Source organism: Ipomoea triloba, chromosome 3 (assembly GCF_003576645.1).
Source record: "Ipomoea triloba cultivar NCNSP0323 chromosome 3, ASM357664v1".
NCBI classification, from domain to species: Eukaryota; Viridiplantae; Streptophyta; class Magnoliopsida; order Solanales; family Convolvulaceae; genus Ipomoea; species Ipomoea triloba.
The window spans coordinates 3,576,502-3,632,733 of NC_044918.1; the positions used below are offsets into that span (position 1 = coordinate 3,576,502).

The following is a 56,232-nucleotide window of genomic DNA, read 5'->3' on the forward strand; positions in this document are numbered from 1 at the left end:
TTTTTTTTTTTTTTTTTTTTTTGCGTGCGCGTGTTTTTTTAGTTGGGAGTGACAAAAACACGGTGAAGAGATCAAATTATTCTAAACTTTGTTTTCTCCCTCCTCGTTTTTCAAAACGGAAAAATGTGGTCGTCTAAGATAATGTGACATCAACGGCATTATAAAAACGAGTGAATTGAAAGCATTGAATTGAATTGGTTTGTCCCAACCGGCATCATAGGATACACATCTACACGGCACCATACAAATGTTTTGAAGATTTCGTTAAAGTCTATGATTTGCATATTTGTCGTCTTTTCCTTTAGAAGCTTCCACGATTAGCATATGCTCCTTCCCGCCCCAAGTTAGTACCTAGTTTGCTAAACTGCCTGATTGTTCATACGTCTTTTGCCTAAATCTTCAATGCATGCAAAGAAAATTCTCACATTGACTTGAGACATCATCTTTTGTATTTTCCTACACTTTTAATTTTGTTTCTTGTTTTACCAAAAGTGTTAAAAACACAAAGGATGTAATTACATCAAATATAACGAAATAGTCAAATAGGAACAAAAATCGATTAGTGACCTATAATAACAGGTCACTAAGGTTCTAACTATATCCGACCAATCGGCTAGTAGAGGTTGGGAAAAGGTACGGTGGTGATTGAACTGGACTCTAAGACTTGATGGCTAATCTGCATTAGGATCCTCGTATTAGTGTAGGAAACTTGTGGAGGGATTGGATATGGTGCGGCAAGGAGGGTAATAAATTTGCTGATAAGCTAGTCAACATTGGGCAATCTAATGTTTGGAGACGACCCTTAAAGTTCTTCTGAATTGTTTTATTGATCTCTTACGGGCTAATGCTTGAGGCGCGTTGACCCAGAGAATTTCTTAACTGAAGCCTTGCCCTACTCCATTGTACTAACAAAAAAAATAAAATAAAAATAAAGCTAACGAAGCTCCCCTGCAACTTTTTATTTTTCCTTTTATTGAATCAAAATCTCATTAGCTTAGCTAGTAAATTTGGTTCTACGTCAGATTGCATGGAATGGCTTTTCACTCCTTTAAACCTTGTTGTAATCGTTCTTAAAGTTTATTAATGAAGTTTATCGTTCAAAAAAAAAAAAAAACACACACACACACAAAAATAATAATAATAATAATCACGATCTCTCTCTATAGCAGTTAAAAACCCTCAAAAAAACAAACAAAAATCTCCCATTGAAAATGCTCTAAGACATTATTATCAAACCTATCATAGTATGAAAACTTTAATGATTATATTGGAGTGAGATTTTATTTTTTGAATTTTATTGCATGTTTTCATTTTCAATAATAAATTAATAATAATACAATTAATTTTATCCAACCACGTTAGATATTAATGCAAAAATAGATGTATATACTACGTATTTATTTGTGTTTACGAGGGAGGATTTGGCAATTGCACCTTGGATGTGTAGTTTCTTGGCGATTTCTTGTGAGTTACCAAACATTATATTATTGACTTTTAAAGGCAGAAATCGGCTGAGGATTAGGTGCCTCAACCCCTACCTGTTCCGTTCTATACAACCACCTGATCTGATCACATATTCATAGTTTCATACAATTTTTAAATTCAGCAGACAAATAAGACCAAAGGAAATTCAGACCGGCCTGGATCGAGTGGAGGAGTTCAGTTCACACATTACAAGTGCTCCTAAGCCTTCATCACAAATCAAGCTCGCAATTAGTGGCTAAACCATGGAATCAAGCACCACTATCATAATTTATGATTGAATTATTTCCAATTTCGGTCTTCATTAAATATGAAGTTTTAATATATATACACATACATATGTATGCATATATAATTGTATATATTTAGACCAATATCTACCATGTAGGTGAATCCTGATTAAGGTATAAAAATTGCATGCACTTCTCATGGCAAAAGTATTAATGAAAATAACAGAAAGTGCAATAATTGACACAGGAAACATGATAAAACGAGCCTATCTAACTCATGTCAAAACTCAAAGATGTGTTCAAACTAGCGAGTTAGTTTTTTTTTTTTAATGCGCTGGAAGTACGACAATAATTGACAATTTTGATATCTCAAACTGTTGTAAAGCCTAAGCGATCTCATATGAAGACAAATAGAGTATGTTTGGTTCATGAGTTTACACATAGAAATAAAAATCAAAATCATAATTAGTATTTAATTGACAACTTTTTAAAACACAACTATAAGATTTGATTACTCATTCAATTCAAAACTCCATTCCCTAATTAAAATAAGATATCATTCCACTTTATTGGTAATTTGATTTTATTTTTTTTAGCTTCAATTAGTGATTTTAAATTTTTGTTTTGATTTTTTTTTTTTGTTTATATTGGTGCTTTGAATGTCATTATATTATGATCAATTGCTTTAATTTTTTATTTTTGTATTTTTAGAAAACTTATTCCCATTATAGGGTCATACATAACCAAACATCAATATTGATAATCATTCTAATTCTACCCTACTACCAAACATGCAAAATACTTTCATCAAAACACATTATCATTACAAGTACCAAACCCGCCCATAATACTTGATAATTCTCAAGATCGATAAATTATTTTGGGTCAAGTTTGAGAGATTCACATGTATGCAATAACAGCCTGATCACCCATTAGAATTGACTGGTTAAGATCCCATAAGCTGTGATGAGAGAAGGGTGGAAGAAGGGGAATGTGGCTAGCTATATACAACCAACCTGAAGAACTCCATACATGCATCTCAGTGACTTTGAACTCCACTAACGTCATCAGCATATTATGAATCTAACTGGCCTTGGCACGTCAAAAATTAATCATCAAGAGCATGTTACGAGGACCTACACCGAGAATTGATCATCAAGAGCAGGTCACAAGGGAAGAACCTTATCCGGTGAATGAGATTATCGGCAGAGCAAAAGCATAAAAATGACATTCTACTTGCACAGACAGGGTAGTGAGATTTACAAGTGAGCAGGAAATGTGTTGCAGAACTAACCACAAAGAAAGTGGTCTAAGAAGAAAATCTAAATGAATGTGTAAGAGTTGTGCTGAGTCGACATGAATAGAGATATACAACACAATAAAAAGTGACAATAGGTGGCAATGGAAAATATTCCAAGAAATTCAAAAACAAGCTCAAAAGAAAAAATTACCTTTGTTAACCACGTGCAAAAACTCCAAGAAGAGAACCCATGACACCACGTTTCTTCTTCTACATCATTTAAAGGATGAGAAAAGAAAAATTATTTAGATAAACATACATGAGAATCTAATTTAAGATGATAATACAAGTAACATATGCACCTTCTCATCATTAAATAAGTCTTCTGCCCTAGCTTCCATTTGTTTTCTCCTTCTCTCTTCTTTTATAGATTCAACTACTTCCTCATTGTCATAGTCAGATTCTCTGCAGTCAAGAAAATCAGTAGTATTCACCATTATGCAACATATGCTAATCATCAAATGACAAGGTTTACATACTTGTATGGGTCATTTGAAAATGGAATGAGGCTGTTAAAGCTATTCCCAGACGGAGCTGTTCTCTGCAAAATTACATAATAAGCATTAAGTAGTGATAGTGTTAGTACCACAGGAGACAAAAAAAATTCCAAATAGGTCAGAACGGAAATCACCAAAAAAATCTGAGAAATGCAACTATGAAGAATTCAGTGCAATGGTAAACCTCAACATAAAGGTCCCTGGTCTAATATATAAAGATTGCCAGCCTAGGGTGCTTTTTGGCACCTCTTTGGGATTTGTATTAATAGATGAATTTTCTGAAGGAAAGGAGCAACTGGTCTCCATACAACAAAAACAACTAGGTTGTCAAGTCCAGTAGCATGTATGAGCGCATGACAGGTGATTTGGCTCCATATAACTCTAGGATATGATTGTACCATTCCAACTTAAACAACCTCAAGTCCAGTAGCATGTATGAATGCATGACAGGTGATTTGGCTCCATATAACTCTAGAGTAATAAGATTGTACCATCCCAACATAAACAACCTCAGCCTTTACATTAATCAGATTGCCTACACTCTTCATAGTTCATATAATTGACAGAAAGTCTCAGTTATCATTTTTGTAAAGTGGACAATAAAAATAAGCTGGACTTGAGTATTATTTTAACTTTTAAGTTGTACCATCCCAACTTAAACAACCTCTGCCTTTACATTATTCATATTGCCTAGTGCCTACACCCTTTATATAATTGATAGAAAGTCTTAATAATCATTTTTGCAAGTTAAAAAAAAAAAATGGACTTGAATATTGGTTTAAAGCTACAATGAAGTAGTATTAGCAGCATCAGTAAACTATTTAAGATGAATTCTCATAGGATGTGCCTATTATAATAAAATAAAATTTACCTTTCTGAAGCGTTTAAAATTTGCAACTCCATTTGTTGAGGAATTCACCAAAGTAGGTAGGTTACGTTCTCTTATAATCAACTCTTGGCTGAATATAATATCTGAATTCCCACTTTTTAAGTCAATTTCACTTCTTTTTGACATTTCAATATCAGTTTTGACTCCAACCATCATGCTGCAACCCCCTTCCGGCTTAATAAGAGAAGAATTTTTGTCTGGAATTTCTTTGTCATCAACATGCTTGGTTGATTTTGAAGTGGCGAAATTTATATCCCTCATATGATCATCTTCCATTGACTTAACAAATAGCATAGAACTTTCACTTTTCTTCTTATTTTCAGTAGATTCAACGACATCAATGACTGTTTTTTCCTTGTCATCTTGATCTGCAGATTCTAATAAACACACAGGAGCAGTATCATGACCTGACTCGGCACCACTTTCTGTTTCTGCATCTGAATCTGCCACCACAGTCTCGTCCGTGGAGCATGAAGATGTGACAAGCACTGTGAAAAGACAAGTATTTGGGTAAATACGTCAATAACAAGAAATAAAAAGTTTTTTACTTCTTTCTTGGAAGCAAGATTCACTTGTCAAAAGAATTCACCAATCAAAGAAAAAGTTGTGAAGTGGATGGATGCCAAGAGGTTATTCCAGGATGGGAGGGAGAAAATTGAAATTATAAGCTCTAATGTCCAATACACTAGCATTAGCATATCAAATTGTATTTTCAAACGATGGAAACAATTTAAATGCCTCAATAAACAATCTCTGACAACCTAAATGCAACAACATTTATCATTGCTTCTGAATTACCCACAATTTTGCAGATATAACATAGCCTGCAAACATTATAATAAAGCATAGACAAACCCGACATCTAAATGCAAAGATAACATAAGTATTCTAGAAATTGGATTATTGAATTGCATTGCTAGGAATAAGATAAATATCTAGACTTTGGCTCAGTAATTAAATAATTTTATCAAGTCCATCAGGCAACATTGCCCATTCAAAATGATTTAATCTACAAGAACCTTTATACTTCCAGTTAACCAGTTAAAGAAACAGGGAAGCAAGGGACAAAATTACTAAAATTCAATAATGTTGTGGAACTAAGCATTAGAAATGCTGGGGCTGTAAAGCTAGCCAAAGCAAGCAAACTCATTTTACCCTCACCTGGTGGAGATACAACCAAAGAAGGATCTAGATGTCCAGATACAGCAGCAGCAACTAAATCCATCTCATTTACCCTAGACAAAGAAGGGCCATGAAAGCACTGGGAGCTTGTTGATCCTGCTGGGATTACATATACCATTTTCTCATTTTCTTCCTCCTCTGTGCCCTACGTGGTGAAAGGAAAAATAAGTATGTTATGTAAAACAACAATGGATTAACAGGTCCATCATTTCGTAATTTCTTTCAGTAAGTAACAAATAACCATGAGAAGGATATAATGGATTAATTAATACCACAGCTTACTCTGCATGCAAAACTCAATTAAACCACACACCAGAAATCCCGGATTTCTAATTTCAGATTCATTTCTCCCCTACTTTTTTGTTCTCTCTTCTCCAGCTGATTTACTCCACCTTGAACTATTTCTATTGAAGACTTCAACACATAATTTCTCCTTCCTACAGATGTCTCATTCTACCTAAAGAGACGTACTTACAAGCAGTTCCTCTTCTTTGTATTGCAGTTTGCTTAAACAGTCATAAAGATAGCCTTACTTCTCATTTTTTGTTCTTATTGAAATGCAAGCAAAAGGGCAACCCACAATAGTTAAAATCCTAGAAGACATAATAGAGGAATGAGTGGGCAGAGAAAAGGAAGCATGTACCTGGCTATTGGGACAGAAATCTTCCACAGAAGAAACTTTTGCACCACTCACTTCCAATAATGACGGCAATCCGTCTTTCAGTTTATACTGTAATGAGAAAAGCATACGAAGAATCATCAGTAACAAAGCAGCTAACACTTTCAGATCAAATCATGCTGCGCAACATTCAGCATATGATAATAATCATAATATACTAGTACCAGTACCCACAGAATAGAACAGGTCATACTGAAAATGAATTATTCATTATGAGTTTTCAAGAAAGCAATAATAGCTAAAAATGTTTGTAGCCATATAGCACACACTCTTATGCAAACAAACTAACGGTTAGAAATGACCTATAATTACACTGATCCAATGGATATAGAAGAAATGTGAATACTGAAATATAGTCAAGAGATATTTATATAAATGAATGAAAAAATTACCTTGTCAACTAAATCCAGTATAAAAGTATATGTTTTCAAACAAATTCCTCGAGCTTCTGGGACTGCAACTTTGACTGAGATTCCTTCAAGCTTTAAGGTTGGAGCATGACTGTGTGACATTGGCAAATTAGCCTTAATACCAGAGATAAAAATTTTGGTACTTCTGCAAGGGACTATAAGTTCAAATACTTACGAATCACAGCTTGGAATTTCGGTGCATATATTTTTTCCTGCAATTAGCTGAAATTCATAGCCTACCAATTAGCAATAGAGGTGTCTAGTGCAAGTAAATTAATACTCCCTCATCTGTTAAAAATTGTCCTTAGTATATTAGGATGTCCAACAAAAATTGTCTCATTCAATAAATTCGACAGCATTTATAATTTCATTACCCAAAATACCCTTTAAATAAAAAATTGACATAAATCACATAATAAAATAAAATAAAATATTTATTGCTTATACATTTATGGGCAAAATTGGAAATATATGATTTAATCAACGCATTAAATATACTCTCTTAAATCTATGTGTCTGGTTAAAGAAGACAATTTTTCCTGGACAAAGGGAGTAAGACAAACAAATAAATAGATGCATGTCATTAGTTAGACCAGAATGTCCATAATGTATTTAAAAATTCATCTTCTGGAGCCGTTCAAATACTAATGAGTGCAACTAGCAGTAATGGTTGAAATTCTACAGCTAACTTCTATGGAAATGCCAAACAGGTTTAATATGCTTGTCAGTGGACAGAAATGGGATCCCATCTTCTCCATTTACAGAAGATTACATTGATTCCTTATAAGAAAAGAGAGGGATCCAAAGTATTATTTTAAGTATTAAAGAAATCTAATGCATTAGGTATTTAAAGGATGACAATACATTTTATTCATCCATATCAATAACTATAAACTATACATAATTAACCTCCTCGTCAACACAAGTCAACTAAACTAAGCGTTAATTCCAATCTAGTTGGGATCAGCCATATGAATACTATTTTTCCACTGAACACTCTTTAACATTAAACCAGGAATAAACCCTAGAACTTACATGCCTTTTTGACAAGGAGTACCTAAGTGCTGTGTAAGTTTTTCGGTTTACCCTCCTGTCACCTATCTCCTATTACAAGAAAGATTGAAGCCTACATTGAACATATCTAAGATATCTTAAATCTATTCACTCTTAATTGGTCTTCAAGCAATTCAATTTGCACCTTACTTCAAACAACATATCCATCTTGCATTTGCATTTCTGTTACAGCTATTTCATGTTTTTCTTTAGAATATATGAATAACTCAGGCAATTAGATTGAATATACCTCAACCCAGCTGAACTGGACAAAGGGTTTCCTGGCAACAATAGCATCAACTAATCCTTCCTTCAATGGAATGTTGTCTTCAACAAGTACATGTGAGCAAAATGAACTCCATTTCCTGGTTACACCAGCCCCTGTATCATATAGGCAAGGTTAATAACATGACATTTCAATAAGTAGAAATGCTACAAAAAATAGCTGAGGGAAACAGTAGGTTTGTCATTGCCAGTTTGGATAACTATCAAGATACCAGCTCAAGAAAAAAAAAAAAAAAAAAAAAAGAAGATAAATATAGGGTACATGATACTGATTGCATGAGTTATTTTTTGGGGAAATGATGCAATCCAGATCAATAACCAAAGCAAAGGCATGCAAGACTCCTATGATTAATAAAAGTAATACTGTAAAAATGTGTTTGTGTGTTTATACATAAACCTTCTCAGATAACCTCATAGATTAAATAAACCACTTACCCTCACTTATTAAGTTAACAACCACTCACCTATTGATGATATGTTCTTTACAAGAAGTCGACTTGCTATGGAATTGTCCGAAGAGCAGATGAAAAATACAAGGGGAACAAAAGAAAACCTGCCAAGTATCTCGTGTTATCACAATAATCTATATTTCACAAAGAAGCACCCTCAATGATATATATACAAAAATTAGCTGATGAGATTCCATTAGTGTTATCATGCACTTCAGTTACCTGTATGTTGCAGTCCCAGTACCAAATGAAACTAGGTCCCCATCCTTCAGCATTGCTTCTTTATTTGGACACTCATGAACCTTCTCCTTTGAAGTGAGGTTCTTGTTGATGAAGGTTCCATACTTTGAACAGTCTCTTATCCGTACTTTAGAGGCAACATCCGAACTCTTCTGAGGATGTTCCAAATATATCATCTCTTCAATCACAATTTCTGCATGGACCCTTGAAACTCCTTTATCTTTTTTCACAATCACATCACATCCTGCACAACAAGCAATATGATAGACAAAACATTAAGCACACTATTAGTGAATTAGTGAAGCTGAAATTTGGCTGCTTTGTCTCCCGAGTACCTTTTCGACCAACTTTATATGTTCCTTTATTGAAGAAATAGTATTTATCTTCACCTGTCACGCAAAAAAAGCCAAGACTATATCAGTTCACTATTCGAATCATTGCTAATCGCGCAACGGCGCAAGTAATGCAATTAGCAGTCAGCCCATTTCGGAAGCAAGATGTATGCATGATCAAAACACAGACACGGGAAAGAAAACATGCCGGTAAACTAATTAAACAAATTTCAGAAAATTGAAACCTGGGATTGGGTCGATAGGAAAGAGACCCCAAACCATACTATTGATATTTCTAGCTTCTTCTGAGAATCGATGACAATAACGAGTGTAGGAAAGCCTGGAGAGTTCCCGTGTATGTGTATTCAAGATTTCAAGAATCGAGTGGGTTTGGCGCCGGTGGGAAGACGGGCAAGGGATCACTGAATCGGTATTGTTAATTGCTGTCGATTTGGAGTTTCGAACCAAGCTCGGGTTCGTTTCGTTTTTTTGGGTTTGGGCCTTACAGGCTTTGATGCAACTTGCAACCCAACCCAATGTGAATGGCAAATTATGCCGTGGACCCAGGTCCACCTTGTAAGGTGGACATGGGTCCAATACGAGGCCGTTTCACTATTTCTTTTTGTTTTTTTAATTACTAAACATATAGCCCTGAAATGTGTGAATGTGGAGGTTTTAAATTGTGAATATATAGTATAGAATTTGTGAATGTAGAGTTATGAATATGTGAATCTATAGTAAAGTTAACAGAGTTCAAGCAGTCCTGAAATGTGTGAATGTGGAGGTTTCAAATTGTGATTATGGAGTATAGAATTTGTGAATGTAGAGTTATAAATGTGTGAATCTGTAGTAAAGTTAACAGAGTTCTAGCAGCCTTGAAATGTGTGAATGTGGAGGTTTCAAATTGTGAATATGGAGTATAGAATTTGTGAATGTAGAGTTATGAATGTGTGAATCTATAGTAGAGTTAACAGAGTTCTAGCAACTTGTAGCCCTGTAATGTGTGAATGTGGAGTTCTCAAGTTATGAATATGGAGTATAGGACTTGTGAATATAGAGTTTTGAATGTGTGAATGCATAACAATGGTATTATAGTTACTAAACATATAGCCCTATAAGAATTTTTTGCATTTTTAGTCCCACGACTATTGTGGTACTTGCAGAATTGGTCAACGATTTTCAAACTTTGTAATTTTGGTCCACGACTATTGTTTTTGTTGCAAAAATGGTTCTTTTCTAGTCAACATCTCGCCGGAAAATAAATCCGGCGGATTTTCCGGCAAGTTTTCACCGGAAAAAGAATTCGATATATTTTTCGTCAATTTTTTGCTAGAAAAAAAAATCTCCTTTCAAGTAATATCAAAATAGACATTTACATTGTTGAACAAAATTCATCTTTCTAGTGCGAAAATATCGATTATGCTGGAAAAACATATATTCTTATTTTGGTAAATTAATTAAGTTAAAACTCGATTAAAAAAAATTAAAGTTAAAATTAATTCTTTTTCTTTTTACTTAGTACAATTATGTACAAATTCAAAATTTTTGGGTACTTTTTAGTTTAAATTTAATCTTAATAATATTATTTTTGTTTATCATGAATTTGTACTAATAATTTTGAATTTGTACTTAATTGGCTAAAAAGTACAAATAATTAAAGTTTTAACTTTAATTAGTTTTAATTTTTTTTAGTTAAAATAGTCAATCACATATACATTTCAAATAGCTTAATTTGCTCCAAAGTCCAAATAGCTCACTGCCATAATGCTCCAAATTTCAAATAGCTCACTGCCAGTAGTGTTTACTGCCATTTTGCATTTCTATTTTTTCAATTGATTTTGACTTCAAAGTTCTTATAATTATATTAACTTAATTAGAAATGAATTAGTTTTAACTTTAATTAGTTTACCCAAATAAGAGTATATGTTTTTCCGGCATAATTGATGCTTTCCTGCTTGAAAGATTAATTTTTTCAACAATGTGAATGTTCATTTTAATACTACTTGAAAGAGGAATTTTTTTCCAGCAAAAAATTGACGAAAAATATGCCGGATTTTTTTCCCGGCGAAAAATTGCCGGAAAATCTGTTGGATTTATTTTTCGGCGAGATGTTGACTGGAAAAGGAATATTTTTGCAACAAAAACAATAGTCGTGGACCAAAATTGTAAAGTTTGAAAGTCGTGGACCAATTCTGCAAGTATCACAATAGTCGTGGGACTAAAAATGCAAAAAATTCAGTCATATAATGTGTGAATGTGGAGTTTTTAAATTGTGAATATGTAGTATAGGGTCTGTAAATGTAGAGTTTGTGTTCTGTTGCGATGAGGAGCCGTTAACACCGTTAATTTTTTACTTTATTTAAAAAAAATTGTGAAACGGCGTCGTATTGGACACAGGTCCACATTGTAAGGTGGACATGGGTCCAAGGCATAACAACTGAATGTGAATCCATTTAATTTAAATAGGAATATAACAATACCAGGGTCTGATTCAATATACAAAATTTGACTTCATAAGGTACAAATTTCATGTTTATAATATACATAATTATATAATTGAGCACACATAAACACTTAACATAATACACATACACATTATAAAATTGAATTGAAAGTCATAACATACAGAATTATATATAAATAAAAACAAATAAATTTATAACATAATACACATGTTCTCTACGTACTTATTTTAAAATATCGTGTTTAGTGTTAATCCAATTAAAATACAGGTCTGATCATGTTGGGTCAAAGTGTCAAACAATACAAAATTTGACCCAACCCCGCCCATGTTCCAAAACATTTAAATTGTTTCTCCAATTTTTTAAATTTAAATTACAGATTCTAAAATATATATTGAGCTAGGTTAGACCAAACAATACAAATTTTCGCTCAGTTCACCAAAAAAAAACAATAATAATATAAATATTTTATTCAATTTATTTAATTCATTTTTATTACATTTATCAATGCCTAATTAAACATGAGGCAAACCAAATTTAACCAAACAATAAAGTTCTTAGTATGACACATCCCCCATCCTAAAAAAAAAAATTGAAATCATAAATTCTATATTTATCAATTTATATACTTGTTTGTATTATAATAAGTTACTCCGTACAAGTTAACAATTATTTATTTACATATTTTTATTATACTTGTTATTAATATATATATATATATATATATATATATATATATATATATATATAACACTTATAAATTTTAATTTTAATATGAATAACTTCATAATATATTTACGTTCATGTTTTCTTACAAATGAAGAGCCAAATAGAAAAATATAATTTTTGAACTTTCTACCAATAGAAAAATATTATTTTTTAACTTTCAACTAAACACCAAAAAATAAAAATGTCCTCGAAAAAATTATTCATTTTTTTAATCATTTTCTAAAAAGCATTTTACATATTTCCATACAAATCCTTAATGTGGGCAAATTTATAGCAATTCAAACAATAGTTAGAATTGTTGATGATAAATTTCGAATAGTCATTAAATAAATAAAGTGGTATGAATATAAAGTACATTATAAATTAATATACAATACTCATGATAAAATATGATATATTAACCCAAGGTCGATATTGGCCATGTCTTGTCAAGACAACGGCACAAGGTTCCCAATTTTTGGGGCCTAATTTTTTTTTAAAAAAATTGTCCGATATAATCTATTATTTTTTATACTTGATAATTAATTTTTTTATAATTTATAGATTGGTCTTAATTGTAATTGAAAAAAAAAAAGTAAAAGGAATGGGCATCAAAATGTTGGTGAATAATTTTGTGTTTAAATATGTATGAAAAATGACATTTTTAAATTAACTTTTGAATTGTATTATTTTCCTTGTTGAATTTGTATACATTATATTTGGACAAAAAAAATATTACATTTTTTTCTTAGAATACAATAGCTTAAGTTCAAATGGATTTAGACTCAATTACCTCAGTTATAGAGATTTTATAGATCTTAAAAGACTTCTATCTTCATCATTTAGAGATCTTTTGGGATTACTATTCTTATTTTTGTAAATATAAATTTTCTATAATTATAGCGAAATTTAAATGTTAACAATATAGCTCTCTCCCTATGTTCCTGTTATTGTCTCTCTATTATTATCTTTGTCTTTGGAGTTCGACTCTATTATGTTTAGATGGCATCTCGAAACTAAACCAAATTAAACTATTAGATAGGGTCCATATTTCTAATGGAACTGACAATGTATTAACCATTTAAATTTTCTCATATTCTAAAATCATTTTAAGATTGTCTCATCCAAAATACAATCAAAAGTAAAATTGTCAACATATAACACTAAGTAATTATTTAACACACTTCATACCAATTAATAAATTTAAAAACTTATTACCATACAAGGCACATTATACATCATGAATTAACCTACATTATAAATCTCATAATTTGATATAAATCATAAACTTGTTAGAAAATCTATCTATACATTAAAAGCAAGAACATTTGTTAAACAAAATGACCAAAAAAAAAAAAACATATTTGAGTCGACGTTGTTTTGATGGATACTCCAAAGTCAACATTGCTTGTGCGGGGAAGTCTTTGTATCTCCCTTGGTGGTTCAGTTTTTTTTTTTTTTCACAAATAATTAGTATTTGTAGTTTTTTAATCATATTATACAATAGGCAATAGGAATCATAATTTCTTATGCAAAAATATGGTGTACCTAAATTACTTGTTGGGAAAATCTTTGTTTTCCATTGATGGTTGATTTTTGTTTCATAAAAAAGTAATTATTGTTATTATTATTTGGAATTTGTTTATTATAATATATTATAGCATTATCTATTTCTCATGCAAAGATATAATGATATCTAATTTTACAGTTAAACATGGTTTTCTTAAATCATTACTTTACATTAACCAATACAATCATTGAGCTATTCTATACATGTTGACATCTTTTTTTCAATATCAAATTTTGTGGGAAATCTATCTATAAATACACATACCTTGATAGCCTAATGTTCATAATGTCCAACTCTCATTACAAGCATATTAATTTTTGCATTTAATTTAATTTGGAATTTATTAATGGCTCATCAATTTATTCTTGCTAGCCAATTAAGTCATTTAAGCACCCAAAAGGCACTAAGGGTTCCGTTGGTTATAACCTATAAAGTCAAAGAGATACGTGATATTAAACTATTAGACATGACCTTTATTTTTAATGGAACAACATTATATTCAATTATAATGGAATGCACGTAATATGTTAATTGAAAGTATGTAATATTTTAATTGAAATTACATAATATATGTTATATTTATTTACATAATTTGGACCATGATTTACAATATGCATGATTGACCGGCCTTGATCCACAAAATAAATTGTGAGGTCAAAGGCGACAATGGTGGGTAGAGATATAATAGGGATGTGTTAGGTGACGAGTGATGGATGTAGTCATCTTTGACTCATTGCCACCCCTATTACGTAGGTGGTAAGTGTGATTGTGTGGGGGCAAATATATAAATAAAATATGTTGAAGTATGTATGTAGACATAAACAAGGTGATTATTATTGTTGAAATTATGTCTATTTTTTTTTATCATATTATGAAATCATAATACATTACTTATGACAAATTACGAGATATTACTCATTTATGTCGTAATCTTATATTATAAAATTATTGTAAGATTGCATAATCTGAAATACGATCAAAAGTAATTTTCAACATACAACACTAATTAATCATTTAACATATTTCATATCAATTAACCTACATTATAAATATATCAATCATAAACTAGCACACATTATAAATTTATTAAATACATAATTCGTAATCACAATTATACAGTGGTTTTTTTTTTTTTGAAAACAATTATACAGTTAATCAAATATGAATAAAATTACAAATTAAAATTTGTAGATCTTATAAAATATTATTAGAATTACGAGTATATTAAAAGTAACCCAATGAAGTAGCTCAATTGGCAAGTGAGTTTTTTTTGTGAGGAAAATTTTTGGGGGAACCTGGGTACAATTCCCGGTGGACCCAGTGGATTTACCAAATATATATATGAACAAAATAACAAAAAATTTGTAAATCTTATAAAATATTATTAGAACTAGTATTTTCGCCCGTGCGTTGCACGGAATGAATTTGCTATAATATGTTAAGAATATTTAGAACGATATACAATTATGTAAATTATAATGTCGAATATTATACAGTGCAATTGATCGATTATGTTTTCTGATGTTATCATTGCTTGAATTTGAACAAATAATTGCCCAATTAATAGCCAATGTGTATATATATGCATCTGATGCTGAAACTTTAGACATTTTATATATCAATGTTTATGATTTGTATTAATTGGGCTAATTATCTCGTTGTCCAGCAACTCAGTTATATAAATTATTTATACGGATGATATATTTTCTATGTAAATATATAACAATTTTATCATCTTTGTATAAAAATAAAACATAATAGTTTATCAATGTAATTGTTTTGAATTACACATTATTGAAAATCTTTTTATAGACGACATTGATAGTATATTATATATTGTTATTGTAAATTTTTTTACTTATTTTAATTTACATCACTAATGAAGTAAATTATCTAGAATTATAGTTTTTTAGTGCTTTATTTCAGAATTACTGAAGTAAAATATCCAGAACTTTAGTACTTCATGGATTATAAGACATTTCTAAAGCAGGCATGTATAGATTAGTTTTTTTTTTTTTTTAAGTGTATAGATCATATAGTAATTTGATTGTTGGAATTTTTATTTATTTTTGAACATTACCATGAGAGGAATTTAATTACGTACATTAACATAATATAGTAATTTTTTTGAATACTATAATATACATCATATAGTAATTTGATTGTTGAAATTTTTTTTGAATATTATCATGAGAGGAATTTAATTACGTACATTATAATATAGTAATATTTTTTTGAATACTATAATATACACCATATAGTAATTTGATTGTTGGAATTTTTTTTGAATATTATCATGAGAAAATTTAATTACGTATATTAACATAATATAGTAATTTTTTTAATACTATAATATATATCATTTAGTAATTTGATTGTTAATATATGTACATAAATATGGAATCCATACAGGAATGGAAATGAATAAAATATTTCATTAATTTCCGTGTATAATTAGGAATGTAATCATGTTTTGAATATTTTGTCAATTTTAGCAATAAATAAGGAATGATAAAGAATGATAATGAATGCTAGAATTTCTGATAAAGAATTATTATATAATATTATGTTGACCGATTTCAAATTTTTTGGATTAAAATGAGCGGGAAAGCTAGCACTTTTGTTTTAATATATATATATATATATATATAGATATAGATTACGAGCATATTAAAAAAAAATTAAAAGATTTGGAGATGTATTTAAAAATAAAAAAGTTAGGAAAATACTAGTACTGTTTTTTTAGAAAAAAAATTAATGGGAAATTTAAAAGATTTGGAGATGTATTTAAAAATAAACAAGTTTGGAAAATACACAATACTAGTACTATTTTTTTAGAAAAAAATTTAATGCGGGGGAGACAGACTGTACCCCACATATGAGATGCTACTCATTTATGTCGTTTTATTATATTATGTAATCATTATAATATTGCGTAATTTGAAATACAATACTCATGACAAATTACATGATATTACTCATTTATGTGGTTATCTCATATTATAAAATTATTGTAAGATTGTATAATTTGAAATACGGTCAAAAGTAATATTTTCAACATACAACACTAAGTAATCATTTAACATATTTCATATCAATTAATGAATATAAAAACTTAGTACCATACATGATACATTATACATCATAAATTAACCTACATTATAAATATATCAATCATAAACTAACACAAATTATAAATTTATTAAATACACAACTCATAATCACAATTATACAGTTAATCAAATATGAATAAAATTACAAATTAAAATTTGTAAATCTTATAAAATATTATTAGAATTACGAGTTATATTAAAAAAAATTAAAAGATTTGAAGATATATTTAAAAATAAACAAGTTTAGAAAATACACAATACTAGTACTATTTTTTTAGAAAAAAATTTAATGGGGAGGGAACAGACTGTACCTCACATATGAGACGTTACTTATTTATGTTGTTTTATTATATTATGTAATCATTATAATATTGCGTAATTTGAAATACAATACTCATGACAAATTACGAGATATTACTCATTTATTATTATTGTTATTATATTATTATTATTATTAATATTTTTGCCCGCACATTGCACGGGTATATTATTATTGTTATTATTAGATTATTAGATTAGATTATTAGAATATGAGTGGGGCCGAAGAAGAAAGCAATGTGCGTCTCTGCATTCCAGCGCATATATAACCTCCTCCCACCCGCCCACAGGCATAGAAGATGCACACCGTACTGTGCTCTCTGTTCGTTCTTCTCTTTGCCTTATAAAGGTACTGCACTTTTCTGAGGCGAGACACTTCACCGTTGTGATCGGACGCGTGGCAGAATGGGGCGAGGAAACACTGGCGGGGGACGCTCCGCCGCTGGTGGTGGGAGGGACGAAACCCCGAGAGGCAAGGTGGCGCCGTGGGACAGTGATGAGATAATCAAAGAGTTGAAGATGGAGGTTCCGGACGAGCTTCGGTGCAGGAGGTCGGACGGCAGGAAATGGCGCTGCTCCGGCTTTAGGATAGCCGACAAAAACCTATGCCAAAAGCATTTTCTCCAGCCTTACATCCGCCGCTTAAACCTCGAGAGGGACAACAACACTGTTCTCTCTCCCCCAACCGCCGCAACCCCTCCTAGGGCTTCCAAAATCGGCTCTGCAACTCGTCAAAGCTCTGGCTTGGCTGCTAGTAAGGTACGGAGGTCGGTTCTGTCGGTCAAGCGGCCGAGAGGGAAGCGAGCCGAGGAGTCGGCGTCTGATGATGTGATACCGAAGAAGAAGCGGAGAATAAAGGGGAATGTAGAGGGCGAGACGGGAAAAAAACCGGTGAGAAACAAGAAGAAAATCGAGAGTGACGGGGAAGAGGAAGCAAACTTTGATAAAATCCCGATGACCACAAAAGGGCAGAGAACGAAGAGGTATGGAGTAGGTGTAGAGAGAAAAGGGGAAGGCGATGAAAGAGTAGAAAATGCTGATGATGAAATGGAAGAATCAGAGGACGAGAAGGTTTGTAAATTTTACATGAACAGGAAAGAAACTCATAAGAAAGAATGGCAAGGCCAGAGAATTAAAATTGAAAGGAAGCAAAGTGATAACGAGGAATTGGAGGAAACTGAGGGTTCTGAGAGTAAGAGGGATAGTTCTGAGGAAGAAGAGGAAAATGAGGGTTCTGAGAGTAAGAGGGTTGATTCTGAAGAAGAGGAGGAAAATGAGGGTTCTAAGTCTGAGAGGGTTAGTTCTGAGGAAGAGGAGGAGAATGTGGGTTCCAAAACAGGTGAAAAATTGGAACAGGAAACGAAGGAAGATGATGGGGACACTGGTGAAAGTGACCCTGGCAATTTGAAGAGTGTTAAAACAGCAAGGAGAGGCAACAAGGATGGCAAGAAGGAGTTGAGGTTGGGTAAGGGGAAGGAAGGTAAAAACACTGTCACCTCTGGTAGCTCTGAGGATACTGAGAGTGATGAGTTGATAAAATCTGCCAAGAAAGGTGTCACAGCTGTGCCTTTAACAATAGGTAAGATGTTCCAGGAAAAGGAAGGGGTGAAAATGAATCTAGATGTGAAAGAAGAGAAGAAAGATGTTATTTACCAAAGGAAAAAGAAGAAGAATCTTTATGGGCTTGCCCATGAAAGTGATTCTGAGAAGGGGAAGGACAGTGCAGCAAAAATGGGGGATGCAAGTGGCAGTAAGAAATCACAGTTTCTAGATAAGGAGTTTCCAAAAGTAAATTTTGAAAATTCAAGGAAGGGCTTTGCTAGTTTGGAGAAATCTGCTAAAACGGGCTCTAGAACTGAGTCACTGTTGAAGACAAAGGAAAAGAAACTGCAAGAGAATAAAGGGCTAAGGATAAAATCAGGAGAGGATAAGGGAGATGACTATGATGACAGGGATGGTTATGGAAATTTCTCCCTAAATGAGAAGCGTGCTAAGGTGGTTAAAAATGGAATTGGAAGTGGTAAATACAATTCACAGGGAAAGAAGGATGACTTTGCAAAAAGAAAACTGGTGAAACTGGAGAAAGAAGGTGGCTCTGATGCAAATTCTGATTCAGACAAACAGTTTGCTGCTAAAATTGTTAGACATGGTGCAAAGGGTGTCCCAAAGGATAATTTATTGAAAAGAAATAAGAAATTACAGGAGAAAACAAAATTTGAAGATGGGGAGGGATGGAAGGATGATGGTAATTACTCAGAGGATGAGGAGGGTCAAGGAAATGGTGCAGCTGGCAGGAAGAGGCCACGGTTAGAGGGGGTAAAGGAAATGGCACAGAATGGTGAGAATGCTGATTTTCTTGATGACTCAGGGAAGAAAGGTGGTGTTGGTTCAGTTAAATCTTCTGGAAAGAGTGTTGGAGCTGGATATATGGTGAACAGAAAAAATGAGAAGTTGCCAAAGAATAAACCTATCAAGGCAGAAAAGGCACAGAGTGGAAATGTAGCAAATTATAACAATGAAGAAGATTCTGGCTCTAGCTTTAGACCTGAGAAAAGGATGAAAGAAGATGGCAGGATAGACTTGTTCCAGAAAAGGAGGAATGACAGCAAGTCATCAACTTCAATGAGCGAAGGCCATAAGGAATGTGGTTTTCTTAATGAGTCAACAGGTAAAGGTAATCTTAAGAAAGAAAGGCTTGGTGGAGTAAAATCAAAAGTCGATCTGAGGAGGAAGCACTTTAGTAAAGATGTAAGTCCATTTATCTGACCCTTTTTATGGTTCCCTACCTTTCTATTTCTTATTTACACATCCTGATATGATTTAATACACAGGATCCATATGACGATTGCCAGATGTGCCATCAGTGCATGAGGAGTGATAGAAAAGTTGTTCGCTGTCGCAATGAATGCCTCAAACGCTATTGTATTCCCTGTATTACGAGATGGTAATGAAGTTTTATTAATGCCTAACTTCCAAAAGTTTATCTACCTTAATCCTACTAATTGGATCTTTGTCCATTAAGTCTTAGTCCTTACTTTATTGAACTTCTAGAAGATTATGGAATATATTGTAGGATTTATGGTACAGTATAGATTCCTAAATAATATGAATATACAGTGTTGAAACGGGAATTTGCCAATGCTAATGAAGGGCATGGCCAAACTGGTAGGGGTCTTTAGGAGTCTCTCAATTTCAGCCAAAACCTTGCCATTTATGGGAAAAATGAGGGTGGCCATTATAGGCCTGTCCGCCTGTATGCTTCTGAACAGTTGTGTTAGATCTGCTTCTTACTTTATTATGTTTTTGGTTCGTTGGGGTGGTCTAGGTTTATTGGCATCTTTGTATAAGTTGACATCAAAAGTTTTATTGTAAGTTTGTAATTTTGCACACCACTATTTTAAGTTGGTATGATGCATGCATACTTCTGAGGGTGCTATAACTGCATTATATGTGGGGGTGTGATCTCTCTTTAAAGGAAACTGTATAACATCTTCATCTCAATTACATTTGTATAAGCAGTGATGGGTGAGACTCTGAGAATATAGCCTAGGGAATCTGGGAATGACATACCTTATTGCATATAGGCTTTGGATTTACTCAATAGACTGCTAAGTTTTAAGAAATTTGTCTAAACTCAAGAACTCTAGTTTAGGAAATAAAGTATTATTACTCAGTTGTTTTATTGCTTTAGATTCCTTCTATTTTAGGAACAGATTGTATGATTTCTAGTATCCCTATCACATGAAAGTAGAAAGATCCATCAATATTATAACCTTTTTACAACCTTATACATTCAATTAAGTTGAAATGCATATTTTATAGTATAATATTTCTCTTATCATTGGTCTCTACGTGATTTCTGACAATTGGAAATATACTTTGGAAGGAGAAATATATTGATTATAATCATTATATTAATCACCTAAGAACTCAATCATACTTTTGGGCACTGGTTATTGATCACATTTCTTTTTGTTCAAATACACTTTCAAAATACTTGCATAACTTTAAGGAGGAAACAAATATTACTTTGGTCTGAAACTATGATTTGGTCATAGCTAAAATGCATGCCAAATATTACTTTGGTCTGAAACTATGATTTTGTCATAGCTAAAATGCATGCTTATCAAACACTAAAACCTATTTCCTGTTCTATGTCCAAAATTATTTTTCTTAATGCTCAATATAGGTATCCTCAACTGACAGAGGAATCGATAGCAGAAAATTGCCCATTTTGTCGTGGAAACTGCAATTGCAAGGATTGTTTACGTCGACCTACTACATATAAGGTTCTTTTTCCAGCACATACATTTTAGGATTTTTTGCTGCATAAAATATTTCTTTCTCAATATGCACATTTGACATTTCATTGTCCTTTTCACGGTTTATTACAGGATCGCAAATATGTAGGAGTACCAGAAGATAACAATGAAAAAAGAAGCCGTCTTAAGTATCTTGTAAATGTACTCTATCCGTTTATAAGAAAGTTTGATCATGATCAAATGGATGAAAAGAAGATAGAGGCCAAGATTCAAGGTATTAATCCATGTGATCCTATATCCCTACTCATTCACATGCTATAAAAGTTCTCATTTATGAAGCAATGCCTTTGCTTGTGCCAGTCTTATGTTCTGATAGGTTATGCAAGGACATTTGTCTTATAGCTAGCTGACCAGTCTATCTTTCTTATTATTCTACAGTGTCATAAAGTGGTATCAAGATTTCTGGTTTAGAAGTTACTCCTTCCTTTACACAATTCCCTTTGTGTAGGCACTATTTTTTAGGGCATGACTTCAATTTGGAAATAATACTTCTTGGGCACCATTTCAATATAAGCTGTAACTAATTGTAGATAAAGGGCATTAGCTATTAGTGTGCATAGTCTTTTATGGCATCTCAAAACAGAAAGGAGGCCAGTTCTTATGGGACATGGAAATAATAGGCTATGGCCTTTCAAAAGGACTCATTCAGTGAAGTATCAGAGGCAAAGCAAGTGCTGTGTATGGGACGCAGTACTCTAAGCAACCTTGATATTACTTTCCTGACACTGCTGCCATTTATTGTACTTTTAGAACTTTACTACCTTAGTTAAAAATGTTTTTTTTTTCCTTTCTAATTATATTACTATTTTAGATGCCCAGTTATGTTAATGACCTCAATTTTGAATTGCAATTTGGGTATTAGGAAAGTTGAATAAAAATTTTCCAATTTCGTGGGGCTTGGAAAGGTTTTCAAAATAAAGAATGTAACTGTCATGCTGCTCATTTCCAATAAATTTGCATATTTGGTAGAAAATGATGTACTTGATTGTTTATTGAACATGCTGACTTTTCTGAAGGGGTGTCATTGTCTGAGCTAAAGATATCACAAGAACATTGTTATGAGGATGAGCGTATCTACTGGTATATTTCATTCCTTAAGTTATAGCTTATTCGCTTTGTTCTGTAGTACATCTTTATTGACGTCAAATATAATGGTATCTTATTTGACAGCGACAATTGCAGTACCTCCATCGTTGATCTCCACAGAAACTGTCCTATTTGCTCATATGATCTCTGCCTGTCCTGTTGCCGTGAAATTCGAGAAGGTTGCTTACAAGGAGGCGACAAAGAGGTCATGGTTCCATATGTTGATAGTGAGAAACCATATTTGCATGGAGACATCTCACACTCGCAGGTAAAGGGTTCTTCAGAGCTATGCAATGATTCAGCAGCTAAGGATCAGGCCAGCAAGCTTCCAAAGTGGAAAGCAAGGGAAAATGGCGAAATCCCTTGCCCACCAAAGGAAAGGGGAGGTTGTGGACATGATAGGCTAGAGCTTAAGCATTTTTTTGCTGAAAACTGGGCTTCTGATACAATGAAGAGAGTAGAAAACTTAGTTGAAATCAATGCCTTTTCCAATGAGACTCAAGTTCCTAAGGAGCAGTGTCCCTGTTTTAGATTTGACACTGATCATGGTGCTAAAAATGTTAGGAAATCTGCTTCAAGAGAAGATTCTAATGATAACTATTTGTACTGCCCATCAGCAAGTGACATCCAGCATGGTGACCTTGAGCACTTTCAGAGACATTGGATCATGGGAGAGCCTGTGATAGTTACAGATGTTCTTGAAACTACATCTGGTCTAAGTTGGGAACCTATGGTCATGTGGCGTGCTTTTCGCAATATAAGCATCAAGGAAGGTACATCAGATTTGGAAGTGACAGCAATTGATTGCCTTGATTGGTGTGAGGTACACTTTATGGCCTCTCTTTTATATTATTACCATGGCGTTCCTCTTTTGTGTAATTATGATCATGGTCCTTGTTGGTTTAAACTGTCTTTCCTCATACTCTGTGAAAGTGGCAAAACAAACTTCAAAGTGGACGCCCAGTTGGGGAATTCCAATTAAGCATTGAGTTATCTGGTTAAACCCCCTCTCCCCCACCCCACCCCGCACACACCCCTCTCTGGGCCCGCTTTTCTCTCTCTCTATGCTGGATGGGGTAATGTGCTACAGAGTATTTATTAAGATAATATTTTATTCAATTTACATCTTTGGGTTTAAGGGATTTTCCAAAATGTTGTGTAATGAATTGTAGTCTTGATCCATAGTTGCAAAGTAGTTATTGTGCTTGCATTTATTTCTTAATTTCTATTGTGGTTTGGCATGCAACACCTAATTCGTATAGCTGCCATTGGATACCTATTATAAAAGTTGGTAATAACTGAGGAAATAAGAGGAAGGCATCATGCTACTGCCAGGGGAAATTTAAATGTTTAATTGCTGGTCCATTTATAGTTGACTGTATAAACCTTGCTTTAATTTATCTTAATTAACATCCTATAAGAAAGCTGTGTTTTGTCATTCGCATGCATCATCAACAAGTTAATACTTTAAGGTGAAACATAAGCACTGTAACATTGCTACTTTGCTTTCTGGACTTGCAGGTAGGTATTAATATTCACAAATTTTTTACGGGGTATGCTGAAGGTCGGAAACATGACACTCAATGGCCTGAAATGCTTAAGCTGAAGGACTGGCCACCATCTACTTTATTCGAGGAGCGGTTGCCACGCCATGGTGTAGAATTCATTAGAGCCTTGCCATACAAGGAGTACACTCATCCTCATTCTGGTATTCTTAATGTTGCAACAAAACTACCAGATGGAGCATTGAAGCCAGACTTGGGACCTAAAACATATATTGCATATGGGTTTGCGGAAGAGCTTGGGCATGGAGATTCTGTGACAAAGCTCCATTGTGACATGTCAGATGCGGTACGCAATTTTCATTTTCATTCTATTATATATAACAGGAAATCCCATGTGAATCCAGGATTTTAGGAATGAATCAAAGTCGATAATCTGATCCTAAAATCTAGGAAATCTTTCATAGAAGTTTCCTTTTATGGAGTAAAGAAATAGAGTAATATACGTTATAAACTTTGAAATGGATTGCGATAGGAAATGATTACAAAGATATGGAAGCCTTGAAATAGTAGTGCCTAGCAAAGGAGTTTGAAATAAGAGACATATGGAGGCTCTAGTATTTCCTTGGAATTGAAGTGGCCTGATCTAAGCAAGGAATGTTTATCTCCCAATAGAAGCATGTTACTGATTCACTCAACGAAACAATTTAACAATGGCTAGTAAACCAGTTGCAATGTCCATTGAACAAAATCATAAAGTGGTAGATAGATAAAAAGATGTGCCAATGATTTGTGTGGAAGCTTATTTATCTTGCTCATGCTCGCCCTGAGATATAGCATACTTTATGAGTGTTACCCATCAACATGCTTGATCTGCCAGAGGTTCATCTACCTGTGTCTGACCAAGTCTGCCATACTTTAAAATGATGTGCCAATGATTTGTGTGGAAGCTTATTTATCTTGCTCATGATCTGCGAGAGGTTCATCTACCTGTGTGTGCATGTAGTTACATAACCTGAATCCATAACAATGATGATGCCACCAATAGCACACATATATATGAAGCAGATTATCTTAATTGTTTACCCTTCCTATTCCAGTATTCACATGTCTTTACATAATTACAGTTACATGAATTAATTGATTGGAGTTGCCAGAGTGCCAGACTGTTATTTATCTAAGGGTGCTTTAGCTTTGGAGTAGCAAGAATTAGAAGTAATTGTGCAAGTTGAACCTCCTGGTCTTTATAGTGATCTTGTGCCTGTCTGATTTTTTGTGCTGCCTAACATTTTGTCCAACTACAAAAATAGTAACTTAATAACTGATTGTGTTTGCCCTATTTTAATAATTTTTGGGCTTAACCTATCCTCCAGAAACTTGGTGTTGATATGAGCATGTCTAATGGTTGTCAAAAATGTGGTGGATCACATATTACAGGGGAATCTAGACTAAAACATTATTCCTTTTCTTCATCATGTTTATGTGTGTGTGTGTGTGTATAGATAGGTCCACTCTTTGACGTTTAAACTATGTTGAATCTTACAGGTAAATGTTTTGATGCATACTACTGAAGTGCCTTTAAAGGAGTATCAGCTTTCTAAAATTGAAGAGTTGAAGAAAAAAAATGATGCTAAGGATCTAAATGAGTTGTTCACTGTTGGTGGAGATGAACAAGGAGTTGAGAACCCAGCTCAGGTGCCTGCACATAACTTCAAGTCTGAGTCATCCAAGAACGGGCCAACTGATGAAGTTAGCAATGCCATGGTGAATGCATCTGAAAAGGACAGTGTGCAGGATGGTGTGCCTTCAGATGTTAGAAATGAGGCAGATGACACTGCTGATGCCTTAGGAGTAAAAGCTGATAACACTGCTGAACTACTGATGGATAACAAATCTGTGCAAGATGAAAAGGAATGTCAATCAAATGTGAATGATGTCATTCTTTCTGACATGAACGTGCAGCAGGCGGGCGAGCTATCTTCTGATCAGAATATTTCATCTGAAGAGAAACCAAATGGGCTAGATGTATCAGATGGAGGTGCAGTCTGGGATATTTTCCGGCGACAAGATGTTAACAAGCTTGAGGAATATCTTAGAAAGCACCATAAGGAATTTAGGCATACACATTGTAAGCCTGTGGAGCAGGTAATTACCAACTTAACGCAAAGCACACCTTTGATTTAGTCTTTTTTTTTTATGCTCAGGAAAAGTAAGTTGCACATGAGCTCTTTTTATTTTTTATTTTTTATTTTTGGCAGGAGATTTTCCCTTTGTGAGATTTCGTATTTTTGTGAGCTTCAGGTTTGAAGTTTCACAGACTAATTGACACTAACCATAAAATTTTTAAATTTAATCTTGTAGGTTGTTCACCCAATTCATGATCAAGTTTTCTACTTGAGCTCATACCATATGAAGAAGCTGAAAGAGGAATTTGGTTAGTTTTTTATCCACTGAATACTATATAGATTTTTTACTCTTAAGATCTTATTTTTGGTTGTCTGCTTGTAGGTGTTGAACCTTGGACATTTGTCCAGAAAGTTGGAGAGGCAGTTCTCATTCCTGCTGGATGTCCTCATCAAGTCAGAAATATTAAGGTAGGCTTTAAAATACTGCTCTTGCAATGCTAATGATGCACTGAGGATGCACTGTAGGTGCACGCATTATTTCCCATTTTGCATTCTATCTGGTATTCTCAAAATTGTCTCATCTGTCCTATTCTTATGTTTGGCAGTCCTGTATAAAGGTTGCACTCGACTTTGTTTCACCTGAAAATGTGGGTGAGTGCATTCGATTGACTGAGGAGTCTCGTCATCTTCCCCAAAAGCACATAGCTAAGGAAGACAAATTGGAGGTGAGCTCTTCTCATCATTTGCAATCAAAACAAAAACAGTACCACTCAAAATTCCTTTATTATTATTATTTAAAGTACCATTCAAATGATACTTATCAATGGTACTTGATTTTTTTTAATTTTTTTTTTTTCACATTCTGTCATCCAGTGATAAAAGCATGCACTTGAATCTACTGTTTAATTTTATAATTTATTTATGTATTCCCTATTGCATTCTTTCTTAGGTGAGGAAGATGACTATACATGCAATCAAAAATGCTGTGGCTGAACTGGAGCGCCTAGAAATGTGAGCATACAGACATCTTTTGCTCTCTTTCAATATTCACCATTCTTTATTATTACTTGAAACCTTCACACACACACACACAATTCTGTGACTTAAACTCAAGGATGTGAGTGAGGATTGGGTGGCAAGAGCCTAAGATATCAATTTTAAAGTGATGCAGTCTATAAACTTGATCAAAAGGAAAATTGAAGTTCTTGATTAATAAAACAAAATACTGAATGCACTTCCACCTATACAAAAGACATATACGATGTTTTATTTCAGTACTTTGTTGTCGAAGCTTCTTCCATTTCATATTGGCATACAAGAATTAACGAGAAAGATACTTTCAGGGATTGCAAGGATGAGGTTCAGCAATCAGATGCGGATTCTACACCTCCTCACGATTGAGCTCCTCTCTCCCCGAAGCATATCGTGTGCTGCTGCTTCTCAACCAAGTTACAGGCAACCATGAACCATCTCCTCCAGATAATGTAATCATGCTTTAGATAATGTATGTACTGGGGGCATCTTGTAAGTAACTTGGTACATTTCATAGTAACTTTCCTTTGCAACTCTTTAAGTGCAACAGTGTTGTTATCATAAACTCTTTTGCCATTTCTTTCAAAAAGCCAAACCACCATATGATTTCCCCCAAAAACTAAACTAAAGTTGACTCCTGATGCATTGAAGGGAATATGTGCAAATAATGTGCAGCTGTCGTGATCTACTTCAATTCAGAGTCAATAGTATTCAAAAAAAAAAAAAAAAGTGCTCCTTGCACAGGTCAAAACATGCTAAAACAAAGTCGTGTAAAGTTATTTTGAATTTTGAAGAATTAATTAAAACAAAGTCGTGTAAAGTTATTTTGAATTTTGAAGAATTAATTAAAACAAAGTCGTGTAAAGTTATTTTGAATTTTGAAGAATTAATTACAAGAATAGTCAACTATTGGTATTTACCAAGTTTTTCTTTTAATAAGAAGTGATTTCTTGACTATTGATTTGGTCAAATTTAAGAGCAAAAATGTAAAAATTGACTTGGTATTAAAATGAACAAATTGAGTTCATAAATTTCATATACGGGTTAATTTGGACTAGAGTACTGATTTGTCCCAAATTTGAGCTAAATATGTAATTTAGAGAGGTAACTTTACTAATTTTTTTATTTATTCTTATCCTTAAATTTAATGTCTATTTGACAAATATTTAACTCGATGACTAAATTTGAAACAAAATCATACTCAAGGAACCAATTACGGTCAAATTAAAAATCAAGAATAAAAACCGATAAATATCAATAACCATTCTTGAAATTAACTCTATTTTGATTCATATTGTTTCTTTAATGACATTGTAACTTAAAATTTGTTTTAAACTCACATAACATCACAAACCTCTAAAGTATGAGTGATATTCACAAACCACTATGAACATCTATAATAAAGACAAACAATCCCAGTATCCCTTTGAGCTGATGATCTTAAACCAGGTACAGACTTCTTAGTTACTTGTATAGGCATCAATATCACTATATACATCAAACAGGAAATATGAATCATCATATATGACTTGATTTAAGGATGTAAGAAAGTATCAACCCTTGTGTTATCTTTCCTGGACAGAAACTTCATGCAAATAGGTGGTTTCACCCCAGCCAATGCAAGTATTGAATCAGGCAAAGTCCATATGCCATCTCCACATATTAGTCCCGAAGCCACAGCGGGTCCAAAAGCGTCGGCTTTCGCCCTGTTTATCTTCTGCCACACGAACAATATCACGGTTCCAACAAACATATCAATCGCGAAGTAGCTCCCGATGTAGAATGGTATAGCCATTGCCATTGGGAGGGGAATGAACTGCGCCCTCTTCTTCCCCACCGCATCCCTCATCCCGTTTATCACAATAGCTCCAACGAAGAATACATAGCAAAGCGTGAGGCAGTTCTTGGGAAGCGCTGAGAAGCCTTCCACCCCGAGGATAGCCATGTTACGAAAGACAGCAGCGTTTGGGGCGGGGTACTCTGACCCCGTTTTACCCAAGTTGGGGAAAGCGTTGTAGAAGATCCAAAACACAAGCGGGGAGATCACGCACCCCATTGCAGTCCCGATAATCTGGCTAACGAACATGGACCGGGGAGAAGCCAGAGTCATGTACCCCGTCTTGAAGTCCTGTGTGAGGTCTGATGCTGTGGACACAATGTTCATCATGACACCACAAGCAGCTAGCCCTGCAAGAACCCCGCCATGAGACGCCCCCGCCCACGCCCCGATTATGAAAATCGCAAGCTTCCCATAAGTCGAGGCTAGTGACCAGTCAGTGAGGCCAGTCCCATAAGCATTGCAGAAGGCTAGTAATGGCGCAAAGATATACATCACCAAAACGTGGTACCACTTCAGCTGATGGAAGATGTGCGGGAGCGTTATAATGGAGATTATGGCAATCACTACATAGCCCACAACTGCAAACCACATCGGGATTTGGTCCTTGAGGAAAAGCTCGGTTCTTCGTTGGTCATCAAAAGACACCGGAGTTTCTCCAGGAGAAGGGCGCCCCGCAACTGGTAACACTGATTTATTCCTTAATTGGCTATAAATGCCATATAAGGTGCGACTAAAGACTTTGCAGAAATTGTAAAGACCATCCCCGAGAATCAAGGCAATTGCTACGAACACCTATAGAGAATGCAATTAAAAAAGGCTACAAATATTTGTCTCTACAACAGAAAAAGGTAAGGATTATTACCCTGTAACCTTGCAATCCGTTTAGGCTACTGTCACTTAGATTTGCAGGAAACCAGTCGCCCTTTTTCTCCCGTAAGAGAGGCCACATTATCCCCCATGAAAGGATTGCTCCAAGTAGCACAGATACATTGACTAGATGTGGACAAATCATTCCAACACCAACATAAGTTGGCGAGAAGTCAAAGTAAAATCTGTTTGAATGAAAAACGAGCAAAGAGTTAAAGGCAACTAATACTTCCATAACTTTTTAACGAAATTTGGTTTAAGGCCGTTTGGGATTGTGCCAAACTGAGCTCTTTTCAAGTGAAATACAATATTGGGCATAACAAATTCAGTTTTGTTGCAATTATAAATTGGACTATAATATAATATACCTGTTTTTATACGCTTCAAGACCAAATGTGGGAAAATTTAAAAATCCGCAGTCATCTCCTGCCTTGAAAAACCACTGGAAGAAGCCCCAGAGGAAACTGAAAGAAAAAAATTTCCCAAGAGTTCTAACCTGTTTCCTGCAGCAAATGATTGGAAAAAACAAAAAGTAATTAATTAAATTACTCGAAAAGATTGTAAGGTAATGGGCAGAAAATATTGAAATTACTATTAGCCTCACTTTGCGAGCTTAGCTCCCTGTGGGGTATGGAAACTGTTGATTAGATGAGCAGTTGCAGTGCCACTTGGATACGTGAGTTTGAAGTCTATTATCATTATCTGAAACAAAATATTATATCATAAGATCACTGCATAAAGCATAAATATAATTCTATAAATCTGTAATGTCACTTCAGTTCCCTGTGTTAAGTTTTTGAATTCTGATCATTAACGGCTGAATCAGGAATGTACCTTTCGAAGCGGAACAACTGAAAAGAGCCCAAGAAAGCTGACAACAAAGAGAAATCCAATCATCCATGCCACCCCCGGGTTCTTGATATTCTCGGCATTGTTAGCTATAGTCATTTGCTTGGCAACAGACTCGCTCATGCCAAACATGTAGCTTCCAAAACCTCCTGTTCAACAAAGATCGGGACTTCAAAACCTCCTCTCGTATGGAAAAACCAATATGGTCAAGGCACTTTGCCGCTTAATTGGGCCGGCCCGGTGCGAACGGGATTAGTCAGAGTATGATATGAGTGCCTTGGCTGTCTATTGCACAAATAAAATATAGTATAAGATGATCAAATGCATGGATAGAGGAATGTTTAGAAGGTGACTAGTAGCCAAAAGATGCTACTTTTTTTTTTCCCCTTTGAGTGATGAGGGAATCCGTGGCCACTACCCAACCAGAAGGTGTGCACAAGATAAACCCAAAAAGGTCAATAAAACACTCTCATTGGAAGTTATACTTAAAACCTTATAACCCGTTTGGTTTGCGGGAAAATATTTGAAAATGAATGAAATTGAAATTCCATGGAAACAAATTACCAGGAAAATATATTCCATTATTTGGTTGGTAGAAAAAAAATTACTGAAAATATGAATTTCATTGTTTGGTGGAGTTTGAAATGGTAAGAAATTATAAATATAAAGACCAATATGCCCCTAACAATAATAATAATAATAAATTAAGCATAAATACCACCTATATGATTAAGAAACTTTTATGAGGGTGTAATTGTCCAACCATGTTATCTTTACTTTCCAAGGCACGTAGAAAACAAAATACCACCCTTTTGCTAAGAATTTGTTTTCTTCAACTTTAAGGAATTGTTTTTCGAATGAAAAATATTTTCCAACAAACCAAACAACAGAAAACAAAATTTTCCACCACATTTTGCCATTTTGGAAAACATTTCCATCCAACCAAACACCCCCTTATAGTTACCAAAAGCTAAGCTTGAGTAAACTAGTTTTGTAGAAAGGAAAAGTCGAAGGTCAGAACATGCGTTCTAAAGGGCAATTCTGTAAATTCACAAAGTCCATACCTAACCAGAATGACCATGGAAATGAATAAGTTTGGCCTTGCTTGATACACGTGGGTCCCACTATCTAAAGGTGGGACAAACACAGTCTCTCGTGGCCTAAATTAATGGACTCTCTATGCCTTTCTCCATGATAACATGCAAGTTGCAGACGTTGAAAGTTCAGCCACGGAACATATGAATCAAATTTCGGAAAATTAAATTTTAAAACTAAACAATGCCTTTCAAAGGAGTAGTAAATGATCAATAATCACATATCATATCATGATGGTATAATTTCAAGAAACAAGTAAAAAAAAAAATTGATTACAGTACCGCTAAAGGCTATGCCGGAGGAGGCTACAACACAGGTCTGAATCACAGTATTTTCTTGCCTGGTAAATGGCTGCTTCAAGAACCCAGATTTCTCAAGAAACTTTGTCCAAGTCTTGACGAAGAAGAAGCCCAGCAAGCCCGCAGAGACGTTGAGAGAAGGGATAATCCCAGTGGTGAGGTTGAGCTTCATGACTATGAAAGTGAAGAGAACGCCCAAGACGAAGCTGACGCAGAAAGCCCTAAAAGTGAGCTGATTCCGCCACGAAGGCACCTCTTTGGACTCGAAAATCCTCTCCACACACTCCGACGAAGACTCATCGCTTTTCTTGGGATCAATAATGCCCAAATCCTCGCCACTTCCGGGCTGCTCATCCCGGCCCGATTCTCTGCTGGGGCGATCCATGGATGGCGTTTCTTGAATCTGTGGGTGTAGTTTACCAAACTTATTAGCTTGGAGTTTTTAATTTGATTGACCGATGGAGTTGGACAAAAGTGTGGATAATGATGAGAGCGTGGTGTTTGTCAGGAAAAGTGGGTGTCGTTATCATCACCGCGGGTTGCTTCTTTTCTTCGCACTGTATAGTGGGAGGATCTTAAATAGATTCATGGAATCTAGCCTCAGTAGAATTTTTTTTTTTTTTTTTTTTTTTGAGAAGATCCTCAGTAGAAAGTTAGAAACTGGATTCTAGTCGTCACCTCACCAAATAAAGACAAGTGCGATTAAACTGGCAAGTAGGATTATTTCCTTTCGAAAAAAGAAATCACGGAGTACATATATTTAATTTAACATAAAAGGGGAAAAGTTTGACACTTTAAAATAATTAAGGGCTAATGTGAATATATTAATAATTCAAAAGATAAAAATACTATATGCTTATAATTTAAAAGGGAAAAAGTGTTATTTTTCTTTAAAAATAATTTTTTTCTCTAAATTATATGCTTATAGTGCTTTTTGTTATGAATTATTCATTTATCCACATTAACTTTCTCAATTATTTTGAAAGTAATCATTTTTTTTCAATTTCTTTTTATGTTAAATGAACATTTTCACCTTTAAAAATAAGAATTTCATTTATTTTTCTTTTTTCAACAAATTATTACTTAGAATATATATATTTTTATAATAATAAGCTAATATATATATATATTATAATAATTAGGATTAAAATGACAAAAATAATAAATATGCATAAAAACGTTGAATAACCTAAGAATCGTAAGAGAATCATATCTTCTTCAAAATTCAATACGGAGAGTATATTACGACTATGTTTGGCAAACCTAGCTGAAATGGTAGCTGAAAGCTGAAAAGTTATAAGCTCGAAACTGAAATCTGAAGAGATATTAAGCTAGCTGTTATGCTTAAAAGTGTTTGGTAAAATTAGTTTTTTGATAAGCTAATAAATGTAAAAAGACTAAAAAGGACATCTTCATAAAATTTAAATAGTTTTAAATTTAAATAGGTTTGTTTACATATTAAAATATAAAATAATGAAATCAATATATTTTAATAAAATATAGAGTAAGAACATATATTTGAAAATATATAAAGTAAAACAAAATGTTTATAATTCATAAAATTAGTTCATACAAAAATTATTGTTCAAACACAAATATCAAATTAAAATTACAACGAAACATATTGAAGAAAAAAAAAAGAGTTTTAATTGGGATGGATATATGATGTCATTTATTTAAAATAATAAGGATAAAGATGGAAAAAAGTTAAAAAGCTACTAGTTTATTTTTGAAAAGCTACCTGAAGTAGCGTTTCAAAATAAGCTCTTATTTTAAGCTATTAGCTTATTTTGAGAGCATTACCAAACAAAACTTATAGCTTATTAGTAGCTTAAAATAAGCTATAAGCTCATAAATAAGTTCTGTCAAACACAGCCTACATTATTTGGAGAATTACTCCACTACAAAATTTCCACATGCGAAATTTCGTTGCTTCCACCACTTTGGTGCCACGTCGGTGGAAGCTAATCATCTCTCCGGCACCAGGAATGAAATATAATGAATAGGATTGATTAAACCATTAAAATTTTGAAGATAGGATGCAGCAAACGTAGACTTGACTTGTGAGTTGCCGGTTGCGACGTTATATTTGAATTGGACTTCATGTGTGGCAATATGTCACACCTCAGCAATTGGAGGAATCATCTTCTTTTACGGAGAAATTATATTGCCGTACATGGCCTGCATTATAAAGCAGATTATATATATATATATATATATATATATATATATATATATAGTCATAATCATAATCAGGTGTGATCGCGTCTTAACGTGCGGTTAGTGCAACCACACCACTATGTATACAGATATATACCACTCAATGTTAGAAAATGCACCACACAAATATGCACCCTTAGGTACGCATCACCAAAAAACACACCATACACAATGTTAAGAAATGCATCATGAGGGGCAGGGGAGTTATGGTGTATTATTTTGAGTATGGTGTTGTGGGCATAAAATAGTATTATACTATTACACTTAAAAAATATGATTTATCTTTTATTATCTCATCATAACATTATACAATGTGTCATGTACTCAGTTTTGTTATTGTGACATCGTTTTATTATACAACTTACACGTCACTTATTTACCTTATTTTAATTAACTAAACATTTTGAATTCATATTAAAAATTAATACACAACAAAGTGGGCTATAATTTTTATTTAGTTGACAACAATTTTATAAATTTCCCTAAAAGTATTACTCCACTACAAAATTTCCACATGCCAAATTTCCTTGCTTCCACCACTTTGGTGTCACGAAGGTGGAAGCTAATCATCTCTCCGGCACCAGGAATTAAATATTCAATATTTATTTAATATACTATTTTTTCACGAGCATTGCGTGAATGAGATAATGCTCAATGTTTATTTTTAAATAAATACTTCAAAGTATATTAATACAAGATTATATTGGAGATGTTCATGCATAGGTAATTGGATGTTGAATTTGTTTATTTGAAACGGTAATTCAAAGTATATGAATGTAAAATAATATAAGAGAGATTAATTATAAATATCACTAAAATAAATGTTTGTAACTTTATAAAAACGATAGTCGATGATCCAAATACTTAGTCTAAAAATGATAATCTAAATAAATATTATTTTTGGTTTGAATTTGTATAAGTCTTATTAATTCTCGTTCGGGTAGCATGCATTGTCATTGTCTTCATCCTTAGTACTTGTTCTCTTCTTTTTTATTCGTAGTATGTCATATGCAATTGAATTACTGGTCGTAGTGTTCTAAAAAGTTATCGTTTTTAATGTGTTAAAAAACATATGTTATCGTTCTTAACGCGTTAAAAAGTTAAGTAACATTTCTTAACATTAATTTGATTGATATGAATGAGACTGAAAATGAGATACAAATATAACTCATGCAGGAATGTTGGGCAATCACGTAAGTGTGTGTTTGTTTGATCTAGCTCTTCGAACAAATTGCGAAATCCAAATAAAAAGAATTCAATCTTTATAATCACTTGATTAAAATTTTGAATTAATTTGAGTGAGTATGTAAACCAGAATTAAAGTCTCAGCAACCATTTTTCTATTTTAATTATCTCCAAATATTATTTTGCATCTTTAAGATTTAATTTAATTTATGTAGTCGTTTACTCCGTAATATTTATATTTTTATTGTTATTATTTATAAGTGTTTTTCATCTATAAAAGTTTAAAAATTATATTTTAGTATTTGCTTAAACTAAATCTTGAGAGACAAGCCAAAGACCTTGTGGTCTAGTGACACTCGGTGTCCCAATTTACACTCCCAAGATCGATTAACAAGAGAACCGCCACCTTTTAAACAGAACTTTGATCCAATGGACTACATTAGCTGAGTCGTTTTGGATTATATATCACTCTATTATAGTCATGCCACCAAGGCACCTTGAGACCCAAGTTCACTTGTTTACACGTATACTACGTATTAACTTTGGAAGTTGACATTCACAAACTTTATAAGTTAAAACATCCGGTTGGTGAGAGGAGTAAATGTGGAGTTGATGAAATTAATATGAGACAGATACACAATTGAATTCCATAATGAATATTGCACGCTGCACGAGTGTACTTGTTACTTCAATATTATTCCATATTAGTACGTACAACAAAATATATATGAAATTTCAATACAATCAATTGGAGAGCTAAGTAAAAATATATCCGGAAAACAAATATAATAAATAAATGGTAAAACCAATTATTATCTGAGCGAATTGACAAATTGCTTCTTGTGATCTAATTGGTAAATGATTACAATAAAATAAATCAGTGTAGGTTGATATAATTAACTGTCTCAAACCAAGAAAGTTAATAGACAGCTTTAGTGGTGAAACTTGTAACACTATAGTTACAAAGAAGTGTAACAATTTGGAGTTTTTTGAATTTTTTTTTATAGAAATGAATGTGTAGTAAATAAAATTAATGAGTGACAACTACCTTAGCATACTCCATATGACGTTGTTGGTCGGATGTGATCCATGTGAATTACATTCTACTGATGGTTAATGTCCCCATCTTCTTGGCCAACCCTCTGAGAGCAAATTTCTGAATTTTTCCGGTGGCTGTTTTTGGAAGCTCCGCCATGAAAACCACCGTCTTGGGCACCATGTAATGAGGCAATCTTTCACGGCAAAACTCTATCATCTCCTTCACGCTGGCCTGACGATGATTGTTGTTGTTGTGGGTCAAACTTACAAAAGCGCAAGGCGTTTCGCCCCAGAAATCGTCCGGCCGAGCCACCACCGCCGCCTCATTCACCACCGGGTGGGAGTAAAGAACCGACTCCACCTCCACGCTACTCACATTCTCGCCGCCGCTGATTATAATGTCCTTGGACCGGTCCTTGATTTCCAGGTAGCCGTCCGGGTGCATAACTCCGACGTCGCCGGTATAAAGCCACCCGTTTTTCATGCATTTTTTAGTTGCTTCGGGGTTTTTAAGGTACCCTAACATTATACAATCTCCTTTTAGTATAATCTCCCCCATTGTCGACCCGTCCCGCTTCACGCTCCGCCCGGAACCCGCCTCCACCACGTCCACCGCGGCCGTCCCGAGCGTTCTCACCCCTTGCCGAGCCTTCAATTTCGCCCGCTCGGCCGCGGGTAACTCGTTCCACTTCGGTTTCCACACGCACGACACCACCACCCCGGCCACCTCGGTCAGCCCGTACCCGTGGCTCACGGTAAACCCCAGAGACTCTATGCGGAGGAGGACGGCAGCGGGGGGCGGCGCCCCGCCGGTCAGGAAATGGACGGGGCTCTTGAGCGGCCTAGCGCGGGGCGAATTAGCTAACATGTTGAGTACCACGGGCGCACCGCACATGTGTGTAACGTTGTATTTTTCTATGGACTCGTAAACCCCCTCGGCTTCGATTTTCCGCAGGCAGACATTGGTGCCGCCCACGGCCGCCATTCCCCACGTATAGCTCCACCCGTTGGAGTGGAACATCGGCAACGTCCAGAGATAAACCGGCCGCTCCGGCACGAACCACCCGATCAACGAATCCAACGTCATCACGAAGATCGACCGGTGCGAGTGCACCACTCCTTTGGGAGATGACGTGGTGCCTGACGTATAATTCAACGTCATCGCCTCCCATTCCCCCGCCGGCCGGATCCAATTGAACTCCGAATCCCCATTCCTCACCAGCCCCTCGTACGTATCAAATATCATTCCATTCCTCGAAAACGTCGTCCAGGCAACATCGTACCCGTCCTCAATCAGCACCACCGTCGGCCGCCCAACATTCCGGGGGAGCAAAGAAATCGCCTCAAGAACCAAGGGGCAAAACTGGAAATCCACGAAAACCATCTTCGATTCCCCGTGGGCGAGTATAACCGAGACAGTCCGCGCGTCCAAGCGCGTGTTAATGTTATTAATCACCGCGCCGGCCATAGGAACAGCAAATTGAAGCTCATACGTCGCCGGAATATTGGGAGCGACGACGGAGACCACCTGGGCCCTCTCCGGCCCAATAACGCCGGTGATTGAAGAAGCCAAACGGCGGCACCGCGTGTAGGTATCAGACCACGTGTAAACAGTGTTGTTGTGTACCACGGAAGCGCATTCGCCGTAAACAATGGAAGCTCTTTCCAAGAACGACAATGGCGTCAAGGGACAGGAACTGGACATGCTTGGTTTCAATTGGTCCATGGCTAGCTAGCTGAATAATAGGTACAATATCTCTCTAAAATTGCTGTATAATTACTGCACAGTTCACAGAGAATTGAAGATTGACATAAATAAGCATGGGGTCTGGGCTGTAACGTAACCCTTTTATTACCAGCCAACAATAACAACATTTATGTGAGCCGGCAAAAGAGGAGATTGGAGTATTATTACATTCATGGGAAGGGGAAATGAATTTGCTGGAAATGACAACGCAGCTCCAAAATATATATATAAATTTATACTCTCCCAGTCACTTTTTATTTTTTATTTTTTTAATTAACAAGACTTGATTTGAGTTATTTTTAATTCAATTTTTTATAATATTAAATTTAGTATTAATATATAAAATGTATATATATTTAAAAACTATATTAAAAGTACTATTAACTATTAAATTTAAAAATAATTAAAGTTACTAAAGAAAATAAGTAATAATAAAGTTGATTTAACCGCTCCCTCCGTCCCATTTTATGTGTCTGATTCAGTTGAGGGTTGACTGAAGTTATTTTTAATTCAAATGTTCATAATATAAAATTTTGTATTAATATACAAAATTTATAAATTTAGAAACTACACTAAAAATATTATTAAACATAACAAATCAAATATAAAAATAAGTAAAAAATAATTTAAAAAAATAAAAAAAAATTAATTTGATCAATAAATAATAAGTAAGTCAATAAAATGTGAAAAGAAGTAATAAACAGTAAGCACAAGGGCAATAATAATTCCTTAATATTTAAGCACCGATAAATAAGCAAAAAGTTCCAACTATTGAGGAGTTGAGTTGTCTTTGTCAGCCAATGAGTAGCTTCCACTTGTCAAAATAGGATTAATATGTACTCCAAAACCATTTAAATTCGAAAGCTACTTTTAGTAGTGCTTCTTATTAACATTTTGGGAAAAATAATTTTCTTTTTCCAAAACGCCTTTAACCCCCCCCCCCCTCCCCCCTCCCCCCAAAAAATATATATATATAGTTAAACTATTGTCGTTTGGAGCCTTAAGGCTCATCTTATAGAGTAGCTAAACAACCCTTTTTGTTTCTATTTTCAACGTGGGATCAAGGATCTATCTAAACAAGGCTGATATGTTCATAAAGATATGAAGTGATTGAATATTTGAATTGGGTAATATATATTTTTGTATTTTCTATAGATTTGTACTACATTTGATCTAATAGTTAATTGGTGCACAATATAAATGAAGTGTATTTAAAAAAAAAAAAGTGAATTTTAACAAGTTATTGTTTAATACAGTCTGTTCAATTCGTTTTTGTTTGTGAAAGTTATATCACATGCATGCACTCCTAAGCTTTGTTTGGTTGGTTGCCAAAAGACCTTGTGGTCACGCGGCATAGCCGTGACCTTCCCAAGTGAGAGGTCACTGGTTTGATCTCTAGTATGGCGTTGGCCCTCGTTGTGCTTCAATAGGTTGAAAAAAAGTCAATAGTATTAATAAAAAAAAAAAGCTTTGTTTGGTTCATTAAAAAGAATTAAGAATTTTTGAGTAAAAAAGAATTAAGAATTAAGAATTAATTAAATTTAAATTAAATGAACACAATTACTTAGAATATTGATTCAATTGCTTGGTTGATTAAAAAAAAGTTATTAAGAATAATTATATTAGTATAAAGACTCAAATTCTTTACAATATATATATATATATATATATATATATATATATATATATATATATATATATATATATATATATGAGCATAATATAAAAATTCATGTTGTAATTTTTCTCTAAAAAATGTGTGAATAAAATATCATACAAGACAATAGCGAAGAATTCATTTTTCATTATAATAAATTATCATCAACCAAATATGTCATTACGGTATTTCATATCACAGAGACCCGTGTAAAGTATATCATGAGGTATGAATCTCAAATATGTAATACTTTTTTAGAAAAATGTAACATTTTTTATAGATAAGATCATCACATAATATAAACATCTAATAATGGCAATATTTTATCTAAATAACAAATTATAATCAGATATAGTGACTACTATTATTACTATATTTATTAAAAAGTATTACATGTCTCACACGTAAGAGGGTAAGACATTCTTACATAAAACCTAATTGATATTTCAGTTCTTTAATATTAGGAGGTGTTTGATTATACATCATCCCGTCATAAAATAAAGAGTTAAAAAAAAAGTGCAATAATAATTTCAAACACACTATTGCTAGCTGTTTGATGGCATTATTGGAAAATAATCAAAATATAATAAAACACAACGACATATCCATATATCTCCTAGAAGCACGCATTTATTTTTGCCAGCAAAGAAGATAATTTAAGAAATGCAGATGCATCCACTTTCTTATACATTTCAATTCATTCCAACATTAAATATAGACCTATATTCAACGATAGTTACTACCTAAAAACAACATGATCATACTAGCAAATAACCAATTGGACCAAACTTTTAGTTGAAACAGTTAGTAGTTATGATGACAGGCACAATACATTAAGGACATCCTATCCGTGCATTTTGAGTAGATTTTTTAGGCGACTAATCTGAGGTGGAGGAAAGAAAAAAACATTGATCTTTGCTGAAGGACCAAGGTTTTTGTCAGCTTTGTGGGTTCCACCAATAAAGACAACACGGCAGCCCGCCTCACATGAGGCAATTTTTGCGCCCAGTCGAGCTCATAAATATTTTTTTTTTTTCCAAATGTAAATTTTCTTTCTTTGTTCTCTCCACTCTCATCTTCTGTTTCTTAATCACACTTGTAAAAACTTCTCAAAAATTACAACTATGGGGGTGTTTGGTTATTGGCTTATCAGTCAAATTTTAGCTTATTTGATCAAGTTTAGCTTCTTTGACTTACCAATAAGCTATTTTGAAGTGTTTGGTAAATGACTTATTAGCCTTGGCTTATTGGGCCAATAAGCTGAAAATTGAAAGGCTAATGAATGTAGCTTTTTCTATTAGCTTGTTGGGATTAATGAGTATATTGATTATTTTGTCCTTTGAAATCAATGGAATTTACTTATAAATGGGTGGTGGGTTTGTTATATTTAAAGGTTGAAATAATACAATACACGCATACCCTTAAAGTTCATTTTACATTCAATCAGCTACTAGTAACCAGCTAATTTACCAAACAGTTTTTTATAACCAGCTAATACAACCAGCTGGTCAAACCAGTTAACGCAATCAGCCATCAACTACTAGCTAAACCAACCAGCTATTAGCTATAAGCCATCAGCCTTTTGCCAAACACCCATATTGGTTATCTCTAATTATTCGACTTTTGTTTTTGGCACAGTACTCAAGGATCTCATCATTCCATGTAAAACACTTTGTATATTTCATGATTTCTAACCATTGAACTCAATATCTATTTTCTCTAAAACAAATTGAACTTTCAATCAAGTCACAAGTCGCTAATGTGTAAGTAGGTATAGAACACGGGAAAGCAGCATCTCCCACTGGTTTGTTTTAAATTAACTAGTATGTGTACATAAAATTGTATTGTGTGACTTCATAATATGAGATTTATAATATAGATTAATTTGTAATTTGTATCATTGAAATTTATTCCTAGTGATTTAATTGCAAATATTGGAGTCTTCGGTGGCTTAATTGTACTTCTTTTTTTTTTTTTTTTTTGTTGAGTGACCTAATTGCACTTTCAAGTTACGTTCAGTGATCAATTTGCACCTTATTCCTATCTTTAGTTCCATCCCTATGTGTAAATTATTCCATTCTTGGTTACCTAATATTTCTGACCTTCGAAAATTTTACTCCGTATCATTTTTTAGATGGTCGAAAAATATAACTATACAGATTAAATTTTAGGTGATGAGACCGTGTCGTGTGAAAAGTATGTGTAATATTTTTTAAATAAAATGCAATGTTGGTCTATAATGTAATAAAATCTATTACATTTTAATTATTACGTATCTCACATGAGAATCTTATATAAGACTTATTCAACTATGAGTAATCAATTACAATATTTGGGAGAAAAGACCAAAGTTCGAAACTCTACAACAACAGTGTGGAAATTATGCCTAAAGTAGACATATCTCTTGTGTGCATCGACATTTGATCATGTTTGCTTAATCATTGAATTTTTGTGATTTATATACTCCTAAATACTCTGTCGAATATGAATATGAGGTCCTTGTGAAAAGGTTGGACAAGAATAAAAAATGTTAAAAGAGGAAAAAGAAACATAAGTAAAAGAATTAGGACAGTGAGTTGAGGCGGAGCGCATGTGACCATATTTAAGGAGCGGACGGCGGAGATGAATTTAAGATTTGCACGCAATCGGCTAGTTTTTTTTTTTTTTTTTTTTTTTTTTTAATATTATTAATTATGCTAAAATGTAGTATCTGTTCATACAAGAGTTCCAACTATGTCGCTCGATCACAAGGCGTTTGGCCACGCATTGACTAAATTAAGTACTTAAATTCCACTTACAACATCATCCACAATCGCCTCATTAATGTCTTCTCTTCTTTTTTTAATATAACGAGAAATTGATAATCATTATCTGAAAGTGTGTATTAAATAAATAGTTATGAACGAAAGACTTAATTAAAAAATGTTAACAATAATTGAATTTATAGTTTTTTAGTATTTCATTATTGTTCTTTCGTATTCAATAAGAGCAAATACCAATTTTGGTCCACATGTTTAATTTCTACCAATTTTTGTCCGACGACTATTGTTTCAGTATCAATTTTTAAAACGTGAAAAAGTTTAAACTTATTAAGGTTATTTTCGTCATTTTCAACTTAATATCTTAATTTTAGCATGAATAAATGGATTTAAGTCTTAAGATCATCAAAATTCTATTCAACTACACTTCCATTTGACAATATACACTCAATATGCAAGACATGTTATTCAGTTTCATTTTATACATACTGCAGCTTCATTTCAACACAACTAAAGTATCATTTCAATTGAATCACAATTTCATTGGATATTATAAACACAATATGCGATTAGGGCTGAGCAAAACCCGAAAAAACCGACAAACCCGACCGAACCGCCGACCGAATAGCAACTGCCGAACCGGGCCGAACCCGAACATTAAAAACCGAACCGATCGTCTGAAACGACGTCGGTTAAGTGACTGCGGGTTGGGGGCTCCAAAATTGCATCCGAACCGTCCGATTACCCGATCAAATCTAGGGTTAGATATGCTATGCATTATACGACGTCGTTTGGTGTTGTAGTATATATATCCTTAGATAGGGCTTGAGGCTTCCGTAACTCCTCATTTGCGCAGTCGCGACTCATCCTAGGGTTTTCAGACCTCTCTGATTTCTCTGATTTCTCTCATTCTCTGAGTTCTCTCACTCTCAGACCTCAGTCGCGAATCGCGATCCCTCTTTGTTCTCGTTCTCGACTTCTCTAAATCTCTAAGAGTCTGAGACTCTGAGTTCTCTCGTTCTCTATTGGTGACTTCCACAGTTCCATCCGGTGGCCGTTGGTAACTTGGTTGAGTGGTTCTGTTCGAGTTCGACTGGTGGAAGCCCGACGCCCTACTGGTGCCTGTCGGAGACCGTTCGGCTGTTTCATCTGGTGATATCTGTGCTAGAAGCCCTTGTTCTCCGGGGTATTTGTGAGAAAGGAAGTAGGTATTCAAACCCTAGTTTAATAACTTTGATAGTTTGATCTGTTAGGCTGTTAGCGATTATGTGATATTCTGGATTTCTGGTGGGAGCACTGACTCGTTGCATTACTTGTAATCTTGCATACTTGTTAGCGATTTTGTGATATTATATTATTCTGTGAATCTGTGATATTCTGGTGGGAGCACTGACTCGTCGCATACTTGTTAGTTGTTAGCGATTTTGTGATATTCTATTATTCTATGAATCTGTGATATTCTGGTGGGAGCACTGACTCGTTTCATGTTTCTTTCAAACCCTAGTTGAATAAAATAGATTTGGAATTTTAACAATTTACAAACCCTAGTTTGATAACTTAATCAGTTATCATATACTGGTGGTCAAGTGGAAGCCCTGTTTATAGAAATCCTGATAATGATGGACTAGGAATTGGGAAACAATTGCTGTATATTAATATTACAGTCTCCCAATCTGAAATTAAAATTTGAAAATTGAAACCCTGAATCTGGATTTCTTTGTCTAGTACTCTAGAGTCTAGACTCTAGTCAAGTTTATGGATGTATGCCCTTAAATGTATTCTCAATAAATTTCCTAATAAAATAATTGTGTTCTTGGAAAATGATGACACAAAATGTGTTTGATTCTAGAACTTTATGTGCAATTGTATGGCTGACTGAGACACTGAGTGACTGTCTGTCACTCTGGCTCTGTCCATTCTTCTTTGTGATTGAATCCCAATACTGTCTGTACTGATACTTAGCCATATTTTAGATGGATAATATCAGTACTCCTGGTAGTCAACCACCCAATTCTTCAATTGTGGAACCTACAGTGGTGGAAGCCCAAACTGTTGAGGCTAATAATCAACAGAATGAGCAACCTCCTGCTGCAGTTTCTGGGAAGAAGAGGAAAGAGGTTGAGTCCAGATCCAGAGTATGGGATCATTATGTGAGAATAAAAGACAGTAACAATATTACTATACAAGCAAAGTGTGTTTATTGTGCAAAAGTGTACAAGTGTGAGTCCAAGAGACATGGTACATCTTCCTTAATAGCCCATATGCTAAGCTGTTTGAAAAACCCTCACTCCAAGGATACTAGGCAGTCCCTTTTAACCTTTCAAGCAGTTAATACCCCTAAGTCATCTGAAACTACTGTGGGAGAAATTGGGTGCTGGGTATTTAACCAAGACTTAATTAGGAGGGCCTTGGTTAAAATGATAATCATAGATGAACTGCCTTTTAGATTTGTTGAGGGTTTAGGTTTCAGGATGTTCATTGTTGTTGCTTGCCCTAGGTTTATAGTTCCATCTAGATGGACTATAAGTAGGGACATCCTAGTGGTCTATGAAGAGGAGAGATTGAAATTGAAGGCCTTTTTAAGGGAAACCAGTCATAGGGTTAGCATTACCACTGATTCTTGGACATCAATCCAAAGGATTAACTACATGGTTGTGACTGCCCATTTCATTGATTCAGAGTGGAAGCTGCATAAAAATATCATAGCCTTTGTCCCTGTTACATCTCACAAAGGGGAGTATCTTGCAAAAGCCCTAGAAACATGTTTGCTGGAGTGGGGGCTTAGGAATGTTTTTAGTGTTACTGTGGATAATGCCTCGTCTAATGACACTGCTATGGGGTTTCTTAAGAAAAAAATTGTGTCTTGGGGTACATCAACTGTGAAGGCTAAGTATATTCACATGAGATGCATTGCTCATATCCTTAACTTGGTTGTTCAAGATGGCTTGAAGGAGTGTGATAGTTCTGTGAAAAAAGTTAGGGAGGTTGTTAGATATGTTAGGAATTCACCTGCCAGGCTAAAGAAGTTCAGGGACTTGGCTGATTTGTTAGGAATTGAGCAAAGGTCTTCTTTGTGTCTAGATGTTCCAACCAGATGGAACTCTACATATTTGATGTTACAATCTGCTTTGACTTATCAGAAAGTCTTTGAATCTTGTGAAGAGTCTGATAGTTCTTTCAAATCTGACTTGGGTGATTCTGTGCCTAATTTTTATGGACTGGGAGTCTGTGAGCAGTTTGGTGGAGTTGTTGAAATGTTTTTATGATATGACAATCAGAATTTCTGGTTCTTTATATGTGACAGCTAACACATTTTTCAGTGAGATTTCTGATTTGTATTGTATTTTAAATGGAATGGTGGAAGCTGGTGGGGCAGTGAGCTTAATGGGGAGAAATATGAAAGCAAAATTTGAGAAGTATTGGGGTGATATAGACAAGATGAATCTTATGATTTTCTTTGCAAACATTCTAGACCCCAGGGATAAATTAGAGTATATGCCTACTCAAATTAATCATATGTATGGTGAGGAGAAAGGTAAACCATACTATGTTAAAGTGCTTGCTGGTTTGAATGAGTTATTTGATGATTATTCTGTTCTTGCCACTTCTTCTGTTTCTGGTTCTTCTGTGTCTGCTGCTGTTGGTAGTGCTTCTTCTGTGAGTTCTGTCAGTTCTGTGTCTGTTGGAAGGCCACAGCATTTACTCAAGTCCCAAATTAAAAAACAAAGATTGGAATCTGGGAGTAAGAAAAAAACTGAACTGGATATCTACTTGAGTGAGGCAATAGTTGAGGAGGAAAACTCCTTTGATATTCTGAGATGGTGGAAGATAAATGCTGAGAGGTTTCCCATCCTTTCTAAGCTTGCTAGGGATGTCCTAGCTATTCCAATCTCAACTGTTGCCTCTGAGTCTGCCTTCAGTACATCTGGGAGAGTATTGGATCCTTTTAGGAGTTCATTAACTCCAAAAATTGTGGAAGCTTTGGTGTGTACCCAGGATTGGCTTAGACTGCCCAATACTCCTCTATGTATTGAGGAAAATCTTGAAGAACTGGAGAGGTTTGAAAAAGGTAATTGTTTTACACTCAATTTCTTTTTGTTGTTTTACAGTTTTATATTCATATTTTGCATTTAATAATTTACATTTCTTATTTTGCAGAGTTAGTTGATGGTGGAAGTGGAAGGAATTTTGATCCTACACTGGCTACAATTCCTGTAATGTTATTCTTTATCATTACTTGTGTCTCCATTCTAATTAATTGTCAATTTACTCAATTTCATTCTAAAATCTAATCTCAGTTGGTATTTCTTGAGGCCATGGTAACTATGTGTTATTAGTTGCTGGCTTGAATGAGTTGAATCCTTGATTGCACTGGTCCACTGTAAGTATGGTACTCTGCAACTGTAATTCTGTAAGACAGTAAGAGTGTAAGGCTTGGTAACTTTTTGTAAGTTGCCGCCTTATTTAACTCTGTTACTCTATTCTGTTTGTCCCTTTTATCAGTTTATGTGGCAAATGGCAATGATGAAGCTTCCACCTATAATCTGAAAAGAAGGATTAAGTTGGCATGTTGCTCTATATTTATTGAAGCAATTTGCCCTTAATTCAAAATTGATAGGAAACAATGCTAACTTCCAAGTATTATACAATTGTGTTGTAATTGTTTTCAGTTTTCACTTTTCACTAACTTGTAAGTTGTAACAATTTACAGGAAGAAGAGTAGGACTAACTGTTGCTGGGGCTGTGCACTAACTGAGTAACTGTTGCAGTGTTGCTGACTTGCTGTATCTGTAATTCTGTATTGTTATAAGCTTCAAATTTCAAAGTATCATGATATGATGTATTCTCTTTTGGTCTGTAATAAGTAATTAAGTATCAAAGTATGATGTATCTATGATTTTTGACAATTTCTCTTTTGGTCTGTAATAAGTCATAATTTGTAGTTATAACTTATAACTTATAAGTTATAACTTAGAATCAGACAACTTAGTAAAGTTTTTAATTGGTTTTCAGTTTTCACATTTTTTTTGCATATATTCTCAATCCGAATATAGGTCGGATAACCGACCGAACCGACTCAAACCGAAATTATGAAAAACCGATAGGGTTTAGTTCAAAATAAAATCGGATAGGATGTGAACATGACCAATCCGAAATCCGATCGGAGAAGGCTCCCGTCCGTCCGAACCGAACCGATCCGTCCGCTGCACACCCCTATATGCGATATAATTTTATTTTAAGAACACTATAATTTCATTTTTTTATGAACACAAAAAAAAAATCTAAATTTATTAAAATATAATGGCTGCCGTCGACACCGTTTTCAGGCTCTAGTCCATAGTATAACAACCGACTCCACCAAAAAAAAAGAAAGTATAACAACCAAAGGGTAAGGGCAAATTATTGCATGGACCATAGTCCACACAGCTGTGTGGACCAAAAATAAAAGGTACATTATTTTTGTACTTAAGGTACATTATTTTTGTACTGAAAGTACATTATTTAATAATATATATCAAATAATGTACCTTCTGTACAAAAATAATGTACTTTAAAATAATGTACTTTCAGTACAAAAATAATACACCTTCAGTATAAAAATAATGTACCTTTTATTTATGGTTCACACAGCTGTGTGGACCATGGTCCATGCAATAATGATTGGAAGGTAAGTATCCTAGGCTTTAGACTATATTACCAACAGGACCAATGTGGGCTTGGATGGACCAATAAGGCCTATAAATATCGAATACTCATTATATGAAGAACACCCATTTGAGTCCATTTATGCATATTCCAAATTGAAAGTTTAATGTAAAGCAATCACATCGGCCTTATAAGTTATATATAAGTGGATAATTCAGTTGTTATATTATGACCAGTAGACCGTTGAATTGTGTATTTTTAGTTTTGGAATTGTTAATTTTTAAAATATAAATTGTGTTTTTACTAACTTATGCTTTTCGTTTGTTAAACGGTCTGCGAACAGGATTGCCCACTTGTTAGCTCGGGAAGCCCTGTCTTTGTCTGACTGTTCGGATTGTTCTCTTGTTCCTTTTCCTTCCATTGTTCACGCTTTGAGCATGGATATTGATTAATATATCCTCTCGTTTTATTTACAAAAAAAAAATATATATAAATTGTGTTTTTAAGTCAAAACACATAACAATTATACTAAAATTTAAAAAGATTAAGCTGTGTATTTTTAGTATTAAAATTGACTGCAATATTTGAAATGAACTTCTGAATACAAAACAAGGTAATCAAATCAATTACATACTATATGTTAATATTGTGTGTTCGTAGTATACAAATTGTGAATTTTTTAAAGGTAAATTACGTATGACTTCATAAAATAATTTGCGTGGATAACTAGCTTACATTATAAAAATTCAATTGATACATTAAGGTGGACCTTGATTAAAAAAAAAAACGATTTTGTTTTATATCGTTTCGTTTTTATATTTATTTTTATTCTTACGCAATTTAAAATAACATTGAAATTTTAGATACATAAATTGTTAATTATATGTACATGTATAATAAGCCAATTGCATGTACATAATCTATTAACTATTGTATATGCTTATAAAATCAATATCTTAAGTCAATAATAAAAACTTGTTAATTTACAACTAAATATCTCTTAAAGCTAGACCATAATCATAATATCTCTTAAAGCTAGACCATAATCATGATTAATTATTTAAATGTCAAACACTCAATTTATAAACACAACTTCGGTTCCTTTAGTAACGCCATCTTTTTCGTGCACGAAAAAACAACATTGGTAATGGTACTACTGTACTACATGTGCATATTATAACTGCAAGTATATATTTCTATAAAATCAATACATTAAATCCATAATAAAAACTTGTTAATTTTTAATAAAATGTCTTTTAATAATATATCATAATCATGATTATATATCAAACACTCAATTTATAAATATTTAGCTTTAAGTTTATTTATCTACAATTTACATATTACAAACTTAAAACAATGTTAAAATTAATTGATATAATATATTTATAGTTAACACATTATGTACCTCATAGTTAATAAATTATGTGCCTATAGTTAACACGTTAGGTATGTACTGCAGATGTGATAGTTGACCAAACCGAAGGAAAAGAAAGATTTTAAAAAAAAGTATGTGCTAATTTAAACAAAATGATGTTGTTTTGGACCAAGATCCATAATATTACGTCCTATAAAAAATAATGGGTTAAGGGTCAAATTGGATATTAAACAACATGTAAAATTATAATTAGACTATCCAACTCAAAAATAATTGCAATTGATGTGGTGGAGTGGCGACTGTGGCGACGAGCGAAGAGACGGCGTTGTGGCGACAACCGAGAAGATGGCGCTTTGGCGATGAGCGAGGAGATGACAATAGTGGCGCAATGGCAATGGTGTTGGGGCGGTGGCTATGGCAGTGGTGACGGCGGTGGGCTGTCCAGTGGCGTGGAAGAGGGCGGCAATGAGTGAAGAGAGCGACGAGTGGGAGAGTTTTTTTTGAAGAAGATGTCTGACATGGCTTTGTTGCGATTATACGATCTGAAATACATATACAACATCGGTTTAATAGAAAATCGACGTTGGTTTTTTATTTTTTATTTTATTTTTTACTTTTTAATCAAAATATTACGATGTCGGTTAGGCAATTAACCGACGCCGTATAAATTTTTTTTTTCGAATCATATACGGCATCAGTTTGTTAATGAACAGACATCGTTTTATTTTTTTTTTTAAATAGATGCATCACGACGTCGGTTAGTCAATTAACCGACGTTGTATAAGGCTTTTTTTTTTTTTGCCTAATTATAAACGACGTCGGTTCATTCAAAAACCTATGTCATTTTTTTAAATTTTTTTTATTTGAAGCATTACGACGTCGGTTTGCCAATTAACCGACATCATATATTTTTTTAAATTTTTATTTATTTATTTTTATAAACATATAACGTCGGTTTGTTGAAAAAATCGACGTTTTATATCTTTTTTTTTTTTTTATAATTATAAACTTTTTAAAATAAATTGAGAATTTTAAATCATTTTTAATTCTTTCATCTTCTTCTCCCACAAGGTCTTTGGCTGAGGATTACCTAATTAAAAGGCTTTTGTTTTAAATTTATGTTAATAGTTTAAAATAAAATAAAATAAAATAAGAAAAAACCAATCCCTCCCCCCTTCCCAATTCGGCAAATTATTGTATGGACCATAAATTTAATATACAAATTTACTATATTAAAAGTACATTATTTGTATACTAAATTTACATTACTTGATAATATATAAAAAATCATGTACTTTCAAATAATGTATTTTATGTATAAAAATAATGTATTTTTAGTATAATAAAAAATGTTTATGGTTAAATAATGTGTGGACCATGGTCCATGGAATAATGATTGTCACAGTTCCCATTGGATTTGACTTAATCACCCATATTTTAAGTCCGTTGGGCATCAATAATTTTAGTCCGACCCATATAACTAGTAAGTTACCCATTTATCGAAAGCAATCACAATCAAATTGGTTTTGTTGTTGACTTTATAACCAAGAGGTTACAAGTTTGACACTTAATGTGAGCAACTTATCGACCTTCTTGGTTTGTGCCAGTCGACTATATGTAACTTTGGCTAATTTACCTCATTGTTGGCCTTTGTCATTTAGGCTTACAAGACAATGTTTACCCAATGTACACCTTCAAATAGTTACTGTGAATTTTCTTTGTCACCCAAAAAATAAAGTTAAATATTTTAATAAAATTGATTTTTTAATATAAAATTTTAATTTTAAATGAATTGTTAATTGACATAAATTATCATTTTTTTTAGTATTACAATCTAACCCTATACATAGACAATATAAAAAAAAAATATCATTAAATATTATGTATTTCATTTTTTCAATATCCGTATGTAGTGGTATCTCCAATTTATGAGTTTTAGACTATAAAACTCACTAGTACAAAACTGACCATATAAGCATCACTTTACACTACGCCTGTTTAAACAGGTGTAGTGTATTCGATGGATCCCAAACTTTACGCAGCACCCAAAGAGACCAGGTGCCGCGTAAAGTAAAATATTATTTTATTATTTAACTTTACGCGGCACCTGTGATTTGTCGGTGCCGCGTAAAGTGAAATAATAAAATAATATTTTACTTTTCGCGGCACCTCTAGGTACAGGTGCCGCGTAAAATCGCCCCACAAAAAGACAAAAGATCGAACCGCTCCAGATCTGGAACGAGCGAACTCCGCTCCATCAGAACTCATCGACAAAACAAACTCATCGCTCCATCCGAACTCCGCTCCATCGCCTCGCCTGCAACGAACTGCCGCCGCCGTAACCGACCATCGAACTGCCGCAGCCGTCGCCGGCCTCCATCCTCTCACGGCATTGCCCCCACCGTCCGTCCTCTTCCGATCCATTGCAGTTGCAGATCTACGGCGCCGTGCCTCCTCCTCCATTGCAGCTTCGACGCCATTGTCGCCGCCTCTTCTCCTCGCCGACGACGCTGGCAGCCTCTACCGGCCTTCTCCTCGCCAACGACGACAGGAACGGCCGCCTCCACCGCCCTTCTCGCCGACGACGACAGGATCGCGGCCTCCACCCGGTAATGGCTTTTTTTTTTTTTTTAATTTTATGATTTCTGTTTATTTGTGTATTNCGACGTTTTATATCTTTTTTTTTTTTTTATAATTATAAACTTTTTAAAATAAATTGAGAATTTTAAATCATTTTTAATTCTTTCATCTTCTTCTCCCACAAGGTCTTTGGCTGAGGATTACCTAATTAAAAGGCTTTTGTTTTAAATTTATGTTAATAGTTTAAAATAAAATAAAATAAAATAAGAAAAAACCAATCCCTCCCCCCTTCCCAATTCGGCAAATTATTGTATGGACCATAAATTTAATATACAAATTTACTATATTAAAAGTACATTATTTGTATACTAAATTTACATTACTTGATAATATATAAAAAATCATGTACTTTCAAATAATGTATTTTATGTATAAAAATAATGTATTTTTAGTATAATAAAAAATGTTTATGGTTAAATAATGTGTGGACCATGGTCCATGGAATAATGATTGTCACAGTTCCCATTGGATTTGACTTAATCACCCATATTTTAAGTCCGTTGGGCATCAATAATTTTAGTCCGACCCATATAACTAGTAAGTTACCCATTTATCGAAAGCAATCACAATCAAATTGGTTTTGTTGTTGACTTTATAACCAAGAGGTTACAAGTTTGACACTTAATGTGAGCAACTTATCGACCTTCTTGGTTTGTGCCAGTCGACTATATGTAACTTTGGCTAATTTACCTCATTGTTGGCCTTTGTCATTTAGGCTTACAAGACAATGTTTACCCAATGTACACCTTCAAATAGTTACTGTGAATTTTCTTTGTCACCCAAAAAATAAAGTTAAATATTTTAATAAAATTGATTTTTTAATATAAAATTTTAATTTTAAATGAATTGTTAATTGACATAAATTATCATTTTTTTTAGTATTACAATCTAACCCTATACATAGACAATATAAAAAAAAAATATCATTAAATATTATGTATTTCATTTTTTCAATATCCGTATGTAGTGGTATCTCCAATTTATGAGTTTTAGACTATAAAACTCACTAGTACAAAACTGACCATATAAGCATCACTTTACACTACGCCTGTTTAAACAGGTGTAGTGTATTCGATGGATCCCAAACTTTACGCAGCACCCAAAGAGACCAGGTGCCGCGTAAAGTAAAATATTATTTTATTATTTAACTTTACGCGGCACCTGTGATTTGTCGGTGCCGCGTAAAGTGAAATAATAAAATAATATTTTACTTTTCGCGGCACCTCTAGGTACAGGTGCCGCGTAAAATCGCCCCACAAAAAGACAAAAGATCGAACCGCTCCAGATCTGGAACGAGCGAACTCCGCTCCATCAGAACTCATCGACAAAACAAACTCATCGCTCCATCCGAACTCCGCTCCATCGCCTCGCCTGCAACGAACTGCCGCCGCCGTAACCGACCATCGAACTGCCGCAGCCGTCGCCGGCCTCCATCCTCTCACGGCATTGCCCCCACCGTCCGTCCTCTTCCGATCCATTGCAGTTGCAGATCTACGGCGCCGTGCCTCCTCCTCCATTGCAGCTTCGACGCCATTGTCGCCGCCTCTTCTCCTCGCCGACGACGCTGGCAGCCTCTACCGGCCTTCTCCTCGCCAACGACGACAGGAACGGCCGCCTCCACCGCCCTTCTCGCCGACGACGACAGGATCGCGGCCTCCACCCGGTAATGGCTTTTTTTTTTTTTTTTTTTTATGATTTCTGTTTATTTGTGTATTTATTTATTTATTTGTGTATTTATTTGTTTATTTGTGTATTTATTTCGAATTTATTGTGTATTTATTTATTTATTTCGAATTCTATTTGTATATTTGATTTATTTCTTTGTTTTTCTAAATTATTTGGAATATTATGGTTATTGTGTTATATATGAATTTTGTTGATTTATTTTGAATATTTGTGTTTGATTTTTTAAAATAAATTTACTAAAATGAATATTTTGCAAACAATTTGTGTTATATATTATGGCTATTTGAATATTTGTGAAAATAAATTATTTGTTTTGCAAACAATTTAAAATATATTATATCTAAGTACATTACATAAACTAGTATTAATTAACAAAATGAATATTAATAATATAAATTTTGAGAGAAATAAAGCTACTTGAATGTAGAATTTTACATTTTAAAGAAAATGAAATTACACACAGCTTCATTATTGCATACATTCTTAAATTTATTTTTTTCATATTTATGATTGCACAATATATTTTATGAAAATTAGTATTTTGATAAATTAGAGACTTGATTAAATAGGCATTTAGAGACATTAATAATTTAATTATTAGTTAGCTAGGTATATTTAGAGACATTAATAATTTAATTATTAGTTAGCTAGGTATATATAGAGACATTAATAATTTAATTATTAGTTAGCTAGGTATATATTTTGACATTAATAATTTAATTATTAGTTAGCTAGGTATATATTTTGATGAATTAGGTACTTGATTAAATAGGTATTTAGAGATATTAATATTTTGATGAACTAGCTAGATTGAATTTGATGATGAGTTAAGTATTTTGATGAATTAGTTAGGTAAGTATTTTGATGAATTAGATTGATTTGAATTAGTTAGTTAAGTATTTTGATGAATTAGATTGTTTTGGATTAATTAGTTAAGTATTTTGATGAATTAGATTGATTTGAATTAGTTAGGTAAGTATTTTGATGAATTAGTTAGGTAAGTATTTTGATGAATTAGATTGATTTGGATTAGTTAGTTAAGTATTTTGATGAATTAGATTGATTTGGATTAGTTAGTTAAGTATTTTGATGAATTAGATTGATTTGGATTAGTTAGTTATAAATATCGTTTCTAAATGCATCCATAATCAAGTATTCATATTTGATCTTCATAGTATTGTCAATTGACAGATATGGATCGGAGTTTGAGATTTAGAAAAAAAAAAAAAAACAAAACAAAAAAGAGTAGCATGGGAAGGGAGGAAAAATGAGATATTGATTGAGTGGTAATGTGGAGTAGTGAACCCACAAATGTTTGAGATTTGAGGGAAACATAATGGCTAATTGACATATGGAGCTTTTAAAGATGTGATGACTGATTTTTAATATATCAAATTAGTTACTTGTATCAATATTACCTACTTACATGTCATTATTGAAATTGATTTTACAATAGTGTAATCCATATAAAATGGCTTAAAAGTTAGAACAACCTTTTTTCACTGGTCCATGATATGTATGTTTCAGCTACTCTAATTAAGTAAGACAAAATCTATACTATATATAAAATTAATATTCTCCTCCCAAATTTTCCCGCCCAAACTTAGTGGCATTTTAGTAAAATTATTTACTTTATTCATTTATTAATTAATTATCCATATATATATATATTTATTCATAAAATCAGTCAATTGCTAAGAACATACTGTTGGTCCCAAGGGGATGGGGTACAAGTCTAGAGGGGGGGGGTGAATAGACTTGTATAAGATTTTGCAAATCTTTTCAACCTCTCGTGTGTATTGAACTTAGGATGTTTAGGTTCGATACCTCACGAGGTGAAGACAAAGTTTTATGCGCAGCGAAAATGTTATCCCCTTTTAGTTAGCACGAGTTTGAGTTAGTTCGAGAAGTGCGTTTATATGCAGTGCAATCGAGAGGTTAGCGAGAGATAAAAACAGTAAGTAAATGCAAGAGAGATTTTTAAGTGGTTCAGCCAACCCGCCTACGTCCACTCTTCTTCCAGAAACTCCCTGGAAGGATTGCACTAAAAACTTCCCTT

The 56,232-nt window shown here is 33.8% G+C and overlaps 5 protein-coding genes across 5 annotated transcripts; 2 read left to right on the forward strand and 3 right to left on the reverse strand.

The window, feature by feature from the left end:
• Positions 1 to 2,487: 2,487 nt before the first annotated feature.
• Positions 2,488 to 9,464, reverse strand: LOC116011817 (nijmegen breakage syndrome 1 protein). Its single transcript, XM_031251232.1, has 14 exons — positions 9,274 to 9,464; positions 9,032 to 9,085; positions 8,679 to 8,940; positions 8,472 to 8,560; positions 7,973 to 8,103; positions 6,845 to 6,891; positions 6,652 to 6,760; positions 6,224 to 6,310; positions 5,560 to 5,725; positions 4,381 to 4,886; positions 3,492 to 3,553; positions 3,315 to 3,417; positions 3,164 to 3,222; positions 2,488 to 2,848 (listed from the first exon to the last, which is right to left on the reverse strand). Exons 1-13 carry the CDS (start codon positions 9,308 to 9,310, stop codon positions 3,169 to 3,171), a joined length of 1,707 nt encoding a protein of 568 aa, XP_031107092.1. The 5' UTR covers positions 9,311 to 9,464; the 3' UTR covers positions 2,488 to 2,848; positions 3,164 to 3,168.
• Positions 9,465 to 17,511: 8,047 nt separating this feature from the next.
• Positions 17,512 to 27,886, forward strand: LOC116014530 (lysine-specific demethylase JMJ25-like). The gene is made up of 13 exons (XM_031254607.1): positions 17,512 to 19,947; positions 20,031 to 20,143; positions 21,389 to 21,488; positions 21,594 to 21,735; positions 22,538 to 22,601; positions 22,692 to 23,430; positions 24,129 to 24,458; positions 25,655 to 26,254; positions 26,471 to 26,543; positions 26,618 to 26,703; positions 26,841 to 26,960; positions 27,185 to 27,246; positions 27,579 to 27,886. Exons 1-13 carry the CDS (start codon positions 17,605 to 17,607, stop codon positions 27,634 to 27,636), a joined length of 4,830 nt encoding a protein of 1,609 aa, XP_031110467.1. The 5' UTR covers positions 17,512 to 17,604; the 3' UTR covers positions 27,637 to 27,886.
• Positions 27,887 to 28,519: 633 nt separating this feature from the next.
• Positions 28,520 to 32,745, reverse strand: LOC116014531 (probable metal-nicotianamine transporter YSL7). Its single transcript, XM_031254608.1, has 6 exons — positions 32,200 to 32,745; positions 30,809 to 30,972; positions 30,579 to 30,676; positions 30,343 to 30,477; positions 29,970 to 30,159; positions 28,520 to 29,899 (listed from the first exon to the last, which is right to left on the reverse strand). The coding sequence occupies exons 1-6, from the start codon at positions 32,600 to 32,602 to the stop codon at positions 28,802 to 28,804; spliced, it is 2,088 nt and encodes a 695-aa protein (XP_031110468.1). The 5' UTR covers positions 32,603 to 32,745; the 3' UTR covers positions 28,520 to 28,801.
• A 3,554-nt stretch (positions 32,746 to 36,299) lies between these two features.
• LOC116012113 (probable acyl-activating enzyme 5, peroxisomal) lies at positions 36,300 to 38,580 on the reverse strand. Its single transcript, XM_031251583.1, has one exon. The coding sequence runs from the start codon at positions 38,384 to 38,386 to the stop codon at positions 36,719 to 36,721; it is 1,668 nt and encodes a 555-aa protein (XP_031107443.1). The 5' UTR covers positions 38,387 to 38,580; the 3' UTR covers positions 36,300 to 36,718.
• Positions 38,581 to 44,796: 6,216 nt separating this feature from the next.
• On the forward strand, positions 44,797 to 46,089 carry LOC116012250 (zinc finger BED domain-containing protein RICESLEEPER 2-like). The gene has a single exon (XM_031251749.1). The coding sequence runs from the start codon at positions 44,797 to 44,799 to the stop codon at positions 46,087 to 46,089; it is 1,293 nt and encodes a 430-aa protein (XP_031107609.1).
• The last annotated feature ends 10,143 nt before the right edge of the window (positions 46,090 to 56,232 follow it).

Excerpts from the sequence above, each read along its gene's own strand:
- LOC116011817 (XM_031251232.1), bottom strand. The coding sequence starts at position 9,310 with ATGGTTTGGGGTCTCTTTCCTATCGACCCAATCCCAG. Across the intron at positions 4,887-5,559 it reads TTTGGTTGTATCTCCACCAG|TGCTTGTCACATCTTCATGC; the intron begins GTGAGGGTAAAA and ends GTCTTTTCACAG. Across the intron at positions 3,554-4,380 it reads ATTTTAAACGCTTCAGAAAG|AGAACAGCTCCGTCTGGGAA; the intron begins GTAAATTTTATT and ends GTAATTTTGCAG.
- LOC116014530 (XM_031254607.1), top strand. The coding sequence starts at position 17,605 with ATGGGGCGAGGAAACACTGGCGGGGGACGCTCCGCCGCTGGTGGTGGG. Across the intron at positions 26,544-26,617 it reads GAAGCTGAAAGAGGAATTTG|GTGTTGAACCTTGGACATTT; the intron begins GTTAGTTTTTTA and ends GTCTGCTTGTAG. Across the intron at positions 26,961-27,184 it reads CTAAGGAAGACAAATTGGAG|GTGAGGAAGATGACTATACA; the intron begins GTGAGCTCTTCT and ends ATTCTTTCTTAG.
- LOC116014531 (XM_031254608.1), bottom strand. The coding sequence starts at position 32,602 with ATGGATCGCCCCAGCAGAGAATCGGGCCGGGATGAGCAGCCCGGAAGT. Across the intron at positions 30,677-30,808 it reads CAGTTGTTCCGCTTCGAAAG|ATAATGATAATAGACTTCAA; the intron begins GTACATTCCTGA and ends ATTTTGTTTCAG. Across the intron at positions 30,478-30,578 it reads CAGGGAGCTAAGCTCGCAAA|GAAACAGGTTAGAACTCTTG; the intron begins GTGAGGCTAATA and ends CATTTGCTGCAG.
- LOC116012113 (XM_031251583.1), bottom strand. The coding sequence starts at position 38,386 with ATGGACCAATTGAAACCAAGCATGTCCAGTTCCTGTCCCTTGACGCCA.
- LOC116012250 (XM_031251749.1), top strand. The coding sequence starts at position 44,797 with ATGGATAATATCAGTACTCCTGGTAGTCAACCACCCAATTCTTCAATT.